Source organism: Periplaneta americana, chromosome 16, assembly GCF_040183065.1.
Source record: "Periplaneta americana isolate PAMFEO1 chromosome 16, P.americana_PAMFEO1_priV1, whole genome shotgun sequence".
In the NCBI taxonomy this organism is placed as follows: Eukaryota; Metazoa; Arthropoda; class Insecta; order Blattodea; family Blattidae; genus Periplaneta; species Periplaneta americana.
In genome coordinates this window covers 44,952,786-45,008,726 of record NC_091132.1, presented here as the reverse complement: position 1 = coordinate 45,008,726, position 55,941 = coordinate 44,952,786, and the positions used below count along the sequence as shown (strand labels likewise).

Here is a 55,941-nt window from a genome sequence, read left to right as displayed (position 1 = left end):
AATATCTACGTTTATGTGTAACATTCAGAAGGGAGTAACTCACTCAATTAAAAAAAAAAATGAGATTATGTTTATATGAATATTTTTTCATCAGAATGATGTCAGAGTCCACGTCTGTGGAGTAACGGTTAGCACGTCTAGCCGCGAAACCAGGTGGCCCGGGTTCGATTCCCGGTCGGGACAAGTTACCTGGTTGAGGTTTTTTCCGGGATTTTACCTCAACCCAATATGAGCAAATGCTGGGTAACTTACGGTGTTGGACCCCGGACTCATTCCACCGGCATTATCACCATCTCATTCAGACGCTAAATAACCAAAGCTGTTGATAAAGCGTCGTAAAATAATCTACTAAAAATGATGTCAGAAATCACATAATAGAGTATTGCACAATCTTCGTGAATCAACCTGTATAAAACAGTTATTCTTTTCCATGATACAGTTAGCAGCATTATTTATAAGTAGAACGTTTTTATTGCTACTAAAATTCTAGCATAAGCATCATATTACCAATACAAACATTACATTGTGTGAGATTCCAATGCTACCAATCCGGATTTTTTTTTTCGGCTCAAAGAAATCTGTTAGAGATAGTACGGTATAATCTTGACTTTTAAGTTATGAAGTTACACTACGCTTGTCAAGCCATTTGGCTCATTGCACAAACTCCGTCCTTACATACTTAACTTCAAAGAGTGGTAGCTAAAATTCCGGTCTGTACTGACAAGTCTGCTAACAAGTATTTCTGCTGTCGATTGATGTTGCGATATCAACGACAACTATAGGGAAAAAGGCAGAACCTCTCGCTGATGCCTGTACAACTGGTTTGAAGGTCAATGAAATAAGTCACTGATACATCAAAGATACCGACGAGCAGTGTACATAATTTCCTACACGCTGAGCTGGTCTCACCGCCCCAGGAATATTAGTAAGTAGAAACACAGCGCCTGTCCTTGAAATGAAGACGAACCATAAACAAAACACCCTCCTTCATCAGTATAATTTTTAATGCTGCACACTAGGTTTCAAAAGAATAAAATGTACAATTTGGAATTTCTCATTTGTAAAGCAAAGTCAATGTACCAGACCAATGGAAGGAGTCCATAATCATACCTATTTTTAAGAAGGGGACAAGACTAACTGTAGTAACTTTCGAGGGATATCAGTTTTGTTGACTAGTACAAAATTTTGTCGAATATCCTTTTGAGAAGATTAACTCCCTATGTAGATGAAATTATTGGGGATCATCAGTGTGGTTTTAGGCGTAATAGATCAACTATTGATCAGGTTTTTTGTATTCGACAGATATTGGAGAAAAAATGAGAGTATAAGGGTACAGTACATCAGTTATTCGTAGATTTCAAAAAGGCGTATGACTCGGTTAAGAGAGAAGTTTTATTTAATATTCTTATTGGATTTGCTATTCCCAAGAAACTAGTTCGATTAATTGAAATGTGTCTTAGTGAAACTTACAGCAGAGTCCGTATAGGCCAGTTTCTATCTGATGCTTTTCCAATTCACTGCGGGCTAAAGCAGGAAGATGCACTATCACCTTTACTTTTTAACTTTGCTCTAGAATATGTCATTAGGAAAGTTCAGGATAACCCTGAGGGTTTGGAATTGAACGGGTTACATCAGCTTCTTGTCTATGCGGATGACGTGAATATGTTAGGAGAAAATCCACAAACGATTAGGGAAAGCGCGGAAATTCTAGTTGAAACAAGTAGAGCGATAGGGTTGGAAGTAAATCCCGAAAATACAAAGTATATGATATGTCTCGTAACCAGAATATTGTACGAAATGGAACTATAAAAATTGGAGATTTATCCTTCGAAGAGGTGCAAAATTCAAATATCTTGGAGCAACAGTAACAAATATAAAAGACACTTGGGAGGAAATTAAACGCAGAATAAATATGGGAAATGCCTGTTATTATTCGGTTGAGAAGCTTTTGTCATCTAGTCTTCTGTCAAAAAGCCTGAAAGTTAGAATTTATAAAACAGTTATATTACCGGTTGTTCTGTATGGTTGTGAAACTTGGACTCTCACTTTGAGAGAAGAACAGAGATTAAAGGTGTTTGAGAATAAGGTTCTTGGAAAAATATTTGGGGCTAAGAGGGAGGAAGTTACAGGAGAATGGAGAAAGATAGACAACGCAGAGCTGCACGCATTGTATACTTCACTTGACATAATTAGGAACATAAAATCCAGAAATTTGAGATGGGCAGGACATGTAGCACGTATGGGCGAATCCAGAAATGTATATAGAGTGTTAGTTGGGAGGCCGGAGGGAAAAAACCTTTAGGGAGGCCGAGACGTAGATGGGAAGATAATATTAAAATGGATTTGAGGGAGGTGGGATATGATGGTAGAGACTGGATTAATCTTGCTCAGGATAGGGACCAATGGCGGGCTTATGTGAGGGCGGCAATGAACCTCCAGGTTTCTTAAAAGCCAGTAAGTAAGGAAGTAAGTAAGTAAGTAAATAAGTAAGTAAGTAAAGCAAAGTCAAATGGCAAAGCCGCATTTTGAGATCTTTCCTTCGCCACTCTGTCCTAGGGTAGTGATCGACAGATTTTTGTCATCAGCTAATCACACTTTCCCTAGCTGAAGAAGTGAACTGAAGCCGAAACATAGAAAATGCAAAATTGCAATAGAGTTTACACTCTTTAAAATACAAGTTTGTGTTTATCGCTGGATCTGTGCCAAGGTTTAATCCTTGTCTGCATTTGATATTATTATCTTTGCAGTCTTTGGATTTTCCAAAGGTTTTGTCCAATGACAAACAAAATGGGAATATAACTTTTACCCAGTTTGCGAATCTCCCGTTTCGAACTGTTCGGTTCTTATCAGCACGACGAAGTCGAGAGACAACCTGAGAATATAGGGTACAGAAATTCCTCTGGCTTACGTGGAGCATACCTATTAACTTCCCGAAACTTAATGTCTTCTGTGCACTTTCCAACTCCAAGGTTTATGGCCCGTTTTTTCTATGATAGAATTTACTGGAATTCTAATTTATAAGTTTATATTGACATTTCAGAAAAGTTACCTTAGTTATGGCTTATAGAGTATTATAATAATTTTTGCTTTGAAGATTTTTTTTACGTTTAATTTTCTGAAAATTCTAAATGAGTTTCAATTATAGACTGCATTAGGACTAAATCACAGTTATAAATTTATTTCTCTGAGAATTTTATACATCATCGCTGCGTCTCCAAAATCCGCTATGTGTTTTTAAAAAGATTTTGCAGGACAAAGAAAAGCAGTGCCGCTTTTAATTCCCATGACTTTCAAAGCTTTTTTCGGTATAATTTCAATGATTATAAGAAAAATAATGAAATTATACCGAAAATAGCTTTGAAAATCTATGGAATTAAAAGTAACTATGCTTTTTTCTTTGTTCTATAAAACCTTTTTTAAAATACATAGTGGAATTTGGAGTCGCAGGAATATATCCTTTCCCTAACAAACGTTTGAAGAAATCCACTTAACCCTCCTGCTACAAAGCTTCCTACTACCAAGGGCGATAATACAATTACCCCTATCAAAATCATACAACAACCCTTCTTAAGCACTTGGACTATTTAATAATTCATGTACTATTGTGAGTGGACCTACAAAAAAGTAAAAATGTAAAATAATGTTCCTATTTTAAAAAATACAGAGTGAATCAAAAGTTGCAATCCATTTTGTTGAAAACATGTATCAAAATTAATTAATGTTGGATGTGTTATTGGTGACACTATGAGATAACACATACAGTAAAGTTAAACTTGCTTTCCTTATATTTAAAAGCAAACTCCTCGAAGCTATAGATTTCTGAAATAGTGAAAAACACGGCTACAAGCTCTAAATGTCACAGAAATCTCAGTATTCTTTCGATGAAAGAGTAATGGAACGGAGAAAAATTGTCTCCGGCGCCGGGATTTGAATCCGGGTTTTCAGCTCTATGTGCTGATGCTTTATCCACTAAGCCACACCGGATACCCACCCCGGCGTCGGACAGAATTGTCTCAGTTTAAGTTCCAACTCTTGGGTTCCTTCTAGTGGCCGCCCTCTGCACTACGTCATAGATGTCTATGAACGTAGGACTGAAGTCCACACATGTGCTGAGGTGCACTCGTTATGAGTGACTAGTTGGCCGGGATCCGACGGAATAAGCGCCGTCTTAAATCACGAAGTGATTTACGCATATCATATATATTATTTTAATGTACCGAAGTACATATGATATTTCCATGCAGATATTCTGCGTCATCATACGATGAAAGAGTAATGGAACGGAGAAAAATTCTCTCCGGCGCCGGGATTTGAACCCGGGTTTTCAGCTCTATGTGCTGATGCTTTATCCACTAAGCCACACCGGATACCCACCCCGGCGTCGGACAGAATTGTCTCAGTTTAAGTTCCAACTCTCGGGTTCCCTCTAGTGGCCGCCCTCTGCACTACGTCATAGATGTCTATGAACGTAGGACTGAAGTCCACACATGTGCTGAGGTGCACTCGTTATGAGTGACTAGTTGGCCGGGATCCGACGGAATAAGCGCCGTCTTAAATCACGAAGTGATTTACGCATATCATATGTATTATTTTAATGTACCGAAGTACATATGATATTTCCATGCAGATATTCTGCGTCATCATACGATGAAAGAGTAATGGAACGGAGAAAAATTCTCTCCGGCGCCGGGATTTGAACCCGGATTTTCAGCTCTACCTGCTGATGCTTTATCCACTAAGCCACACCGGATACCCACCCAGGCGTCGGAGAGAATCGTCTCAAATCCCGGCGCCGGATAGAATTTTTCTCCGTTCCATTACTCTTTCATCGGATGATGACGCAGAATATCTGCATGGAAATATCATATGTACTTCGGTACATTACAATAATATATTAGTATTCTTTGTTAAAATTTAAATATTCGGATACCACCTACACAACCATTAATATTTCCAAAAATGTTGGAATTCATTTCAGTTTATTCTGGCAATTAAAATATTCGAGCATCAACTATACAACAAAAAACCTCTTCAAAAAAGTCTCCCCCAGTAATTTTTAACACAATAATTACTTTTAGAATAACCATAAGATGCAAAAATAAGGAAATGTGGAAACCAAAAGGTGATGATATAAATAACGCAAAACCAAATAATTTGCAACTGACCAACTCAAGAAGTAAAAAAAATAAGCTACAAATTGAACTTTATATCCTAGAATTTTCATGACACAGACTACCAGCGGGGCGGGGGGACTAGATCACCACATAGGAATAATGCGAATTACTTCTTATGGGGAGTAATGGGTGAAATTTCTATTTTCTTCATTGACAAGCTATGTCCTTGATTTTTGTACACATAATCACGGTGTGATAGATAATGATGTGGTGAGATTTCATTTCTGTGAGTCAATTAGTTTGTGAGTTATTAACAAAAATATTTGGAACAATCTGTATAATTCAAAATAAAATGTGTCTCACAATTTTTTAGTTTTTTTTTTTCAGTGGAATATTTAAAAAACTATACTCATCAGTTTTCCTATACCTTTACTACGAAAGAGGAACAATTTTAATACGCACTGCATACTTAAAAATAAAAATTTTCCATTACCGCTATAAATATTTCATTTTTTCTTTTAAAAAGTATTAATTTAACCATTAAACCCATGTGCTGTTTTTTTAACCACAGTACACAGTATAGAATATGCAGTAAAAATTTAATCTTCCTATCATAAAAATTATAAGAACTTATAAACTTCGAAACTTTCAAAATGTGACGGAAAAATGTTTGAGGAAACGGTGTGTAAAATTTGCATGGAAATGAAGTTCAAGGGTGCAGCCATTTATATATTGCGTAATTTTTTAGCTTTCGAGCGTCGCAGAGTATTGAAACTTGCATTATAATTAAGAGATTGCTGATTCATTTTACAAGAAAACGAAAATGCGATTTTGACTGCAAAATGACTAAAATTTAACACGTAAACCTCCCCTTAGAGTGCATTAGTTGTTTGTATATTTGTTATTTCAAACTTTTAAGTAGACAAAGCGGAAAAATACATGAAATTTAAAATACAGGGTGTTTAAAAAATACGGGGCATAATTTCAGGTATGTATTTCCCACATGTAGACAATCAAAATAGTTCATTACAACATGTGTCCGGAAATGCTTCATTTCCGAGTTATGGCCTTCACAACATTGAAATTCACCGGAACGTTTTTCTTTCCGCAGGTCGTTGTCATTACAGAATATGTTCAAAATGTCCACCTCCTGCTTGATTACAGACCTCACATCGATGTCTCATTGACCTTCGAACACGATCCCAAACTCCAGGAGTATTGCGTATGTCCTCAGAACATGCCACAATTCGATTCCGAAGGGATTCCAAATCAGGCACCGGAGACGAATAAACCAATGATTTTAAATGGCCCCACAAGTAGAAATCGAGAGGGTTCAGATCAGGTGAGCGTGGAGGCCAAGCAATTGGGCCACCTCTACCTATCCATCGATCAGGAAACCTTCGATCCAAGTACCGGCGAGCCGTACGACTGAAGTGTGCAGGAGCGCCATCATGCAAGAAGTGAATGTGTTGACGATTAATCAGTGGAGTGTCTTCTAAAACATGAGGTACCGGTATGGTGTTTTCCAGGAAGTTTGTGTACGCCTGCCCCGTAAGTCTGTTTACAAGTACATGGGGTCCAACTAATCGATCACCAATGATACCGGCCCACATGTTGAGGGAGAACCGCACCTGGTGATGAGATGGAACAGTTGCACGTGGGTTTTCATACGCCCATACATGCTGATTGTGGAAATTTGTTATGCCATCTCGTGTGAACTGTGCTTCATCTGTAAATAATACTAAGGCAGGAAAGTTCGGATTTACACCACACTGCTGCAAGAACCACTGACAGAACTTAACTCGTGCAGGGTAATCTGCTGGTGACAGGGCTTGTACACGATGCAAATGATAAGGATGCAATTGATACTCTTTCAACAGTCTCCAGACAGTCGTATGAGGAACATTGACTTGCAACGCTACCCTTCGTGTGCTGATAGAAGGAGTCATGTTCACAGCCTCCAGAATCTCCTCCTGTACTTCTGGAGTGTAGATCTTGGTCGTCCCCTTCCCAAACCAGGAGAGTTAAATTTTCCATACTCGCACAGACGGTAATGGAGACGTACAAATGTCTTCCGATCTGGACATTGTCGCTGTGGGTACCTCTCCTGGTACAAACGACGAGCCAGCGCAGCATTGCCGTCCGCCTTACCGTACATGAAGTGTATCTCTGCCAGCTCTTGATTTGAATACATGTCGCACAGTCTAACGCCTACACAACACTGAATGTAACCTTAGCCTCAGAATGAACTGTCAGAGTGCCCTCTTAATGTCTCCTTTGACGGCAACGATCTGCGGAAAGAAAAACGTTCCGGTGAATTTCAATGTTGTGAAGGCCATAACTCGGAAATAAAGCATTTCCGGACACATGTTGTAATGAACTATTTTGATTGTTTACATGTGGGAAATACATACCTGAAATTATAACCCGTATTTTTTAAACACCCTGTAAAATAAATATAATTATAAATGAAAATAATATTGAAAAATCAACACTGAGGTAATCCTAATATCCTCCTTGGTAGCAGGAATGCTAACAATGATGCTTTACATTATATAATTTACTGCAATGAAAAGGAAAGTTTTCGTTCGTCTATTTTATTGTTAATGTTTTGTTTCAGAAGTCAAATACCATCAAATTAAACACAGACCATTAAATTCAGAGCAGTTAAGAGTGATGAAAGAGAAAGTTTACGTAACGTTTACATCAATAAATTCTGAAATACCTCTGAAGAATGCACCACTTTTCCGCATATTTGCTACAAGATTTTATATCCCAACATGCCATCCTCCGCGGATTGTTGCCGGTTTACGAAAACACGTAACACGTGGTCCGCAGTAAGAATGTTGGTGACAGTTGAGGTGTGAATGTGAACGTCCCCCCGGTGTCGCCACTCGTATATAAGCAGCTTGTTTCATTCCAACAGTCACAAATCAACTCCACCACCAGCAGTAGCATATCCATTCAGAAATATGGCTCTCCTTAAGGTAAGATATACCATGACGATAGCAGACGTTGCTATACCAGTACACTTTTTCATATGATGTATGAAGCAAATGTGGTAATGGTAAGAATTATATTTCCAAAATTGAAACAGGAACTTTCAGGAAAAGCTATTTTCGGAATATCTTTTTATCTGGCCATGTGTTTGCTTTCGAACACTCTTACCTCTTCTAATAATGAGTCAATTTTCATAACTTCACCATTGTTGTTCAATTAATGAGAAAACTATATGCCTAAATTATGTGTTTGCTTTCGAACACTCTTACCTCTTTTAATAATGAGTCGATTTTCTTAACTTCACCATTGTTGGTCAATTAATGAGAAAACTATATGCCTAAATTATGTCTTTGCTTTCGAACACTCTTACCTCTTTTAATAATGAGTCGATTTTCTTAACTTCACCATTGTTGGTCAATTAATGAGAAAACTAACACCTAAATTATGTGTTTGCTTTCGAACTCTCTTACCTCTTCTAATAATGAGTCGATTTTCTTGACTTCATCATTGTTGGTCAATTAATGAGAGATATTTATACACCTAAATTAATAAAAAGTGCATTTAAAATTATAATCATTTATTAAAATACTTATGTTAAAATTCACATAAGCTTAAATGTACTTGTAAATTAACTTTCTTAAAAACTGTTTCCTGTGTAAAATTTTGCTTTCCAATGAAATTTTATAAGTAACTTTACTTCTAGAAATAAGATACAGAGACAATGGCATGATAGCAACTGTAATTCTCTATTCAACATTCCTTCACAAAAAAAAAAAAAAAAAAAAAAAAAAAAACTATTCAGAAACATTGAAAGTACAGAAATGCTAAGTTCTAGTTTCCTTATTTTTATATTTATTTATACTAAATTACATAACAGATATAAAGAATCAGGCATACTCGTAGGACTATGAGTAGACTTCGTGGAATTGCCACCAGAATCGTAAGGTTTACTACGCACGCGGTGCAGACTGTATGAGAAGGGGACGTGCAAAGGATGGAGTATGCCTCTGATGTAAACACTGAGCAGTATACTGCGGTTACAATAAAACCTGTATCCTGCATTCAAGAAATATAATGAATGATCATTGAAATAAGAAATGTCTAAACATGCAAATACACAATTATTTTGTAGTGAGATATATTAACTCTTAAAATTTAATGTAATATACTCACATCATCCTTGAATATGTGCATTGCAATGAAGAGTTACGTAAATTTTGAGCGACTGCAAAGTGAACCTCCTCCGATGGTCACTCAAACAGTTTTTATAGGGAAAATGTACGTTCAACATCAAACGATGTAATAGGTGCATATTCGAAGAACGGAAATTCACTAATTTTTAGTACACCAACTTCAGATGTCTTGTCGTGACCTGACAGTACATCATTTATAATACGAAGTTGTGAATAGGCAGAATTTTTAGCAATAATGTTTCTCAACTTACATTTCACTTTTTCTGAAATTATTGAATTGTTATTTTGGATAACGGTTTGTGATACTTTATACACTATACTAAGGGCTTCTGAGAGTTGTAGTTTAGACGATTCTAACAGGATGATGCTTTTCGACACCATTTTAAAATTAGAATCAATGAACAGAATATCTTCCAATAGCTATTCAGAAGGCAATGATTTTACAGCTGCAACGGCGGAACTGTCTGTGCTATCCAATGCATCAATTACCTCCATTATTTTGCCGTAATAATCTGCATAATAATTAACAGCATCCAACCACGTTTTCCAACGGATCAAGACTGGCTGCGGGGGTAAGGGTATTCCAGGTTCAATTGTTTGGAACAGCAACACTCTCATTGTAGTATGTTTGAATTCTTGTATGCACTGAACAAATGTTAAGCTTTGACTATTCCAACCACAGTAATGCAAAAACAAGTGCTTACATAGGTATGCATTAGCTGTAGCTGCTCTATCTATTTGGACCAGTCACAACTCTTAACATGAACTGCTTATACTACGAGACCGGGCGGTCGCTCACCTCCTCTATACTACCGTCGTAATAAGCAGGTTATTAAAAATGTTGTTCCAATAATAACATGTAGTCCATGGAATCCTGTTGCAATAAAGAAGGTAAAGTACCACTAATATTAGGAGCTCCAGATATAGCCTTTCCACGAATAAATAACATAAGATTCTGATTATTACCACCCTCATTAACTTTATGTACATCGGCAACCTGATTGCATGCTGCGTGTGGCAATTCAACGAAGTCTAACTATGAGCAAAGTTCGAGTTCCGGTGTAGTTGCATCTACATACAATAAATACATATTTTTTTAAAAAGTAAATAAAAAATTAATAAATAAAATAAAAACAGAAAGAACTTTATAAAACATAGTAAAATATGATACAAGTTCTTAAACTGGGTAGTATTTTGATAGGAGTGTAGGTTCGAGAAACTAGGCTTGCCGACTTTCTGAAATACACGATTGTTAAAATACAATTTCTCTGTGTATCATACAATGTTTTTTCTTTGATAGCCTCAAATTATTACATCACGCACTCTTTGCTTACTTCACGCACTTGTGTTATTACTTCACGCACACTATACTCACTTCACGCACTGATGTTGAAAAGGCTTACTTCACACATTGCTAACAGTGCGTGAAATTGCATTCGTAGACAAAATCAATTTAAATACCATTTACTGTATAAGCAGATGTATAATTTTTTAATTGCTGGAGTTTTAATTATACAGTTATGTAACATTGGTCCTAACTTGCTTTGTGAAAAATGTTTGCCCTCTTAGCGGTAAATTAACGTTCCATCTAGTATTGTAAACACAAGTAAATCGTATATATAGGTTTAACCTTAGCGATCCGGTGTGGCTTAATGGATAAAGCATCAGCACGTAGAGCTGAAAACCCGGGTTCAAATCCCGGCGCCGGAGAGAATTTTTCTCCGTTCCATTACTCTTTCATCGTATGATGACACAGAATATCTGCATGGAAATATCATATGTACTTCGGTACATTAAAATAATATATATTTGTGACAATACTTCAATAATGTATATTTCTATAATAAAATTACTAAATCTCATAGATTTTTAATTAAGAAAATATGAGTTTAGAAGGGTAATAAATAGCTTTTTAAGGACATTTTGATATTTTTTGTAAAAAAAAATTAGGGGATCTAAAGAAATGTTTGAAGTTCCACCCCACACAATGATGCCACATTGGGTGGTGGATAGAAAAAAAAGAGATAAATAAACTGTGACGAGTTTAAAAACTGAATATTGTATTTTCTTTGGCAGTACGTAAAATGAACAGCAGTGCATAAAGTGATTACTTACTTTTTAAGCACTAATGTTTTAAAGGCTCGCTTAACGCAGTGATAACAATGGGTAACTTCATGCACTATCGTAGAGAAAAATTATTTATGACAAAATCGTATTTTTTCTACTAAAAAACCTCACAAAATATATCTGGAATAGACGAACGTTCTCTTCAGTTAGACGTCCTTTCATTTCCGATTGAGTATATATTATATAAGATCAGAGTTAAAAATTATTGAAGAAACATCTGTTAAGAACTACTTCGTTCAAAGCTAAAGTAAGCTAAAATAAATATACTACACATGAAAATCTTATATAGACAGAATGATTCACGGTCTGAAAGAATTTACGAATTGCTTAGGAGAAAATGTTGAACTATTTGACGTTTGTTTAAAACAGTCTGGAAGTCTGAATTTTAGAGCACTTTGTTACCGATACTTAAATATTAATATTAATATCAAATCGGTCGTCTATTCAGTAGCTACTATGACTTCAGATAATTTTAATTCGTAACTTTATGGTTTTAAAATACAATTATTTCCAAATCATACAAAACCTTTACGGTGTTAATTTTGTGGCAATTGTTTCGGCGCTTTTCCTTGAATGTTTTCTAGGAAACTTTAAAACGTAAATGTTTAACTAAGCACACGTCTATGTAATGGAACATTAAAAAATGTGAATTATACCATTTCAACTATCGGAATAACGTAATATACTACTGCACGAGTGAAATAACGTTATACAAAATAATTGCCGCTGTGAAATATTATTATTAATTATCAGCTGAAATATGTAACATTGAGGAAATGACATTAACATAAACTTTCTACAATTCAAAATTTTTCCTTCTTGAATTTTCATAGATAACATTGAAATATATTTGCATCGTCATCGTCTGCCTTCATACACAATGCAGACACAGTTCATCAAATCAATACATGTTCAGCAAACGCAATACTTTAAATTCTCTACAGATAATGTTAACACATTACTTTAGTCCATACTTCAGGTAATAATATGGTTAAAGTAATGGAAAAACAGAAAATGTAACGGAAATTTGTTTCTTTCAACTTCATGAATCAAGTGTGATAGCTAATTTAGTTTGACGTGGAATTATGTATAATTTTATATATACAGTAAATTAAACCTGATTAAGATCTGATATAGATACCTGGCATGTGTGAAGCAATCTCATACATAAAATTGAGTAATAAGAAGTCAGCTGTCAAATTACATACGGCAGTTTATTAGCTTTCTCCTCAGCTGATTCGTTTCCAAATCATAGTTATGAATGAACTGACCTACAACATAGGTGGCAGTGAACTTGGCCGTTGCACGAAGAGTATTGCTTCACAGTAGTTCTGCTCATGGCCGACAATTTCATAACAGCAGATCAGTATCTCACGAGGTTCAGGGGCAAGAACTCCTGGCGACCTTAAGGTGTGGCTGAATCTAACTTTACAGCCGCAGGGTATGCAAAGAAAGACACGAGGTTGATCCCAGGGAAAAAGAGATCAATTTTATTTTGGCTACAGATTGAAATTTAGCTTAAATTTTTGGGGCGGATTATCGTTCATATAGGGTGTTTCAAAAATAGAGGGCATAATTTCAGGTATGTATTCCCCATATGTAGGCAATACAAAAAGTTCATTACAACATATGTCCTAAAATGTTTGGTTTCCGAGTTATGGCCTTCAAAACAGTGATATTCACCGGAAAGATTTTCTTTCCGCTGTTAGTTGCCTTTGCAGCAGATGTTCAAAATGTCCACCTCCTGCTTGAATACAGGCCTCATATCGATGTCTCATGGCCCTGCGAACACGATCCCAAATTCCAGGAGTATTGCGTATTTCCTCACAATCTGCCACAATTCGATTCCGAAGGGATTCCATGTCAGGCACCGGAGACGAATACACCAATGATTTTAAATAGCCCCACAAATAGAAATCGATAGGGTTCAAACCAGGTGAGCGTGGAGGCCAAGCAATTGGGCCACCTCTACCTATCCGTCGATCAGGGTACTTCTCCTGGTACGAACGATGAGCCAGCGCAGCATTGCCGTTCGCCTTACCGTACATGAAGTGCACTTCTGCCACCTGATTTGAGTACATGTCGCACAGTACGACACCAAACACAACACTCAATGTATCCTTCGTCTCGGAATTAACTGTCAGAGTGTCCTCTGTTTATATCTTCTGTCACGACACCTACCTGCGGGAAGAAAAATGTTCCGGTGAATATCACTGTTTTGAAGGCCATAACTCGGAAACCAAGCATTTCCGGACACATGTTGTAATGAACTTTTTGTATTGTCTACATATGGGGAATACATATCTGAAATTATGCCCTCTATTTTTGAAACACCCTGTATAACTCAATCTCTTGGATTTTTATGTATTTTTGCATAACTAACAGTGCTAACACAGTTCCGCGTCTTCAAACAGCTCGTAGAAGTATTTCGAACAGCACGTGAGAAAATGATAGTAATTAATTTTCCAAAGCAAAGTCAAAAGACATAAGTCAAAAGAAAAAGCAATAGCATTTGTGGAGGTGTATCAAATTCTACAATTTGGAATTCCTCGTTAGAAGTCTTTCCTTCTCCACTCTGTCCTAGAATAGTGATCGACAGAATTTTTGTCATCACACTTCTCTAGCTGAAGAGGCGAACTGAAGCCGAAACAGAGAAAAGGCAAAACAACAAACAGAGTTTATACTCTTGAAAGTACAAGTTTGTCTTTTCACAGATCTTTGCCAAAGGTTTGATCCTTTGATTGCATTTGGTATTATTCTTTGCAGTCTTTGGATCTTCCAAAGGCTTTGGCCTGTGATACACAAACTGGGATGATATTCTTTGACCCAGTTTGTGAATCTCTGGTTTCGAACTATTCGGTTCTCATCAACACGACGAAGAAGTCGTGGAACGGCAATCTTGTCAGAAGTATTGCAAAAGCAAAGTCAAAAGGCGTAAGCCAAAAGGCAAAGCAAAATCAATTGACAATTTTGCAAAGACTATGTTAAGGTATACATCCTAGGATTAATTTAAATCTGTAGTTGATCCAAACTGAATTTGAACTTACTCCCGAGCATAACTTTCTATGGAATAAACTTCTCTGTCTTAGTGATGGCCGATGATGAGTTAAGCAAACGTATTACTTCGTGCTGAACCTACATTATAAAAATGTAATAATATTTTGCCTATTATTTTTATCGAAAATCAAATTAAAGGCTCAACGTAAACCCAAACAGAGAAAGGAATTGTTGACTGGAGGGAGTACAAATATCCTTACATACTGATGTATGTTTTTTGTTAGTCAAATTATTAACTTTCGTGGGTTAACCCGGAAATTTGCTGTCAAAAAAATCTACGCTCCAAAAATCGATTTAAACATAATGCCGTAATTATGCACATTAATTCGGTGCTTTCGCTTTACTCACATTTTAAATATAATTGCCACTTACTATTCCGGCTTCAGAAATAATTTGTCTTTTAGGGAATTAGCTGTCTATATACTAATGACTAACGATACAGAGCAGGTTTTGGCAGTAACGGATTATGTCAAACTGGATATGAAGTAATGCAAGATATACTATTGATTCGCGGCAATAAAAACATGTACATTTTTTCAAGACAAGAAATTTCAAGAGGAAATAATTTCTAATTAAGATACAACCCACCTGTATCTGCGAGCTTAATAGCTTGGTTCGGCGAACTTTTATTTGGAGTATGTTAACAAGAAAACTGTTGCCAATCTTAAAGCATATTTTTTTTCGTAATTATATTTCGTAACAGATTTTAATATAGAACTAGGCATACCACACTCATCTTATCAACTATGCTGTACTGCTTTCCTCCATGATGTTACTTCGGTGATTTAAAAAGAATATTATCCCTAGAATTGAAAAAAATAGGGGATGAAATGTATGGAGCTATTTTAATAGGTTTTTTTTTATCGAATCTGCCTCAACTGAAAGGTCACCTAGCATAGGTGGAATTGGTGTTAGTGAGAAGTTATCAACTTTGGAAAGATGAGGCCGAGTATTTTTCACGAAGCACCTGAAATTCGCTTTATTTCTGGGAAAACCCTCGGAAAACCCCAACCCGGTAATACCCCAAGCGGTATGTGAACACACGCTATCACAAATTCCGTCGTCACTAGATAAAGTAGCTTTTATACATGGTCATTAAATAACCTATGAGATAAGGAAGAAAATTCTATTAATTTTTACTATAAAATTAAATATAACTACTGATAAAATATCAATTTGTAAGTTTACATTTGTTATATTGGTATTTAATGTAAAGTTTTCTTTTATAGGCTAAATTAAAAAGGATATGGCAAACTGAAGCCAAACTAGGACATTCTGCAAACACTTCACGAATATATTGTTGTCATATAATACTACAATGAATATACACCGTTTTTCATAAGTCCGTGAAACATTTTAGAAATCCACCACAAATAAACTACGTAATGGACAATGGTATTTCTTACGCCGATTAAAAGAGAAACTCTTCAAGTTTTTTTTAAGGAAAAGCCTGTTATCATAGTTGCTGTTAGGAGACAGTAATAGCAAATATGGTGTTCATTAAACATGAGTAGTCATCTTGTGCGTTGCAATTACTCAAGAGCCTCGTTCATTACGACTGTACAGAGTTGATTTCGAGCAGAGTTCCAGAAGGCAGCATCTGTTTTCAACAGTATCAAGAACTGGTATGAGAAATTCCAGTTTTACATGAACATGGAAAACTGACTGATGCCACAGCTGAATGAAGGAAAGGATAACAATTACATCTTTCAACATGGTGGCTGTCTGACTCACTACCACAAACTCGTTAAAGGGTATCCTAATCAAATGTTTCTATAAAGGATATGATGCACAGAACAAGACGATGACGCGTTAATTTCGTGGCCACCCCTGTCCCCGGATTTAACCCCGTGACTTTTTCTTGTTGGGGTTCATAAAGGATACTGTTTTTGTGGCTCTGCTACCCACTAATCTTCAATAGTATCACCATTGCTGTGGGTCTGATCGACTGTGATATGCTGACATACATGTGGGATTGTTATAGATTATCAGTTATCACACAGATGTCTACCGTATCAGTAGAAGTGAAAAGATGAGGATCTGGAAAATGTGTAAAATAAACTAGATGAGCCTGCCTCTATTTCAGTATAATACAATTTGATATCTAATGCATAGTTTATTTGTGCTGAATTTCTACAATGTTTCATGAACTTATGAAAGACGGTGTATTAAATGTGAATTGAATTTTTTCAGGTCGCGGCAGTTCTCGCCATGCTGGCAGTAGTCTCTCTCGCTCAGTATCACCACGAGCTGCCACACTATGCCCCCATCCCTGTGGAACATCATCACCATGAGGTGGAAGTCGAAGAGCATCATCATGTATGTATATCTTAACGCTGTCCTTTCCTGACACTGCAATATTCTATGTATTTCATCAATAATGCCCGATGTATTCTTATTAACAAAATATCTATGGTTCGATCCCGAATTATGAGTCCAAATCTTAATACAAACATTAAAAAAAGATGATCCTCATTTTATAACCCTTAAATGTCGTGGACGTTTGAAGTGTACTTGACCTCTGCTTCCATATTGGCTTTTAAACTCGGGAAACGGCTATTTAGGAAAGCATATGAAGGTCTTAAGAGCAATTTCGTTTTTCGACGAGACTCGAGTAAGAAAAATGCCACATTATTGTCCTTTGGCAACTTAGGGAAAGGTAAGGGCAAAGGAGCAAAGCCTGTTAAAAAATCTCTAGATGAACTTTAAAGGAATAGAAAAATATATAATTTACCTCAACATTTCAATTTAGTGTTGTACTATCATTGTAAGAGATTTGTTTCGAAAGTATCGAAGCATTTATTACACAAAAATAAACCTACTTAGGATAATGGCTCATTGGTCTTTTTCGAAATACTCCCTATGTGCCTTATCGCTGCGTTCCTTCCACTTTTCAAAACACTACGCAAAATCCTCTTTCGAAATCGACATCGCATTATTCTTAATCTTGTCCATCATCTGCAATCTCTTCCCTTTCAAAGGCGATTTTACATTTCGGGAAGAGACAAAAAAGTAACAGAGAACCAAGTCTTGGCTCTTTGAGAGTTAACAGACGTTGATGGTGCGATACTTTGCCAAAAAAAATCTGCACGTAAATTTCTTCCACTATTGTGACAGAAGTCGCGAAATGAATTTCTCTGCCACATGTTCAATGCCAACATCCTTCATCAAAATTCCTCATACATTTATTCATTCAGTGTTCTGCTCGAGGACAGGCCTTTCACTACAAACTCAGCTTTCTCCAATCTTTCCTCGTCTTTTCTGCCTTTCTCTTTGTCTCCTTATATGATCTATATATCTTATTGTCGTCTATCATCTGATACCTTCTACCGCCCCGAACTCTTCTCCCGTTCACCATTACTTCCAATGCATCCTTCAGTTGGCCAGTGACCCAGTCAATTCCTTTTCCTCTTCCTGATCAGTTTTAGCATCGTTCTTTCTTAACCCACTCTTTCCAACTCAGTTTCATTTATTATTCTGTCTGTCCACTTACACGTTCCATTCTTCTCCATATCCACATTTCAAATTGCTTCTATTCGCTTCTCTTCACTTCGTCGTAATTTCCATGTTTCTTCCCCATAAAATGTCACAGTCCACATAAAGCACTTTACTTCTCTCTTCCTTAGTTTTTTTCCAGAGATCAGCAGAAGAAGCACCTTTTTCTATTAAAAGCTTTCTTGGCTACTGTTATCCTCCTTTTGATTTCCTGGCAGCAGCTCATGTTACTGCTTATAGTACACTTCAAATATTTGAAGCTGTCCACTTGCTCTACTACCTCATTTAGAATTCGCAAGCTTACCTTCTTTATTTTTCTTCCTATGACCATTGTCTTCGTCTTATTTTCACTTATCTTCATCCCACACTGCTCATAGTTGTCATTTAGCTCCAGTAGCATATGCCTTAGTATCATTTCCTCTTCAGCTAACAACCCATATCAGTAAATCTTATGCACTTTATTCTTCTTCCTCCTACTAACACTCCTCCCATGTCCTGAAAACAGGTCTTTACTAAATCCTCCTAGTAGATGTTGAACAGGGTAGGTGATAAAGGGCATTCTTGAAGTACTCCCCTCCCTATTTCACTTCCTTCTTACATTTCTTCTCCGATCCTATCTCAAACAATAATTCACAATACCTCGAGAGCTTCTTCAAATTCTAGCACTATCAATCGCCGATATTTTTTTATTTAAATGAGCACTCATTCAACATGTCCGTGTGTGGTGTTTGTTGAAGAACTTTCAGAATTTGGTTGATTTTCAACTGACTCCCGATCATCTCTGAAGCCTCGCCACCTAAATTTTATGTGAACTATTCGCGAAAGCCAACTTCATCATCATAGTAGTTTTCACATTAATTTTCAGCAGTCTGGCAACATACTGCTCTTTTTTTTTTTTTTCGTAATGGAGATATAAGAGGTCAACGAACTCAGATCTGTCTCCCTACCTTCCACCTCCTTCTCTGTCTACAATGTTGAAATCCGTTGGCATCGTTCAGTGGCTTGTTCTTAAATTAAATTTACAAGAAAACTGTCCACTCTATTGAAATACACCGGAGGAATAAGTGATTCTTTGTTATATTTTCCATTGATATGGACAAAAATTACCATCCTATTTGCAATAGTTACAGAATAAGAGGGCGTTAAACATTTGGGAAAAAATGTTTGTTTTTCCTATAAAACTATCAACTTTTCTCCAATACGGTATTATAATTTTTTGTTACATACAACATGAGCTACTCTGAAAATCACTTTCACCTTGTATATACAATGATTAAATCAGATTAATTGTGTTCTGTCTCTTAAACCAACTTAACATGGATTTTTTGTATTTTATAGGCTCACCCTAAGTACGAATTCAAGTACGGAGTTAAGGACGAACACACCCACGACATCAAGGAACAGCATGAGAAGCGTGACGGCCACAAGGTTGAGGGATACTATAAGCTGGTTGAGCCTGACGGCACCACCCGTACCGTCCACTACACCGCTGACAAGCACACCGGATTCCACGCTCACGTTGAGAGGTCCGGACACGCCACCCACCCCGTCCACCACCACCATTAATTAAAACCATCAATTATCACTTCATATTTATTATATTTCACCTCATCCAAGTCTTCATTTCTTCCTTCCATGTCATTCGCATTAACTTCATCTATGATCAAGTTTTGCACATCAGCTACTGTTACTGCCAGCTGTTTCTTAATGCCGAATAATGTTGGCAATTCTGAAACAATTGATTAGTAAGTGGCGTAGTCTACTTCCTTAATTTCACATGTTGCCATGTAACTTGTTTTGTACAAATATTTTTTCTGTATTATTATACTTTTCTCTTGTTGAAAATAAAATATTCAACGAAATTTGTTATATTACTGTCCAAGAATTTTGTTCATAATAACGTGCTCTAAAGAAATAATATGCTGAACAAAGCGATAAAAAACAAATGACGATACACAGGCTTATCAGTCAATTGTCACAGTCTAATATATACAGTCACGAAGCTTGAGTTGATGAGGTTGCTAGGAACAATAGACTATGCAGGTACTATTTCGCATTGTCTGTAATGAGGCGACGGTAGCGATCCTAGTGGTTAGCAACTATCTATGGATGCATATTTATTACATATTGAGCTTCGTGACTGTATATACTAGACTGTGCTATTGTTTTGATACAAAACAAAAGGAAACGGAAAGAAATGATCCTTTCACAATATTATCATAGTAATACTAGTACTATGATAGGATCTGAAACTACTGATGAATTCTCGAGCTAAGCAGTAGCGAGAGACTTTTTCTAGAAAGCTCAGAACTTCGAGTGACATTTTATTACAGCTATTTCACGAATGAGACGGGAAAATTAGAATCTAATTAAAATTTATAAGATACACTTAATAAAAATGACTTACATTAGGGCCTATTTTATATGCAATTAAATTCTAATGTCCTATGAACTGTTTCATTGCATACTTGATAGTAACGGAATAATCTTATCCTCATGTACTTATATCCGGTATACCAGTTAATTATTACTGTCTACACCTAAAAACGCAAAAAGGCACAAGAGGAAAAGAAAGAGGTGACAAGTTTGACAAAGTAACAGCCTCGAGTAGTAAAAATCCCATCTTAACTCTGCATGCCACATCGTACATCAAGAAAAATATATATATTCTTCAAAAATTGAAAAATAAATGGACGAAAAGCAAAACAGGATCACTAACAAGAGACTCCTACTCCACAACAATCTACGTCCGACTCAAAAGTCATCAACTACACCTACATACATAGACTATCAACACATTTCCTTTCTGAATATGGGAAATTCGGAACATTTACTCTACAGATTCAACACCCTATCTGGCATAAATCCTACATGTTCCTGCCGTGAAGACTTTCATAGTGTGAAACACCTTCTGGTTAACTGCCATATTATTTTCGAAAACAAGACACATGAGCCAAAAACATATCTTCTGGACTGTACAGCACTCCACTATAGAGAATGTTCCAGACACTGGCTCCAACTTATATGGGCCCGTGGGGCCTGAGCCCACCCAATAATTTGTCATTAATTAATTTATCATCATCATCATCATCATCATCATCATCATCTCCTTTTCCATTCTTTCCTGGCTTAGTTATCTCATAAGTGATGCCTTACTGGTGTTATTTATGAGATACAAACCTGTCTTCGGATAGTTGACTAAACAAGAATATGATATGTGATTGTTGCTTATTAAAATCAGTAAATTACAGTAAGTAAAATTTCAATAAGTAAAAATGCATTGTCGGTGTGCACTTTATTCATCTCTCCTACTAATAGTCAGGTGCCACATAAGGATAGTGCTGAAAAGTTAGATTTAGAAGATGTTTGTAACGAATTTATAGGGCGAAACACATTTGCATCACTCCGTGCTACGTAATAGTGAATCCACTTTCGTATTATCAATTTATAGTTAGAAAGAATTCAAGTCCCCAAGTTAAAATGTATTATTCTTTAATTTCCGTACACCCAATCTCCACCTCCCATGCCAGTTCTCTTCCCTCGGATGATCGCGAGATATAGCCTATAATCATAATCATCATCAAGGCAAACTTTGGATCTAATAGATTCGTGACATCTCTTCAGATGTCTTAACAGTGATCTCTTTCCAGTTGGTCTATAATGAAGGTCTTATTTTTGTCATCTGGAGTCAAGAATTCTGTCAATGTGGTTACTTAATTTCTCTACATATATTCTTATAGAAAAGTGTGTATTGAATTCATTCATAATTTGTTATGCTAAACTACAATAGATTTGTTTCGGTTTCTGAAATTTTGCGCATGTATTTCGTCTTCGATTTTACTGATCTTGTCTTTTGATCATCCAGGCCTCACTAAAATACAGGGACATCATTTTATTTTTACTAACATTTTTAATATTAACCTGGCTATACCTTTAGAGAACCGGAAACACAGTTTGCTATCCCCTTCCACGACTGTAGTTCGATGATACTGACGTAAAACACAAACAAATCAATCTACTAGGTATAGGAGGAAAAAAAAGTAGTTCATCCATTTACGTAAACTAGGAAATATCGCGATTTTGAGTTCGATCATTTTCATTAGGTTTTTGTTTAATTAATATACAGTACTGTATTAAGAATAAGTGTTTTTACTCACGAACTGAATTATCCATGCGAACGTATTCATTATACAGTGCATAATATATTGTCTATAGCACATTAGCGTACAACATAGAGAAAGAAGTTAAATCGAAAAATAATCATAATATGAATATCTAAACACATTTTTGAAAATGGTGGCCGTTCATTTCGATACAGGCTTCAGTTCTTTTGTGCATATTATCGCACTATAGACTATTGCACCTAATTCCAATTACCAGTTTCGTCCTTCGTACTAGTAACACATACTGAAATAATTCTGTACCTACTCTATAAAAGAGTACCTTACGTACTGTAAATTCAATCTTTACTTCTGCCGACCCGCACAGATAAAATTACACAGACATGCTATCTACTGTCCGTCCAAGTGATTATGCTACAGGATCGTAGAAAGGGGGGAAATCACGTGACAGTTAATTACTTAAAGAGGCCCTTTTATTTAAGTTATTTTAAACAGTTGTATAATATTAAGTAAACGTTCAATTCCTAACAAATTAATATTTTCAGAAAAGAGCTAAGACAGCCCAGCTTTTACAGAGGGGCGAACACAAGCAGGTGGGGGAAATCGGGATGCGACGTAGGCAAACGGACAGTACCTGTGCGAAAATATGATTCAATATTGAAAGCTCTTTCGTCACTGGAAAACGCGAACATATTTCTGGAACGTACTATACTCACTAACTCAGTGCTGTTTACTATATACGGCCTGGATTCTGTATGGAGGACAGTTGGAACTTCATTAGTAGAAGGGGTGGGAGTGAAGTTCATTCAAAAACTCAGGTACAATAAAAATTGAATTAAAAATAAAATGATGTCCCTGTATCATTCGCCTTACAGTTGGAGAGATTTTCAGAGGAAACGGCAAACGGCAATCAGCACGAGTGGTATACGAACCGACGTACCGTGATTTCAACTTGCTACCAGACGAGTTATGTCGGATGCCGGACCCATGTTGATGAAAACCATTCCTACTACTGTGATCTCAGGCACCACCTTTTCACATTATACACGTTAGTAAAATATCACTCTGTAATCAATCTATAATCGATTACTTAATATACCAGAATAAAGATCCGTTGATTATTTTAACGAATTCTGATGCCCTGGTCCCCTTCTATTTGTAGTTATGGTAATTTGTACACTAGAAGATTTAGTCTTAAAATTCATTACCTCAGATCAATATTTTGAGTAAGATTAAAAAAATTAGTGATTGTAAGTGATGCAAAGCTCTGTATTACCGCTAAGTACCACTGTGGCTATACTGTTTTCGCTATAAGAAAAATCCTAATGCAAATATAAGCACGTTGCTGTCATACCCGTGATCAGCTCCCAATCGAAACACGCACATGACGCAGGAAAATATAGTTCGTATTTGGAAACCACAATCTTGTATTATTTGAAAATAAAACATTGAATTCTAGTTGTTACATACGATGAAACATTTAACTTTACTCATATGTAAAACGCTATGTAAAAGAAAAGCTACTTATATTTTCTTATTTACTATGAACGCGGATGAATACCAACAGTAATACCGAGGTAGTCTGTTCTTGTAACAAGCTGGCGTCACTTGAGCTCGTAGTTGTTCACGTAAGCACGTGGTACTAAAGTATGGCTTCTGCATCCTCGGTGTGTGTGGTTATTAAACATAAGAGTGGAAACCCTCTCAAAAGCGGAGAAAAACAAATAGTCTTAAATGTATATAATAAGTTAAATGAGTTTTAATTACAGTAATTATAAAGTAAAAGTTTCGTAAGCAAACGAATGCATAGTAGTGAGGTTAGGCCTACTTGACGAGTAACGGGAAATGTTTAACATGAAACAGAATGTACAACAGTAGGCGGGAACACGTACTGAGTATCTATGGCGCCAAACAGTGGCCAATGAAGCCTCGCTTCAGTCACGTGCTATTGTTTACATAAGGATTTTTCTTACAGAAAAATGATTATATTATTGTAGTTATTATTTTTACAGATATTTTCATTGTATATATTTTCATCATAGGCCCTAAATACGATAGGATACACAGCATAAGTATTGGCCACACCGCAGTGATTGGTCACTAACATTTATTCCTGTAATAGTTTTGGTGTATTTAATACTAGTTGATCTATCGTTGGAGATTACCGCCGTGGATTAACGGTTAGCGTGCCTGACCATGCAATTATCGGACCTGGGTTCAAGTAGTTGGGACAAGTGGTTGAGGATTTTTCCGGGAGTTTCCCTCAATCCATTATGAGCAAATGCTGGGTAACTTTCGGCACTGGACCATTGACTCATTTCGCCAGCATTGTCACCTTCATCTCACTTAGATGCTTGATAACCATAGCAGTTGATAAAGCGTCGTAGATATATGCTATCTTTGGATACATGTCACTATGCACAAACTCTCTAAATCCAGTTTAATGTTTTAAACCACAAATGTCAATACTACAGTGCGTTTACTAACTGGCTCCGCAGTGAAGCAAGCGGCAATATTCAACTCGACAGCGATGTAAAGTTGGTAGCGCCTGGTTTGAATACGTAGGAATATTACATCTCCTCTCTCGCTCCCTCCCACCCTCAATCATTCAATGCGGCCAAGGTCATTGACTCTACCTGCACGATACCAACACAACTCCTCGAGTCTCCGCGTTTTGCTTACTACTTCTCCTGCGGAGCCAGTTAGTATACACGCTGTTTAAGTCATGATGAATAGAATTGTTTTGATTGAGCTGTTGTTTAGCGTTTTGTGGACTTAAATCATCGGATTTTCTTAAGAAGTCTAGTTATAAAATACTATTTTTAAAGTAACTTTATTTATAGATATAACATTAAACTTCTGGGTATACGTTTACATAGAGTGAGACAATGTGTGTGATCCTTCTTTGAAGTCATAGTGTATAACAATGTTGAATGCGGGAGGCCAATCATTGAATTGTTACTTTATATGACTCCAGTAAATGGCCGTCTGGTTAATCACTATGTTACTAAGTGGTCATTAAACGTACAAACAGGGTTCAACTTGGAGGGACAGCCAGTGAATGTAACAGAACACTTGACTATGCAACTTCTTTAAATGGTCGGAGAGGAAAGAATTGAGAAATTTGAAATCATTAAAAATATAATTTCTTTAGGATCAAACATATAACAATTCTACCTTTTATACAGTTTATGGGGAAAGGTTCAGAATGAATAATCAAAGTCAGAACAAATTTCAGCTGAAAACCCAGTGATAATCCCTGCAATGCAGAGTCCCATGACCCAGAAGATATTGAGGTAGTTTACCTACTTCATCAGACAGTTCTAAGGTAATAAGATTCCTAAGAAAAATTAAAACTCATTATATGGGGGAGTTTCTTGTATGGCGTCAGACACCAAAGCGAAAAGTGAAACAACATTCTTTTAAAATTACTTCAGATAGATGTAAAATAATGTTTGAAAAAGAAAGAAGAATAGAGTAAACTGGAGGAAGAAAGTAAGAACGAAAAAGAAAATGAACATTGTAAAGTTCTTACAAAAAAGAAACCACAAAATTATCCCAGAATCAGGCATAATATAAGAGAAAGGAAAATTTTGTACGTAGGCCTGCATCGAAAATAGTTAAAGAGACTATTATTTCATACATACTATTTTCGTAAAAAGATAATTAAATCTACCTAAATCTACCGTTCTGAATGTCGCAAGTTGCACAAAAAAGATGCATACGTAACGCTCTTCAAATACATATTGCTAAAACAGATGAAAATGATTTTCTATGTCATTCAAAACTGCTACAAGGAGGACAATATTAAGACAGCATTTATGAGTGCAAAGATTTAAATTCAGGAGATTTGACAGTTGATAAACTGTATTATGAAGAAGTTTAATTTGAAAAGTCTGCTGTAATTATATACTGTATATAACATGTATATTTCAATTTGTTTCTTAAAATAATTATTGTTAACTTTATATTCTGACAACTCTGTAAAAATATATTTGAAAATTTTAAATAATTACAAAAATGTTTGTTTAAAAAAAATCATATTCTGACGATGTTTGTGTTAAAAAATGTTGTGGCGAATCGCTGTCATTACGATAGTCAACGTGGCCAATGCATGAAAATGTTTATAAAATAAGATACAATACATTACAAAATGTAGTAGAGTGTTTATTGGAGTATTTAATAAATCATCATAAAAGTCATTTATTTCATAAATCGGAATTACTGAATACTGTCTTATTCGTTGGCACTATAAAAATAAAAATAAACTCGTAAGTGGCCAGTAACTGTACTGTTTACCCTATCTTGTTGATATCTGCGAAAAGATGCTGGTAGAATTATGTCCGCCTGATTGAGTTTCGTGATATTTATATACGCAGAGAGCTCGTAAGAGAAGGGGACAGTCTGCAGTTCTGTCCCTTGTAGGTCTACGTTTCGTACTTTCACATACAGGGCACCGTCCTGCAGTCGAACAAGATCAACAGCTTTGTATCTAATATCTAAGTAATATTTGCAGTTTATATTGTGACTCACATCAATTTTATAAGAATCATCATCATCATCATCATCACCACCACCACCACCACCACCACCACCACCACCACCACCACCACCATCACCATCTTCATGACATTTACAAGATAAGTATATCTGGTAGTCTTATGTGGTGCTATTCACAGACATTTCGCTAGTCCGCGCTACGAGTGTGCTAAACTAGCCCCGACTATCTACTGGTTACTTGTACAGGATTCATATCATATCATATCGCTGGCACTGGTTTATGAATACGAAAAACCTTAGTTCGCTTATCATTCACCGGAAGCCTTCGCTAAGGATGTCTATGAATACGGCCCCTACTACCTTCTGCAACTGTTTAGGTCAATCCTCCAAAATATGCTAGGCTTTGGTTAGTGATCGAAGAGCTATCGAAGTAGACAGTCTGTGAGCATACGGAGGGCATGTTTTTGCTGTATGAATCTGTATTTATCGATAATACTTACTTACTTACAAATGATTTTTAAGGAACCCGCAGGTTCATTGCCGCCCTCACATAAGCCCGCCATCGATCCTTATCCTGTGCAAGATTAATCCAGTCTCTAACATCATATCCCACCTCCCTCAAATCCATTTTAATATTATCCTCTCATCTACGTCTCGGACTTCCCAAAGGTCTTTTATCTTCCGGCCTCCCAACTAACACTCTATATGCATTTCTGGATTCGCCCATACGTGGTACATGCCCTGCCCAACTCAAACGTATTTAATCGATAACAATAATAATAATAATAATAATAATAATAATAATAATAATAATAATAAAATAATTTCTCTTATTAACCAAATTATTTATAATACGCACACCATGTTACGTCATATTATTGATTTGTTCAATATTTATTTATTTATTTATTTAACCTGGTAGAGATAAGGCCATCAGGCCTTCTCTTCCCCTCTACCAGGGGATTACAACTCAATATAAAGAATACAATTATAATTAGAATTAGAATTAATATTGAATTTACAAATACAATAAAAATCAAAGTACTAAAAGAATTAACAGACTAATAAAAGCTAGACAGTTCATTGTAAAAATTAAGAAGAGAGAAATTTTTTTTTATTAACTAAGTAAAAATTAAACCTAATCTACGCAGCAAGAAAATGCTTAATAAGTTTGCTTTTGAACACTACTAAATTCCGACAGTCTCTGATGTCACTGGGTAGGGTATTCCACAAGCGCGAAAGCGAGATAGTGTATGATGATGAATACGATGAAGTCTTACGTGATGTTGTTTATTAATATAAAGACCTGAAGATGCCTGAAAAGGCGAAAACGTTTATCTCATATTATATATTAATTTTAATATATGCATTATTTGAATATATATTGTTCAGAAGCATAAAAATAAAAATAAGATCAGGCGAAGACTCAACAACTCAATAAATATTCTAGTACGTCTTGTACATTCACACCCAAATTTAAGTAAAATCGCAAACTTTAAAACAAAAATTGCTATGCCTATATTACAGATGCCTCATAGTCAGGCGTATCATGAACAACTCTGATCACATGATGATCACAGGATAATGTAATTATCTATTCATTTCTTGACAACTATTACTGGCAACGGGAATTTTTTCATATTCCATACAAATTATTTATTTCTGTTAAATATTCTAATACTTAATAAATTCAAAGAACAGTAGTTCTCAAAGTATGCAGCGTTAATTATAGCCAATTAGCAAGTAATATAAAACAAAGTTATCGCAGGGAAAGTAAGACTATTTTTTTTTCGCATTAAATAGTTGAAATTGCCTTACATTTCTCAGGCTACTTTTACGCTATTGCCTTTCCGTTAATCGTATTTCCATTCTAGTGACCACTTAGAATTTCTTGGCTTTCATAATTTATTTTAAGGAAAGTGTTAAGAATAATGCGGAATGCAATTGTGAGGGAAACGTGGAACAAAAAGCTGGTCATTGCAATGTCACCAGTGCACTTCCTCCCCCGTCTTGGAGAATGTCAATATATATAAAAGCGAAAAACTTTGGTCAATCAAACACAGATCACCAGCAACAATCACTGCGAACACAGCTCAGCTGCAAGTGAAGATGGCATTCCTTAAGGTAAGAAAGGGTTTAAATAGCTTGTAAGTAATTTAAACTTGTCATTTTTATACTGAAGACTAATCTACTGACGTTTCTTGCTTCGTTTGAACCTGAAAATCAACTATATCGGAAACCTGTCTAAGGCTGTAACATGAATAACAACACGTATAAAACTGATGTAACTGAGAAGAAATAAATAGTCTATTATTTCATATCTCTATTTATACTGATTTATAAAATAAAAATTCATCCTCTAAGATTGTCATACAATGACTTTCTAGGCAAAGGCTTAGATATGGGTGTCTAGGAACCATGTAAAGAACCTGTGGACTCTTAAAAATTCGTATATTGTAAAAAGCCTAAACAATTTACCACACTCAAACAAAAATATTCCTTAGATAACCCAATTTTTTTTAAACCAATATTTATAGTCTGAGACTAAAGGCTGGTTCACAATAAACCGGGAACGGAAACGGCAACGAGAACGAGAACGGAAATATTGTTAAAATAAATGTATTTAAATGTGAGGATTGACAATGAACTATTGTGAACGTTCACATTTAAATACATTTATTTTAACATTATTTCCGTTCTCGTTCTCGTTGCCGTTTCCGTTCCCAGTTTATTGTGAACCGGCCTTAACTCCTCCGGATCGCTATACCTAGTGTGTATTCGAACAAACCTGACTTTCCCTCCTCTGTTTAGTAGACTGCTTTCCATCAATCAGTGCAGATGGAGTCATTAATGAATTTAAGAAAATGTGTCGCTTCCAGATGCATCTTTTATTATAACAATTCTTTTATAGCCTAGCTAAATAATTGTTAAAAAGTCTGACGTTCTTGTTTTGTAGATATAGGCCTATTTTACTTCTCTTAATATTAATTCTTATTCGACCATATTATAATACGCAAATTACATGTGACGTCACTGTACCATAATAGCACATATTAAAGTACTGCTATTCATTAGTTGGAATAACATAATGAATAGCAGTACAGTAGTATAAGATTATCGGAATTTACCTTCGGACTTTTATATGCAAATATATTATTTTTAGTGGCTATCAATATTTAAAATCGCCAGACACTTTACATCTGGGGACTTTTTGTTATAGTTTAAGCCTTTTTTGGAGTGGTTTAATATTTGTTTTATATTTGAGAAAAGTTTATTTATATTGACCTCGTTAAAGTGATCTATCTTTAATGTTTTTAGTCTGACAACGTTTTTAATTTGTGTTGTCTTTTAATGCTTATGTGTATTTAAAAGTTATTAGTTACTGACTTTAATTCAAGGGCGCAAATAACCGTCATTAGTTTGAGTTGGGTTCAAATAAATACATACTTTAAATATTCAGTACTAGTTAAATCCCAGTTGATTAAAATTTTAAATGTATATTTCTTTTTATATATCATTATATTTCGCACCGACATGAGGTCGTCGATCAGTCAGACAGGCTAGCTGTTTGTAACGATCCCCACAGTAGGTTTTCACCTGACGACGAAGAGAGATCCACTCTACGGAACGTTGTGCTACAATTTTGAAAATTTGCAATGGAAAAAGTCCAAAGAGCTCAACCACTGACCAATTCAAGGTTGCTCTCCCCCCCCCCTTCATTCAGATCAAAACTTTAAAGCACAATTCAAATAATTCGCAAGAGCGAATGATATTAAATGCTACTTTTACTGTTATTAGCACCTGAGTTAAACAGTGTATTTGTAAAATTTACAGTATTACGATTCTGTTTACTCGATTAGATCATTTTACTGTGTTAACGAAAATATAACGTGTCTTCTTGAAAGGGCAGAATTCTTCTAGATTACATTTTTACTTTACTGTTAAGAGATAATGGATATAACCTGCACTGCGGAGTGTCATCTATACCAAGTAAAATCCAAGTGACTTAACATTTAATGTAAGCAAATCTCAACGCAGTTCATTCTTATGGATAACAATCAGGAACACACCTAACAATAATCATTCTACTGTTTATTAACTCTACAGTGTGTTAATTAAGTATGGAATAATGCTAATAACTATTTATATATTCATTTTATGAAAAAATACCAAAACCAAAAGTTGTTGGAGATATCTAACTAAAACTTATGACTGTGGTCTCACAAAAATATTGATTTATATACAGGATGTGGCAAAAAACAACACTTTTTTAAATGGCACCCTATAATAAATTTTACATATTTGAAATCTCCATTCAATTTTTACATAGAAATAGAAGTTTGACTTTGCATAAATTATGAATACTCCATTTAAATGTTATGGTTCTCTACAAGGCTTTGATAATGTAACACAAAATAAATGTGTGTATGCATATGGAGTAGGTCATGAAACAAACAAAGCAATAACATAACTGTTTCAGAGAATGTTTAAAATTATGGTTCTTTCAAACACTTCGATATGTAACACAAAATAAATGTGTGTATTCATAATGGAGTAGGCCATGAAACAAACAAAACTATAACATAAATGAACAATGACTCCTTTTCATTCCTGAGCTTGAAAGAACCATAATTTTAAACATTCTCTGGAACAGTTATGTTACTGTTTTGTTTGTTTCATGGCCTACTCTATATGAATGCACACATTTAGTGTTACATATCAAAGCATTTGAAAGAACCATTTATTTATTTATTTATTTATTTATTCTGGTCTAGTTAAGGCCATCAGGCCTTCTCTTCCACAACACCAGGAATACAAATACAATAATAGAAATAAACAGAAAAAAATAACATTTAGAAGAGAATATTCATCGTTTATGCTGAGTCAAGTTTTTATTTGTATGTAAAATGGAATGGAGATTTGAAATATGTAGTTTTTAATATAGGATGTCATTTTAAAAAAACATGTTTTGCCACATCCTGTACATGAATCAATATTTCTGTGAGACCAGAGCCAAACGTTTTAGTTAGATATCTCCAACAACTTTTGTTTTTTGTATTTTTCCATAAAATGAATATATAAAGAGTTATTAGCAATATTCCATACTTAATTAACACACTGTTTGTAGAGTTACGGCCATGACGCCTTCTTTTCCACACCATCAGAAATATTATGTAGTCTACGTGTATAAAAATTTGAAATCAGCAGTGGAGAAACTAATCAATAACACTGAATTACACGAAAAGTTACATATAAAATAAAAACAATTAAAATGACTATATCACAGAAGAAAAAAATTATACAAAAAGAAGAAAACTAAAATAAAAATAACACAAAATAACACAAAACAGAAAACGTTTTATAGCTGGTTCCAAATTAAAGTAGTAGAATTCAAATGGCTTTGTAAACAGTGACGTATAACGATATAACTCCTTCCTGCTAATTATGACGCAAAATCCATGACGTCATTCTACGATTCACAAATACAAAATCTGCTTAATGAGTCACAAAAATCATATAATTCTAAGACCTATCACAATCTCAGTAATGTAACTGAGGGTCGCTACCTCTCAAATGGGGAAATGTACCGCTCCCAGTTTTAGCTCGATATGTAAGGAAAAATTCTTTAGTCACGTCGCCAGAAATGGTTAGTCAGAACCCATAAAGTGAAAGGAGTCGAAATCGCATAGAGGAAACGGTCCACGTTTAGGTGATCCCTGTGCAAAGTGGTTGTGGGTGTGGTAGTGAAATAAACATTCCCATTCCCCGCTACCTTACATCGGTTTCCGCCCGATTGCAGCTTCCCTGTTTAGTATATTACGAAATAAGTCTGTCTTGTTTTATAAGGAAAGTTGAATTTCCTATCACCTAGCAATAATTTCGATTCTATATAATCTCTCTGAATATTTCTTTATTTAATTGTGAATACTTGACTTTACGCCATTCACCCAAACTCCTCCATTTAGGAGTTAGGCATGGTAATGAGAGAATTTTTGCAGACATAACTCGATAACTGTGAAAGAAAATTGAATTTAAGAGACACTACGACTGAATTTTTGGTCAAAAATCGTAAATATAACTTAAATATTTTTGTCTTTTACATAAATAATTAACTTATAATTTCGTTTAACATTCCGTCCTATATTTAGCTCCCGTCTACTACTTTCAAAGACCTGGCGACCATTTTAAAAATTGCTTTTTCTCAAAACTACGTTTCTTGGTCAGTAATAAAGTTCCTAGCGACTTCCATTTGCGCTGATTTACATGAGACTTTGTAACAATGCTCGGTATATTGCAACACACAAAGCTGTGCATACAATCAGTTCTTTACTGAAAACTTTTCATGACAGGAATTTTTAACTACTAAAAATTAAAGAAAATTATCAATAAAAAATTATGCTTTGTAAGAAAATTTTTATTTCACCTGAAACAATGCTCAAATTTAAAAATCCATGCGCAGTTTTTTTTATCATGAAATGTAAGTCCTTCACAGAGGAGTTTTAAAAGGAAAACAATTCTGAAGCCGTCAGGAATGTTTTGAATTTAAGCATAATTCAATAGCTTTAAAGTAGGGTAAAGTAGCCTAATTCCGTGATACACCTAATTCCGTGATACTTCATTAAAATGGAATGTCAGTCAAAACTTTGTCGTTCGACCATAGCGACAGACATCTATCTTGAAAGAGTGCATCTTTCGCCTACTTTTGAGACATCGGTGAACTTCCTAGCAAGATACCCAATCCCATGACATTCAGTGAAAAAAACCTATCACGAAATTAGGGGTATCACAGAATTAGGCAACTTTACCCTACGTAAAAATTAATATCTAAGAAACTAAAGAATGAAATTTGATGAAATTTGGTACTGTTATTTAAACGTAGAGACACTACAAACACGCCGAATTTGAAAAAAAATCAAAACCCTTAAAAGTTTCAAAACTCAGCCCCAGTGTCCCCTTATATGTATGATCAACACAGTTGACTCAAAAGTAAATATTATAGACCAGTATGCCTAACAACATCATACGGTGCTTATATTTTTGTTCAGTCAGCAGTCTGAAGACACCAATAAGGCATCACTCATGAGGGAACTAAACCAGGAGATAATTGTGTAGGTTGGCCAGTTTCTTTGCCACTCCATTGCATATATCGCTGACCAGTAACGTACGGTATTTAACTAATCAGACTTGAGATGTATGCAACAATTTTAGTGTTCTTCCTCTGACACACATTACAGTGAGATGCACCATCTCGCAGAGTCGTTTAGAGGGCGGATGTCTGTGGTTGTATTTATGTTATCTGAGTGTGTATTGTGGTATTTTGATAGAGTACGCAGCTGAAAATTTGGAAATTTATATTTTAAGCAGCTTCAGTAATTATCATTGGTCAACAGTGATTTTGTTAAATGTACAATTTCTACTGTTTCTTATGTAATGTTATTTGCTGATTCCAAAAATGAAGTCAGAATTTTTCTACCAGCCACCATGTTTTTGTAATTTTAGAAAAATTGGTTTATTTTTATTGCTATACAGTCCTTAACATGATAATAGAAACAAAATGATCTAAATATTTCATAGGGGAGAGTCGGGTAGTATCGGACATCGGGTAATATCGGACAGTGCGTTTCTTTCATCTATCACCATATGGTAGCACCTGAATGACATGGTTACGTTTCTCTATGCGACATCACAGAAACGTAACCATGTCAATCAGGTACTATCATCGTGTGGTAGATGAAAGAAACTCTCTGTCCGATATTACCCGATGTCCGATACTACCTGACTCTCCCCTACGTTTGTGGTTAATTAACTTTGAAAGCACGTAGGTGAATTTTACTACACTTGTTAAAATAGCTTACGAGTGTTATTTTGATTGCAAAATAGATGAGGACAGGAATTGGGCCTCTGAAATCTTTTGTGTTCCATGTAATTATATTAACTGGTTGGCTAAAAGAATCCCGTCATATACCTTTTCCAGTTTCAATGATATGCCCGGAACCTAAGGATCTTTCTAGGAATCACAGATTAGAAGATTACAGAGAACTTGTCAGCGAGCTGATTCAGAACTATAACGTGATGGGGTGTCATGTATCTCTCAAAATAACTTCTTGGATTCTCATCTATATTTTCTTTCCTCAAAACGTTCGGGTAGTGAGCGACGAACATGGGGAGCGTTTTAATCAGTATTTTTCTGAAATGGCAAGGCGCTATCAGGAAAAATGGAGCCCAAATATTATCCAGAATACTGCTGGACACTCAAAAGAGAGGTTTCTCAAACGAAGTATAGCTTAAAATCTATTTCACAAACATTTTAAGTAAATAAATATGATTTTAGGTAAAATGTTACAAGGTATCAATACTAGAAAAGTATGAAGTACATTTCATACAATTACTCAAAAACCTTGGGTGATACAAAAGTTTTGAAAACAGATCTGAAATCAGCACGAAAAATGCTATAAGAATGTTTTGTTAACAAAAAATAAGTTCAATTTTGTTGACCAATGTTATTTGCAATAGACACTCATTAATTTTAATAATAATACTTCTATAAGAAACGTTATTGCCTGATAACAGATGTATCAGTCAGAAACTCAAACAGAGGTGTGGTGCTTATAGTGATATAAAGTACGAGGATGTTACAATTTTATTCCTAGATATCATAAACGTTTACAAGAGTATCAAATTATATATGACTAGTGGCTTGTGCAGCAAATACTGCTGCAAACTAAGTTCGTTAGACGTTCAAATAAAAAATTTTCAGATTTATTTTCAATGAAGAATAATTGTCTTTTTGATAGTTATGTGCTTCCATATACATAATAATGAAACATACTCCCTCTGAATGGATTTTTTTAGCCAAATACTTTTTCTTGAACCTATCCAACTTCAGTTTTTGAGTTTCAACGCGAAAACGCAAGTATCAATGTCAGGACGATACCAGTAGTTATTTCAGGTCATTGTGGATTGTAGGCAAAAGTTAAAAAAATGTCAGGTCTGCTAAGCTTTCGAACAATAGCATTTTCGTATAGCTGCTACATGTAGAACTTGAAATGTAGAGCGTAAAATCATTTTATTCTACTAAGAGATCTTGCTGAAATGATCTGGAGAATACAAAATTTTCTAGGCTTCTTATTTTATCGGTAAGTAATACCTTTTGATCTTTCCTTAGGAACTGTAATTTTTGGGCTCTCTCGAGCCAATACTGAAGACAATGACACATATCAATATCTACACTACACCGCCATTAAGTATATGAAAAAGACCCAACCCCACTGGGTTAATAAGTATAAAAATATTTGATTTTTAATAACAATATTATTATCTTACTTAAGTTTTGTAGTTACATATAGCAGCCACTCAGTAAATTATAGAAATGAAGGTCTAAATTAAGATATTCTCTACATTTACTTACATAACCACAAAACGTTTCACTTTCATGTCATCAATATAGCATCAATATTATGTACAATTAATGAAAAATAGATACATCATGATATTAACTATAATAATATTTAATTTCTAATGGTAATAATGTCATCAAACCACCTCAAGTTTCGTAGATTTGAATATCCAATACACAGCTGTACTCAGAAAATTATACACCGCAAAATCAGTTTTTAATAACAAATTGAATTGAGCTCTAAATATGTCAGCAATCCTGCAGATCATGGCCTTCGTGTAATAGCCTATTCTTTATTGTAGTGTGTGTTTTGTTCTGAAATTCAATCAAGTCGGCTGTGATTCAATAAAATTAGTTCTCAAAACTGACAACACATGGATTTTGGAAAATAGGAAAATTATGTAGGAAAATTGACGTTTCACTGAAAACTACTACTTTTCCGAAAAACTTTGGATACCAGGCATGAAAATGAGGGGTCACTCATTAAAATCCGTTCAGCCGTTTTCCCGTAATTTTCATTACCAGTTCAAATTTTATATATATATATACATACATACATAGATTTTAAATTGAGATTAATATTATGAAACAGAAATCCAAACTAAACAAATATACTTACGATAATGGATCTGTTTTCCTAACTGTCCTTTCTTTACAAATAAATGGAACAGAAATATAACAGAGCTTTCAAATCTTCGAGTTACGTAATAATCATGGTTGAAATTGTGAGCAGAACGACAAATTACGTAATTCACGCATGCATACGAATTTTGTGCCTTATTACTTTCACCTTTCACTGTTTGGGGACCTCCTGCGGTTCGGCGTTTGCGAGAGAGATTGTAAATTTGTGCCTTCTGGCAACAAATCTCATAAAATGCGTCCTTTGTCGCCATATACGAACAAGAAGTTTCACTAATCTAATTTTAATATTAGATTTCTCGCACGATAAAATATCAATCAAACAAACTCAGTAACAACATGAGATTAAGGCCGTGACATATAATTTTAAAACGTAGAAAGGCACAAATAAATATTGTCAAAGAACAATTGAAATTACATAAGAGTTTCCACGGTTTTTCCTTTCTCATCGCAAATTATTTTAACACTGTTAACGTAAAATCATTAGAATTTTTACACAATGCCTTGTTTTATGTCTTTGGACAGATTGAGAGATCATTAATATTTTCTTAAATTAAACAAAATTTAAATGCTTGAAAAAATACTTTAATTTTGTTAGATATAATAGACTGATCTTCAAAGAATTCAGCCGGCTTTGGTGAGTGCCTAAATATTGCTTTTTTGGACCATAATAAAAAAAATATTCGGTCAAGGTTTCTGAACAAACTGACATATACATATTATATATTGTCAGTGGTGGGTAACTTTGATACATAAAAAATGCATCCTGTTACCTAGTATTATTGGTACGAAAATCACAAATTTTCGTTATGTGAAAGATGTTTTCAAAATAATTTTCCGTAGAGGTCTTGCTTCTTTTAATTTTGTAGCTGAAACACCATTTCATAATTTGGCTGCATTGTTATAACAGTAAGAAAATAATCCTGAATATGCACCTGGTTGACTTTCAGAATGGTTACAATAGAAAACGGTACGTTTCAACAAAGGGCTACTGTTTTCTTTAACATTTATCCGATTCTCTCTGGATCTATCTAAGGCAGAGAGGTGAAATTGCCACCGTTTGTCTATCATATTATAGAAATTATGTAGTCAGTGAAATTAATTACCTAAATATGAAACATCAATTACACATAATGTATAAGTTTACTCATTCCTCTCAGAAATAATTCCTGAATTAAAATAATTGCAACATTTCTGTTATTTCACTAGAGTAAATATTAATAGGTATAAAATATTATCTATATTACTGTCACAAGAGGTCTAAGAGGTCTGAAATTTCTGGGAAATCTCAGATCTCGAGTGATATTAATTAGCACTATTTCATGAATAAAATAAAAATGTAAATAATATATCCCTAAAATTCGCTCACAAAAATGTTAATAATTGTATATTTATGAATACTTAACCTATTCAGACATTGCGAAGTTGAAATAGATGAATATCGATTACTGCAATAAAGAAATTGGATGTTATTCAGTAATGCCAATTGAGAAATGCGAAATACAGATTTATCAAATTTAATTACATGCACTGCGCTTTTCTCTTGTTATTATAACAGAAATTAATTTTCAATATCTGCTTTAATTTAAACTTTTTACAATGTAATTACAAAATAATAACCTGATTAATACATTAATTAAATGAACTATTGTTATGAAAGAGTGTCATTTTCTTTAGATAGAATGGACATGGAATTAGAAGATGAATATGTAGATGTGGAAGTAGAATTTCACACTTTATATAGTACAATGGATTCATAGTCATCGATTTACGGGGAAATTGTTGGTGATACTGAGTAAACAAAAGAACGACCATGTGATAAATTGACAGTGATAAATCGAGCTGCAAAAATTATCGCGATGTATGACTATGGTTGGTTGGAATTCAAAATTTAATTGCACTTCATTGATCGAAAATGGAATGACGTCATATGAACGAAATAGTCACAGGTAATATCACAACAGGTTGTTATCTAGTAATGAATTTATACAAATCGGATGAAAACCTCGCGTGATATTTAATGACAATTCGTGAATAGAATAATAAGTAAATAATAAAGTGAATATATATATATATATATATATATATATATATATACTGTATATAACTATAATAAGACATACTATATATTTACTTGTATCGTATTTCATTCGCATTCATAATGAAAGACTGAAAATATTGATCTATAAATACGACTAGAGTCATCTGGTGTTAAATACTTAAATACTGATGACTGACTGAAACAACAGAATAATGAAATTATTCCTTTTTCTAATAATGAGAATTGGATTTTAAGAGATGAAAATATTTAATTATATGTAAAAATATGGAAGTGGCATTATGTAATAGTAAATTTATTAGCTGTATTTAATGCCGAAGAAATTGATGTTGATCGATTATTTATGAGTTCATTGATAAACAAAATTATGTTGTAGTGTTTTTCAGTGATCTGTGGAAACAATTGCGAAACATCAGCGACAAAAAAGTAACATTATGACATCGAAAATATTGCAGTGATAGATGGCTCTGATTGGTTGTATTTTAACACATTCTAATACTCGATTGTTGAATTTATAATTATACAGTTGATGTGACCCCAACTTCAAATTACATTTACTTCATCAGAGATACTGCTAATCTATTTATAACTGTCTATATCATTATCTATTTGTCCTCTTTGGGTTACGGTGAACGGGCTGGAGACTGCCCTCGCACGTAGGCCGATTATGTGGGCCCATTGTAGGCCTACCACCCGCAATGGAATGATGTAAATACATAAGACCCCCTGCAGTATATATTTCTCTGCGGGCCGCCCCCGAGCTCCCTTCAGTATGAAGAATCTTTGTTACCTTTCCATATAGGCATCACAGCGGTCTCTCAATTCCCGGTTCCACAAGCTACCACGAGCTCCAGGGGAGAGTCCGCGGTACATAGCACTACCACCAGTAACTAATGACCACATACCACGGGGTTCAGGAAAAGAAAAGGAGAAGATGATGAAAGAGGAGAAGCGTAATTACAGGTTCAACGACGAAAGTTACCCAGTAATTCTACTTCAATTGGTTGATGGAACTTTTCTCAAGCAGGATTTAAACCGAGGCTAGCTAGTTTGACAGTAAGACATGCTAACCTTTACTTCACAGCGGTGACCTATATAATTATAGTTTGTACTTAAGCATAGTTCTAAATTACATACCTTGTAAAATGGAATATAATTTTACAGCGTACAGGTACTAATATGCAATGAGAATAAAATAAAAAAAACATTTAGATTAACATTTAAATGTCAAATAATTATCTGGATTATATTTCCTTTTAAAACTCGAGTATGTCAAATTTCTGTGTTATGAAGAATGTAAGAAATTATTCAAATAATTAATAATCACTATCATCATTATCACCATCGCCAGTACCACCATTAACCACCATATATTACGCCACGTGGTGCAAAAAGTCATTCCCAATTCGCTTGAAACATTTGTATAAATTCTGAAACTTTTCAGGCCTTCAGAATTTTTCTCATCTTTTTCAGTGATCAAAGTCAGTAAAAAAGAAGAGTTTTTTTCGTGAATTTTCTTAATTTTTTTTTAAGTCGTCTTCTTCATGATTTATCCATACTTCATTTCGGTATACAGATATCGGTCTTAATAATTCATGTCTCCACAGATAATAAGGGGCCAATGCCGACCAGTCGAATACTAGCCTCATGTCCATACGCCTAAGCAGAGGTACACGATCATCCAAGCAGTAGTGGGGTAACGTGTGGTCTGAATAATGATGCTTCCAGTCCGCTTAAGAGACCAGATTTTGCTACACATTTTAGATCCGTAAATTCACCAAGATACTAGATGGGTAACGGTCCCATAACTGGCCAATATTGGTGAGAAATTTTCTTCCAACATGAAGACTAGAATCAGCGCACAATCCGTACCACTAGCCTTATACCACGCAGCTACGGCGCGGGACTCATATTGGACTTGCTGTACCGTAAATGCTACACCTTGTTGAACTAGCGACTTGAAAATCTGAAAATTTATTCGCCATAGCTCAAAATAATTCTTATGGCATTCTTTCTCCATTCTCAAGTAAGGAATTGAATTGTAATTAACCGAAATACTCTGAAATAATACTTTTAATCACTTAAGGGACACTAGGACTAAATATTTGGCCAAAATCGTAAAATTAAATAAATGTATATTTTTTACATAAATAATTATTTTATACATTTCTTTAACACACTCTCCTATATTTTAGATCCCACCTACTACTTTTAAAGATCTGGCGACCATTTTTAAAATCCCAAGCTGAGCTTTTCTTAAACCTACCACACCCACTAAAAATGAAGTTTTATCAAAACTATGTTTTTGGTCAATAATAAAGTTCCTACCGGTTTCCATTTGCTCCGATTTACATGAAAGTTTGTAAGAATAGCTCAGCACAAAGCTGTGCATGGAATCAGCTCTTTACTGAAAACTTTTCATGTTATGAATTTTTAACTTAAAAAAATTAAAGAAAATTATGAAGCAGAAATTACGATTTGTAAGAAAATGTTTATTTCATGAACCAATTCTCAAATTTAAAAATCCATTCTCAGTTCTCTTTATCATGAAATGTAAGTCCTTCAAAAAAGCAAAAACTATTCTGAAGTCATCAGGGATGTTTCGAATTTACGCATAATTTAATACCATTAAAATAAGTGAAAATTAATATATAAGGAACTAATGAATGAAGTTTGATGGAATTTGGCACTGTTACTAAAATGTACAGACAGAAAAAAACCCGCCGAATTTGAAATAAATTAACCAAAAGTTTTAAAAGTTACAAAACTATGTCCCAGTATCCCTTAAAATAAATTGTGAAGGAAAAATTGTATTAACCCTTAAATTGGCAAAACTTCATTTCTCACACTAGTTTATTATACCGTGTCGGACTGTAAAGAAAACAACTATCGCAATGTCCATATTTTATATGTTGTACAATATTATAGTATTGTGAAATTTAATTTTCCTACCAATTTTTTTTCTATTGTTCTATTAAAATTATAGCATACTAGTGGCTTGTGCAGCAAATGCTGCTGCAAACTAAGTTCATTAGACGTTCAAATAAACATTTTTCAGATTTATTTTCAATGAAGAATAGTTGATATTTATTTGCTTCCATAATAATGAAACATACTCCCTCTGAGTGAATTTTTTTAGGCCAAATACTTTTTCTTGAACCTATCCAACTTTAGTTTTTGAGTTTCAACGCGAAAATGCAAGTATCAATGTCAGGACGATAGTAGTAGCTATTTCAGGTCATTGTGTATTGTAGGCAAAAGTTAAAAAAAAATGTCAGGTTTGCTAAGCTTTCGAACAATAGCATTTTCGTATAGCTGCTGCATGTAGAACTTGAAATGTAGAGCATAAAATCATTTTATCCTACTAAGAGATCTTGCTGAAATGATCTGGAGAATACAAAATTTTCTAGGCCTCTTATTTTATCAGTAAGTAATACCTTTTTATCTTTCCTTAGGAACTGTAATTTTTGCGCTCTCTCGAGCCAATACTGAACACAATGACACATATCAATATCTACACTACACCGCCATTAAGTATATGAAAAAGACCCAACCCCACTGGGTTAATAAGTATAAAAATATTTGATTTTTAATAACAATATTATTATCTTACTTAAATTTTGTAGTTATATATATAGCAGTCATTCAGTAAATTACAGAAATGAAGATCTAAATTAAGATATTCTCTACATTTACTTACATAACCTCAAAACGTTTCACTTTCATGTCATCAATATAGTATCAATATTATGTACAATTAATGAAAAATAGATGCATCATGATATTAACTATAATAATATTTAATTTATAATGGTAATAATGTCATCAAACCACCTCAGGTTTCGTAGATTTGAATATCCAATACACAGCTGTACTCAGAAAATTATACACTGCAGAATCAGTTTTTAATAACAAATTGAATTGAGCTCCTTATATGTCGGAAATCCTGCAGGTCATGGCCTTCGTTGTTTATTATAGTGTGTTTTGTTCTGAAATTCAATCATATCGGCCGTGTTTCAATAAAATTAGTTCTCAAAACTGACAACAGATGGATTTTGGAAAATAGGAAAATTATGTATGAAAATTGACATTTCACTGAAAACTACTACTTTTCCGAAAAACTTTGAATGCCAGGCATGCAAATGAGGGGTCACTCATTAAAATCTGTTCAGCCGTTTTCCCGTAATTTCCATTACCAGTTCAAATTATATATATAGATAGCCTATTAACCTGTTGTATCGTATAGGATACATTGTCAATTTAAGGGTTAAGAACTGGATTAATATTTTATTTTTCTTGCAACGTATATAACATTCGTTTTAATAGACCGACCCCCTCTTGTTCGCACTAAAGCCAGATATCACGTCAGCAATTAGTTTCAATGGGTGATTGTATGAATTGTGTTATGAGAGTTATTAAATGATTATCAATTTAGAAAGTACGTGCACGCTACACAACAAGTAAGAGTGGAACTGTTAGTTAAGTGCCCTGACTTGTTGGAGACGTTGTCCAGCATGCCCTCCAGTCAGAGGGGCTTTTTTCTGAACAACAATTTACTGCTGAAATATAGGTGAAATCCATTTCCACTGGGCCTATTATCTCAGGTACGAATTACTTTCCCTTAACTCCATTCATAAACCTGCCGTCTTTTGTTATTTTTGTCGTGACTGAAATTCGCAGCTGGCATTCAGTCGATCTTAATGTTGATATAATTAATACTGGGTACTTAAAATTATAATAAGAGGGTTATGTATACAATATTAACTTCTAAGACTCGAGACCTATTTATTATTAAGTTATGTAAAGGAATGCTAACAAAAATAAATGCAGTTTTTTTTTTTTAATTTAAGCTTATTACCAGGCTTCGAAACTTTGGACCCGATACAATAAGTTTACTATGCATGCACTATAGGTTGTTGACTTGCTGCAGGTAGGTAGAGATGTGTTGAGGTAACAACGTTGCTATTTAGAGCGAAGTACGGTAGTATGGGGAAACACACACATGTACATTCTGAAAGGAAATATACATTACACAATGACAATTTCAAAAGAATGTGAAAAGCATTTATTCTCCTGTCTTTTATAAGCATTTGTGTTTAATTATACACATTGTTAATGGTGGAAATAAGCATGTAGCAATTTTAATTTTTTCATTTATCCTATTGGTCGTCTCTAGGAAGTGCAGTTACAGTACCGAATTGCAATGTACCTACTACAAAATACATTTTCAGTGTCTCAAACGTAAATCTTTTTCAGTTATCTGCCAAGTAGAAAGCTGCGCTCTACGTCGCATCACGTGATAGGAGCAAAACGAAAAAACCTAACATCATTGCAGTCTCTAAGACACAGTCCTTTATTCTCGGGTGACTCTACGCTCACTAATTTACTGTTTATGTTACACAATGTTCCATATCCGTTATTTTTACGTAAAATTGATTTCCACTTCTGTTTTACACGTTCAGTAACCGGTGTATTTGGTGTCTCATTAATTCTCTGCGTCATTTTCTAAATTAATTTGAGGGCTTCCGGCATCTCTTGCTCTGACTTTTCTAACCGTGTAATAGTTTCAGACACAGTTTGAAAATAGGTTTGTATGAAAACCAAATTATTCGTCAGAACCTTAAAATTCAGAGCGTTTTTCTTTGCATATTTATTGGCATTCATTCTACAGTACCCCAACCACTGTACGCTTTACCACTATACTCAGTACGCCGTTATGCGGATTTCCCACTGAACTGCTCTATTGGGTCCGAAGTCTCGAAGCCTGCTTATTACAGACACAGACGAAAGTCTACAAGGTAACGGGACGATGAGGTTCCCCATCTTGAAAGACAATTAACATTAATGAAGTGAAGTCCATGGATGCTAGACTTGCGTGCTTGCTGTTTTTGTCCTGAAAGAAAACTCACTGATAGCTTATGGCAGGTATGCTCAAAATTGTAAAGGCTCCGATTACACGGATGATGCTGCACTGCATAACACACACTGTGTACGGACTGGGCTCCGCAACGCCAGTGACATCGCTCTCACTGTCTTACAAATACGGATGATAAACTGAATTTTAAAAAGGAAATATTCAGTTATTACATTATTTATTATATTTTGTATAGTTATGATACTATTATATCATAGATAATGTTATTTTCATATTCCACATTCAACATGTGCAGGCCTATTCTTTTCTGCAAGTAACCGGAAATCTCTTTCCAACGAATTTACTGCATTGCACAAACGATTCTCATCTGTTAATCGGGATCTATGTTTGAATTTTTGGATTTAGCAACCTCCATTCTCGAAAATAATTGTTTGCTCACATAGGCTACTGTATTTGTAGTGACAGCGAATAAGCTCACCTTGGGATATTGCGTTTTGTTCATTTTTTAATACTTCTATGCTTGGCAAGTCATATTCTCCGCATTTAGTTCTGAATTCTACGTGACTCTGGAATTCAATTAACTCGTCCTAGAACTGCACTCTCACGGATTGTACTAAATTTATATGAAAGTATTAACAAAACGATTAATATCACTTTCCATACGTCTAAAATCATTAAATCTATGTTCTGTGAATTCACATTTGAGCTGTCCCAGTACAGAGATGTAATTAACTATATTTTGTTTAGGCGCCATAGATTTCTTTACAAGTTCACCATCCGTGAACAGTTTTTAGTGCCTTAGCTAATTACCAACATACTACACAACTTGCTCCTAAACATAGACTCTGAATTGTTGGTCTCTCTTCAGTGTTTGGCCTATCATGAAATGCTTTCAATTCTTGAAACTGTAGTGCACGTTGCATCCCTGAAAAATTATTTTATATCGTAACATGTATTTCTGCTGGAATAAAATCACCACAATAACAATAATTGTAATAATAATAATAATAATAATAATAATAATAATAATAATAATAATAATAGTAATAATAATTGTAATAATAATAATAATAATAATAATAATAATAATAATAATAATAATAATAATATTGATATATGAATACATATTACAGAAAACAGCTTCCCTGTCATTTCGGCATGTTCTGGATGGCAGAGCGCATAATGTTTTATGTTGCTCAGTAGTATTCCTGACAATACCTTACAACATAGTAAACACTTTACGTTTACACAACAAAAATAGTCTTCCTCCCACACTGTACGGAATGATCGTTTACTTACAGAAGGTTTTGACTGTGTCATTGTCCCGCACTGTTCGTGCGTTTACTAAGTACTTGAATTGCCTTCCGCAGCCATCCGTCGAGCTTCGAACGAGGAACAGCACGCTCTACATTCGAAGGTTGTGAGTAATCGGGAGTCAGAGAATGAGCATACCTGGCCTATGGGGATCAAACAGGCGAGCTTCCGATTTGCAAAAGCTTACGATGAAGCTCTGTGCAAGTCCCATAGGAGCAAGTACTTGGAGACTAATTATAACTCAAAAGTATTGACAGAAATGTTCGTAATAATAAAAGAAGAGGAATTATTAAGATCAGATACGGGCCACAAGCAGATGTTGACTGGATTTCAGTGAGAGATATCAAACAGCTTTTCAATCAATGATTATTAGAGGAGAAAAATTAGCTTCGGCGCCGGGGATCGAACCAGGGTCTTTGGTTCTACGTACCAAGTGCTCTAACTACTGAGCTACGCCGAAGTTTAATCCACAACACCGGATCGAATCTCTCTCCTTTAGTGTTTTTCCTCTTGTGACCTGACTCCAAGTTCGACATATATATAATGTTGACATATATTAAGTCAATTGCCATTACACAAGGAGCGCACTCAATTGAGTGACTTGGTGGCCGGGATTCCACAGTAGGCCTAATATGCACTGTTACTTACTTACTTACAAATGGCTTTTAAGGAACCCGGAGGTTCATTGCCGCTCTCACATAAGCCCGCCATCGGTCCCTATCCTGAGCAAGATTAATTCGGTCTCTATCATCACATCCCACCTCCCTCAAATCCATTCTAATATTATCCTCCCATCTACGTCTCGGCCTCCCCAAAGGTCTTTTTCCCTCCGGCCTCCCAACTAACACTCTATATGCATTTCTGGATTCGCCCATACATGCTACATAGCCTGCCCATCTCAAACGTCTGGATTTAATGTTCCTAATTATGTCAGATGAAGAATACAATGCGTGCAGTTCTGTGTTGTGTAACTTTCTCCATTCTCCTGTAACTTCATCCCTCTTAGCCCCAAATATTTTCCTAAGAACCTTATTCTCAAACACCCTTAATCTCTGTTCCTCTCTCAGAGTGAGAGTCCAAGTTGCACAACCATACAGAACAACCGGTAATATAACTGTTTTATAAATTCTAACTTTCAGATTTTTTGAGAGCAGACTAAATGACAAAAGCTTCTGAACCGAATAACAACAGGCATTTCCCATATTTATTTTGCCTTTAATTTCCTCCCGAGTGTCATTTATATTTGTTACTGTTGCTCCAAGATATTTGAATTTTTCCACCTCTTCGAAGGATAAATCTCCAATTTTTTTATTTCCATTTCGTGCAATATTCTGGTCACAAGACATAATCATTTACTTTGTCTTTTCGGTATTTACTTCCAATATGCACTGTTAGGGAAAGAATCTACGTAAAGATTAATTTTTGGTCATAATAAATTAATCTTTAAGTAGCTTTTCAATCAGTTAAGATTTGCTACTAAGAAGGGGCTGGTAATCGGATTCGGAAAATTCTTAGACATTTTACTGGAAAAGACTTCATTATTTTTTCTCAGATTTATAAGCTTTTTGACACAATAATCCCTTTCGCTTTCTGTGTAAAAAACCTTGAAGTTTACTTCGATGCGCATTTAAACTGGAACAACATGTAACTCGTATTATCAAAGAAGTGCTTTTCATATTACATTCCTTAAATAGCATTCGAACCTGCTGTCACTAAAAATAATACTAGTGGAAACACTAGTAATATCTCACTTTGATTATTGTAATCTTCTAGAGATTGACTTCAATGTCAACCAGTCGCAAAGATTACGAAGTGTTCATATTTCTTGTGTTCGCTTCGTCTGCGATGTCTGCTGACCACATTACCCTATCTTTTAAAACTCTAAAGTGGCTACGGTTAAATAAGAGTAGAAATTTTCATTCCTTTGTTCTCCTTTTCCAAGTCCTTCACACTTCTACATCTACGTAACCTGCCTCCCGATTCAGTTACCTATCATCGTATCACATTCTCTACACACGCACGCAAAATAGTCGCATACTAGCCATATCAACATGTAAGACATCATCGTATTCATCATCATACACAATCTCGCTATCGCGATTGTGGAATACCCTACCCAGTGACATCAGATATTGTCGTAATTTAACAGTATTCAAAAACAAGCTTATTAAGCATCTTATTACTGCGCAGAATGCAATGCAGTAAACTGAATATTCTAACTTATTGCAAATGTTTCGAAATTGTTACTGTTTTGTTTCTCTTGATATGTGTGCAGTCAGTTACTTATTTCTAGATGTTTTGTCATTTTCTTAATCACTAATATATACGTTCTTAATTAAATTCAGTGGCATTTGACTGGAGTCATTGGCCGTACAATGGCTATTGAAACCAGAATGAAAGATGGAAAACAAAATAAAGCGAACAATGTACAAAGTGAAACTACGAAGAAGGGATGTCAGCACTGCTGCATTCTTTCTCTGGCCTCCCAGTATCTATCCACAAAGCTCAGTGCTGCTCATCGGAGTGACTACTACCGCGGAGGAATCGGAGATTACTAATAAAGCTCTTCACCGGTGATCTCCGGTACTACCGTAGGTGGAACAGGGGACTACGGAGGGACGCGGTGGTTCGGAGCGAAGCGACAGTTAGCTCAAGGACGACCGGCGCGTACGGACTGACGGTAGTTTTGAGTGGAATAAAATGGCACCAAATCGGATATCCGTCGCATGAAAATTCTTTAATTTAGTTGAAGGTAATAATAAAGTCGTACTCTGTAAACTTTGTGGGCGAATTTACTTTAAGGGTGGTGGAACTTCGAATTTGTTAGGCTATTTGAAGCGATCGCACAATCGCGAAATTGATGAAATCAATTACGCAAAACATTTGATACGATTTCTTTTGAAATTGTTTTAGTGCTATTGTTCCCAAAGGCCCACAGTACAGGAAAATGTCTTGAAATTTCTCTAAAACGTAACTTTCGAGGCAATAAAAAACATATTTAAAAGACGACTTGAGTTATATTTTGCTGTTTAGACAACTTGAGTTATATTTTACTGTTTGGATTAAAATATTGAGTTTCTGAATGAAACTAAAGAAACAAGTGGTAGGCCTAATAATATAATTACAATTATCCTTAAGTTGATATCCGCTTATATTTTTATTACAGAGAAAGAGTGGCGCGTTTTAGAAGAGGCAGTTCAAATACTGACACCCTTTAACACAATAATCACAATCCTGTCCGGTAAAGAATCTGAATATATTATGTTGGACAGTAAACTTTAACCCATTGATAGCCCACGTTTCTTTTGTTACATTCTAAAGCTCCCTTAGTATATTTTACGTTAAACTAAACCGATTAGAATAATAATTGACAAACACTGTTTGTGATTAAACGAGAGTTTCTAGGAGAACTACAGTATAAACGTTTACATTAGCTACTGAATAGCTTTACTTCTGGTTTAATTTTGCAGTTAGATTGAATGTTATTAAGTTGATCAATGACATAAAACTAATACGCCTTCCCACATATACTATGAATTTCAAAACTAGAAAAAAATCTGTCAGCTAATGTAGAACTTCAAGCAAAACAAGAAAAAAAAAAGCCGAAGAAAAAGAGAGATTAACATAAAAGAAAGAATAAACAACAAATTACAACTTATTTTAAAAGACACGCGGACGTCAGCGGACTCGAATCACTACCTGATCCGATTAAAGGAATGCTCAGCGGAAAGTGTATGTCTGCGCCACAGCACATATACAACCTGCGCGGCATCAATCGGAGGTAACCGGAGGTCTCCGATTGAAAGCGCGCAAACAACCGCTCCGGAGACAACCTAATCATGAGAGCACTAACAAAGCTGACAGATGAAAGCGCTGGACAAGTCTTAATGTGACTTCACTAATATATTACGCAGTCAATATATTGCATTAGTACTTTTTGTGGACATTGTGATCTTATCTTTCTACTTGCATTGTTTTGTTCTCCACTTCTTTGCATGTTTGCATTATTTAGTGCTTTCTGTATTTGTAATTTTATTTCTTTTTTACTTCTCTCTGCATTTGTTTTTGTATATGTCTATTTGTATTGTGGTGGTGTGGTAGACAAGCTCTGACGGCCTTAACTCCACCAGATTGAATGAATGAATGAATGAATTAATTAATGGACTCTGCCTTTTCGTATCGAAACAGTTTCGTGATATAAACTGTTCCAACTGTTCCAAAGAGTGTTACACTGCTCCAGTGATAACTTGAACGTTCCACATGGTTCCAACAGATAAACAGTTCAGTTTCTAAACAGTTTTCCTCTTCTTTGTTGTTTGCAAAGGCCACGTGTAGCGCTATCATTGACCTCCAATCGAAAGTAGATAATATAATATCCATGTTCCACACGGCCTTCGTGCAACAGTAGCCTATGTAGGATCGCGCAATTTAATTGTACGAAATTCCCTAATAAATCTCCTAATTATTAGCTGTACGTTGATGGAGAATATGTTCATAGTGCCCTGACATAGTGTTAATTATTAATATACCGCGAAAAATATCATCGGCTGATGTCATCGTTATTAAACTCTCCTAGGGTTATATGCGTTATTTTACTAAAATCGATTTATTTTGAATTGTAGTTATTTACTGTACCCTTAATACTAACCTACGAAAACTATCTTTCGTTGTCATAATACACTGAACAGGTAATTTAAAGACGATTCAAGGGCCTTGAAACATGTTCCCGAAGCAGATGAGAGGTTCAAAGAGTTGGAATAGTTGGCACTGATGTTGTAAACCAAAGACGTTCTAGTTATACAGGGACATCATTTTATTTTTACTTCAATTTTTATTGTACCTGAATTTTTGAATGTACTTCACTCCCACCCCTTCTACTAATGATGTTCCAACTCCACACAGAACCAAGACCGCAGATAGTAAGCAGTACTGAGTTACTGAGTATAGTACGTTCCAGAAATATGTTCGCGTTTTCCAGTGACGAAAGACCTTTCAATATTGAATCATATTTTCGCACAGGTACTGTCCGTTTGTCTACGTCGCATCCCGATTTCTCCCACCTGCTTCTGCTCGTCCCTCTGTAATAGCTGGGCTGTCTTAGTTCTTTTCTGAAAACATTAATTTCTGTTTGGAATTGGACCTTTACGTAATATTATACAGCTGTTTAATTTACCTTAAATAAAATGGCCTCGTTAAGTAATTAACTGTCACGTGATTTCCCCCTTTTCTACAATCCTGCGGCATAACCACTTGGACGGACAGTAGATAGCATGTCTGAGTAATTTTATATTTTCGGGTCCGGCAGAAGTGAAGATTGAAGTTACAGTACGTAGAGTAGGTACAGAAGTATTTCAACATGAGTTACTAGTACGAAGGACGAAACTGGCAATTGGAATTAGATGCAGTAGTCTATAGTGCGATAATATGCACAAAAGAACTGAAGCCTGTATCGAAATGAACGGCCACCATTTTCAAACTTGTGTTTAAATATTCATATTATGATTATTTTTCAATTTAACTTCTTTCTCTATATTGTACGCTAATGTGCTGTAGACAGTATAATATACACTGCATAATGAGTACGTTCGCATGGATAACTCAGTTCGTGAGTAAAAACACTTATTCTTAATACAGTATTGTACTTTGATTAAACAAAAACCTAATGAAAATTATGAAACTCAAAATTGCGATATTTCCTAGTTTACGTAAATGGATGAACTACTTTTCTTCCTTCCTATACCTAGTAGAGTGATTTGTTTGTGTTTTACGCCAGTATCATCGAACTCCAGTCGTGGAAGGGGATAGCAAACTGTTTCCGGTTCTCTAAAGGTATAGACAGGTTAATATTAAAAATGTTAGTAAAAATAAAATGATGTCCCTGTATAAACATATTCTTATGAAACTGTTATCTTTGAAACTGTTATTTTGGAACAGTTTCGTTCGTGAAACAGTTACAGTCGAAAGTGCTAAGTGGCTATATGCGAAATGACATTAAGACAGCCTTATGCTAGAAATGTGACTAGCAACAGCATGATGATGAGCTGGGCTGTACTACAGTTCCTGATTTATTTCAGGTCGCGGTAGTCCTCGCCACGCTGGTAGCAATCTCCCTTGCCCAGCACCATCATCATGAAATCGCTATTCCTATTGAGATTCCAGTAGAGCAGCATCATCATCACGAGGTCGAGGTTGAAGAACATCACCATGTAAGTCAGGGTTATAATATACAGTGAATTTCCAAGATGATATAGATTGTTCTTACTCTGAAGTTAGTCTTAAAACTGAGTTATTCAAAAATGCACAATGGTGTTATGCATTCCTCAAGGTGTCTAGTAGAACTGACAGGTTTTCAGAATGCAAATAAGGGACAGTTGCAACATTTAACTCGAGGAAAATACGAAGAACGTCTAAGAGAGAGAACGAGAAATCTGTGAGCGCAATCTCAGAGCATACAATCACGTTATGCACAGTACCTTATAAGGACAAAAATATCTTATGCAAATCTAATCTTTCAGGTGAAGCTTCCTGTAAAGCAGATTTGAATAATTTCAAGGGAAAAATTATTCCGGGGCCGAGTATCGATCCCGGGACCTCTGATTGAACGTATACCCGGCCCCGGAACAATTTTTCCCTTGAAATTATTCAAATCTGCTTTACAGGAAGCTTCACCTGAAAGATTAGATTTGCATAATATATACGTCACTGTGTACGTTAACAGAAAACCACAATTCCAAGTCACACAGAGTTTGTGTGCACTCGATGTGGGACTCTGGCGTTTCGTCAGCCCACGAAAGTTGTGTGGATATAAAGGGAAAAGTTGAGACGGTGTCGGGTGGAGTTCCCGGTTAGCTCAGTTGGGAGAGCGCTGGTACGTTCAACCAGAGGTTCCGGGATCGATACCCGGCCCCGGAACAATTTTTCCCTTGAAAATATTAAAAAATATCTTAGCCTTGCATCATTGGAAATCTTATATTAGCAACCATTAGTTTATTTTCATAATACAATTTAGAAGAGAGATTAATGAGGTAACTGCAAATGTTTTGTTTATATAAAATAGTAAATAATGCTATATATATTTCTAAATGAAACATGTTCTCTATTTTTCATGCGAAGGAAAAACACTGTTTGCTTTGAAACATTTTTCACCTCTCCACACATACAACATACATTTCAACAACAATTAATTAATATTTATACTTCCTCAACTAGGTGATGTTGCCAAACACAAGGAATGTTAAATTGTAACATTTAAGTTGTGACATTGAAACGCCTCACAAGAAGATGGTTTACATAAGTTTAAATTTACAGTAGGAAATGATTTACAATTTTAAGATCATGAAAATTTGCAGTGAAGTAAAAAGACAAAAATTTTCTTTAAATAAAATTAAAATAAAATGAAAAATTGAAATTGTAGTTTGAATTGAAGTAATGTCGCCGTAAAATCTACAGAGAAACCTTCAAAGCTAGCACAGAAATTTCCATTTTGGTGTCCCATATGAATTTCGTACGGGACAAGTTTTTGAAGCCTCATATACGGGACATCCCCTACAATACGTGATACCTGGCAACCTTAGTGTCTAGTGACATTTCTGTCTACGATAGAAAATTAGTATAAAATAAGATACTCGACAGACCTATGAGAAACTCTGAAGGGCAGATAATCATAAATAGGCTTTTGTAATTCAGCTACCTACAAGCTGGAATGAAGTTGCTTGATTCGAAGTATATGTGACGTCACAGAACAGATATACAAAATAGTTATGCACGCTCTGCCTTTCGCTATAATAAGTCGAAGCCGGGACGCAGTCATAGTGAGTAGTCTTATCGATCATTGCTCTTACTAGTCGTATTATTTAAATAACTACATCTTTGTGGCTGATTAAAGGTTCATTGCAGAGGTAAAATGCCTTAGGTAAGACGCTCAAGCGTGTAATATTGCAAGGCACAGTTGCGGATATTTGAACTAATATTTTCATTGTCAATATAGATAACATTGCATATATACATTGTGTAAAATATACCTAAAAGTGACAAAAACAGTGCACTGAAAGACACTATAATTATATCAAAAGGAACGAAATTGTGTCGAACATAGGCCTAATCCAAAGGGACCAGTACCATCAAAATCTGAATATTATTACGATATTAATTCCACTTTCAGCGTGGATTTGTGTAGCCCAACATGATGTTCAGTGCCAATATCCCAATTAATAAATTAAATAATCTACACTTGTGGGGATTTCTAGAAAAATATGTAGTAAATTAGTGGGTTTTCAGTGATGAGCGAAATATGCAATATCCTAATAAAACATGAAAACATATCAGACAATAGAAATTCTTGTACTAAATCATGCACCAATAACGTCATGTGTTATTGAAAGAATTTCTTGCAATATAAAATCATTTCAAGTGACATCCGCATGTGTTCAAGTTCCGTAACTTACGAATGCACGTTATTATTCACTGTAAAGATCACAATGAAAATGAACATCACGGCTCAAGCATGTGTTTACTAGTAGGCCTACAGTTTCAGAATGCCGGGAGTTGACTCTACTCCACGAACACGAAGCGAAGATCTGTTTGTTTATATCCTTATCCGTTGCATTACCTGTATTCGGCGTACTGTAATATATATACCCAATGTGTCTTTAACTTCAGTCTTTAGGTAGCTGGAATACGAAGCCTACTCATAAACATATTATCACATATTGTATGAAATTGTTAATACATTCAATTAGCTATAGTTTAGTATTTTCAAAAAGTAAAATGTTCACACGGAAAATGATTTACTGGTGAATTATATGCTTCTAGTCTCACCCTAAGTACGAGTTCAAGTACGGAGTTAAGGACGAACACACCCACGACATCAAGGAACAGCATGAGAAGCGTGACGGCCACAAGGTGACAGGATACTACAAGCTGGTTGAGCCTGACCACACTACCCGCATCGTCCATTACACCGCCGACAAACACTCCGGATTCCACGCCAAGGTTGAGAGGGTCGGCCACGCGGTTCACCCTATCCACAAACACCATTAAGTGCTAAGGGTTAAACCTACTTCATTTATATCTTACTGTCATTTCCCTCTTGTTAGACATAACCATTCCATTATGATGCATCCGTACTCTTCTCCATATTCTGAGACTGCACTCCTTCACAAACTTCTCGTTATATTCATGTACAGTATTTATTGTCATAATACAGCTTAGGCCTACAATAGACTATAATATTACTGTATAATTATTAATGAAAAATATAGTAATTACACTACATTTCCGGAATCTATAGAGTAAGTCGACGCATTTGAGTGGAGCCTCTGACAAGTGAATGGGCGGAGCCTATCAGTGCGGATGTATTGCTATAATCTTTTCGCTGTAAGAAAAATCATAATGTAAACAATAACACGTGACTGAAGTGAGGCTTCATTGGACACTATTTGGCGCCATAGATTCTCAGTACGTGTTCCCGCCTACTGTTGTACATTCTGTTTCATGTTAAGCATTTCCCGTTAATCGTCAAGTAGGCCTAACCTCACTACTATGCATTCGTTTGCTTAGGAAACATTTACTTTATAATTACTGCAATTAAATTATTTTTAAGTCTTATGTCTTCACAATGGACAGTTGAGGATACAGAACCCATACTTCAGCACCATGTGTTTACGTGAACAACTACGAGATCAAGTGACGCCAGCTTGTTACAAGAACAGACTACCTCGGTATTACTGTTGGTATTCATCCGCGTTCATAGTACATAACAAAATATAAAAGTAGCTTTTCTTTTACACAGCGTTTTACATATGAGTGAAGTTATATGTTTCATCGTATTAAACAAATAAAATTCTTTTTTTTTTATTTTCAAATAATACAAGATTGTGGTTTCCAAATACGAACTATATTTTCCTGCGTCATGTGAGTGTTTCGACTGGGAGCCAATCACGGGTATGACAGCAACGTGCTTATGTTTACGTTAGGATTTTTCTTACAGCGAAAACAGTATAGCTGCATCGACTCACGACCGCTAAGGGGTATGATTCACGTGGCAGAAGG

The 55,941-nt window shown here is 35.2% G+C and overlaps 2 protein-coding genes and 1 non-coding gene across 3 annotated transcripts; 2 read left to right on the top strand and 1 right to left on the bottom strand.

Annotated features, from left to right (window-relative positions):
• Nucleotides 1-4,295: 4,295 nt before the first annotated feature.
• Nucleotides 4,296-4,367, bottom strand: TRNAY-AUA (transfer RNA tyrosine (anticodon AUA)). The gene has a single exon. It is a non-coding gene; the product is annotated as a tRNA-Tyr (tRNA).
• A 3,596-nt stretch (nt 4,368-7,963) lies between these two features.
• LOC138716193 (cuticle protein 19-like) lies at nt 7,964-19,848 on the top strand. Its single transcript, XM_069849031.1, has 3 exons — nt 7,964-8,101; nt 16,685-16,810; nt 19,325-19,848. Exons 1-3 carry the CDS (start codon nt 8,087-8,089, stop codon nt 19,550-19,552), a joined length of 369 nt encoding a protein of 122 aa, XP_069705132.1. The 5' UTR covers nt 7,964-8,086; the 3' UTR covers nt 19,553-19,848.
• An 8,749-nt stretch (nt 19,849-28,597) lies between these two features.
• Nucleotides 28,598-55,222, top strand: LOC138716192 (cuticle protein 19-like). The gene is made up of 3 exons (XM_069849030.1): nt 28,598-28,731; nt 51,966-52,097; nt 54,703-55,222. The coding sequence occupies exons 1-3, from the start codon at nt 28,717-28,719 to the stop codon at nt 54,928-54,930; spliced, it is 375 nt and encodes a 124-aa protein (XP_069705131.1). The 5' UTR covers nt 28,598-28,716; the 3' UTR covers nt 54,931-55,222.
• The last annotated feature ends 719 nt before the right edge of the window (nt 55,223-55,941 follow it).

Coding starts and splice junctions, on each gene's coding strand:
- LOC138716193 (XM_069849031.1), top strand. Junction 16,811..19,324: donor AAGTCGAAGAGCATCATCAT/GTATGTATATCT, acceptor TGTATTTTATAG/GCTCACCCTAAGTACGAATT.
- LOC138716192 (XM_069849030.1), top strand. Junction 52,098..54,702: donor AGGTTGAAGAACATCACCAT/GTAAGTCAGGGT, acceptor ATATGCTTCTAG/TCTCACCCTAAGTACGAGTT.